The sequence below is a fragment of the Macaca fascicularis genome, chromosome 13 (genome assembly GCF_037993035.2).
Source record: "Macaca fascicularis isolate 582-1 chromosome 13, T2T-MFA8v1.1".
Lineage (NCBI taxonomy): Eukaryota > Metazoa > Chordata > Mammalia > Primates > Cercopithecidae > Macaca > Macaca fascicularis.
In genome coordinates, this window is record NC_088387.1 from 14981721 (window position 1) to 15053809 (window position 72089).

General features: G+C 49.0%; 1 long non-coding RNA gene across 1 annotated transcript; it reads right to left on the reverse strand.

Annotated features, from left to right (window-relative positions):
• Positions 1-19584: 19584 nt before the first annotated feature.
• On the reverse strand, positions 19585-21600 carry LOC135966947 (uncharacterized). The gene is made up of 2 exons (XR_010580658.2): positions 21506-21600; positions 19585-21286 (listed from the first exon to the last, which is right to left on the reverse strand). It is a non-coding gene; the product is annotated as an uncharacterized lncRNA (long non-coding RNA).
• Between the last annotated feature and the right edge of the window lie 50489 nt (positions 21601-72089).

The following is a 72089-nucleotide window of genomic DNA, read 5'->3' on the forward strand; positions in this document are numbered from 1 at the left end:
AAGACAGAGAGCAGTGACTTTCTAGTATTTCTAAGTACCTTTGAGGATAAGCATCGAAAATGGTCAAGGATGTTTCTAGCTACGGAGAGGCCGAGAAGTAAAGGCCTGCAATTTCACGTAAAGAGAAAATGATTTTAGCCCTGGTGCGGTGCCTCAAGCCTGTAATCCCAGCACTTTGGGAGGCTGAGGGAGGCGGATCACAAGGTCAGGAGATCGAGACCAACCTGGCTAACATGGTGAAACCCGGTCTCTACTAAAAATGCCAAAAATTAGTCAGGCATGGTGGCGGGTGTCTGTAGTCCCAGCTACTCAGGAGGCTGAGGCAGGAGAATGGTGTCAACCCAGGAGGCGGAGCTTGTAGTGAGCCGAGATCAGGCCACTGCACTCCAGCCTGGGTGACACAGCCAGACTCCACCTCAAAAAAATAAAGATACTGATTTTAGCTTGGGATCCTAAAGCAGCAATAATGTCTTATCACAACAGAGACAAAAAGCAGGTGCATAAATACTGAGTGAGAAGGGGATGAGGGAACGAAATGGGTACTGCTGGACTCGGGGCTTTTGGGGCAGACACAGCAAGGGGGCTCCATGGAGACCAGTGGCCTGCAGCTGTCTCAGGCAGGGAGGGCTCTTGCTGGAGAAGCTCCTACAAAGCAGTCAGGGCTGGGGGTGAGCTGCTGCTGCTGCCATGCAACACAGGGGCCAGAAACTCCAGCAGAAGCAAGACCTGCTAGAGCGTGTGTGCACGGCCCTGGGACTAAGAAGTGAAACCACTGTCCCGACATGCCTCTGCCACACTTCACCAACACAACTGAACAGAATTTGCAGGACTCAGATCCATGGTTTCTGAAGAAGGTAATAAAGGGTGAATGTGGAGCTGAGAGGCAATAAGTTGATAGAGGCGCATTTGGTGACCCCAAAAGAGGCAGATCTTTCTCCTCTTTTCTCTCTGCTGTGGCTGTTTATGGCTCATTTCCTTTAGGCCTTTAAGAACCCAAAAGCATCCATCTATTAAGAGAAGGGATTATTCAGGATCAGCTTCATGCAGCATTGAATAGATCACTATTGTGAGTAAAGAATTTGTTGGTACTTCTTACATTTATAGCGTTAGGTAAATTGGTTAACTAAAATACATTTATTTAACGACATTTCTTAAAGTACTAAAAATGGCAATAAACTACGTAGTATGTCACATGATGTTGGAGAAATAAAAAATACCGTCTCTGGAAAGAGTTTATTAAAAGTTCAACATCACAGTACACACATTACGTAGCCATTCCATATGTTTCCATCTTCTGCAAGCACCCCTTCCTAAAATAATGAAAATGAAACATTCGTTTTTCTTTCCGTTTAATTCTGCAAGCTGCGATTCCGTCTCGCTGACAGGAGGCTTCGAGGGACTGGCAACACCCCACGTTCCTGCATTCCAGGGAAACAGAAGAATAACTGGATTAAGAGTCCAGGCTTTGGCATCAGAATCCCAGCTCTGCCACTTACTCACACTGAGTAAGTTCTCAAATCCCTCGAAGCCTCCCCCTTGCATCGTCCGTAAAATGGGAGCAATACTGGAGAGCTGCCCTGAGAGTCACATACGACGAAATATACAAAGCAAACTACTAGGTCCTGGGCACACAGCCATACTCAGTGATGGCTGCTTTTATAAATACCTTGAAGCAACGGATTTGTTGCCAATTTCCAAACCTAAAAAGCCCGAAAGGATTAGACTGTTGACACATCCCACCTCATCCTCCGGTGCAGACGACACAGATTCCTAGAGCGGCAGGACCACGGAGCACACATGTCCTGCAGCCGCCTGGGATTTAAACACACCCATTTCACACAAAACTGCTGTCATAACTTGCTAAAATCTCTTTGGGCAAGCATAATTTATCCAGTGTGTCCTGGGAGCTAGAAATTACTCCTTCACACAAAAAGGAAAGAAGTCCCACCCTGTAAAAAGACAGCTCTGAGAAGACTATGCCTTATTAAACACAGCTACTTTCCTTTCTCATGACATTCTCAATGTTGCAGATCTCAGGCCTCAGCAGTAAGTTGGTTTTACTGGATGCTGTATTTACATTTTTTGGTGTTGTGGGGAGGGAGAAGGGGCAAGGTAGGGACAATGAAACCCAGCTACCGTTATTCCCAGCTAGACATTGAGATTGACATGTAGAAGAGGACCTGGTATGGCCTGGCGCCTGCTGTGGGCCTCATGGCTTGAGAGCAAGCCTCTCACTCTCCACCCCCTGCTCCCTGACAGACAGAGGGAGAGGTCCCCTCGGAGATTTTTCTTCAGATTGGGAAGGAACACGAGCATGAGGACAGAGGGACAGGGGAAAGGATGGAGGACGATCATCCACCTACAAAGTCGGGGTCTTACTGCAAACTTTATAGACAACCATGTCATTTAAGCATTCCACAAGCACTGTCATCCTCGTTTCACCGATGACAGCCTCAGCAAGTCCCAGACGCCTGCCAAAGGGCTAGACTGCTGGCAACAAAGTCATAATGCATAACCACCTGGCCCAGCGGTGCCAGCCCACCCCTGACTACGGGAGACGCTTCAGACTCCCCAGCAGGGAGAATGTCACAGCCCTGCTGAAGGGGGAGGACGACAACTAGAAGAAACCAACATCCACGTCACTTCCAGGATCTGAACAGTCACACTGGACCACCCCTAGGTGAGAAGTGGACGGTCTATCTCGGATGCCAGGCCACAGGGAGTGGTTACAACCACGTACCACGTACCACGTGCCACGTGCCCTTCGGCATCAGAAAGGAAACAAAACTGCTAAGGCATTGAAGATGGAATCGCTTTGACAGCAGAAAGAAGTGGGCTAATCTCAGTCAACACAAAAGCTCATGCAGTCCAGAGTCCTAAACCCCAGGAGGAGCCCATCTCTGTAATCAGAGCTTCATGGTCACTGTGTGTTCATGCCAGAGCCAGAGGCGTGCAGTGAACGGGGGCCAACAGAGCCTCCACTTTCCACAACACATCAAGCATTGTCTTCCTGTTTTAGAAGCACACACTCCCTCACCCAGAGTCTGACTTTAAGTCTTTACAGAATCATTTAAGCAGCTGCGTAGTAGCTACAGCTTTCTGCTCAGTTGCCTTTTTACGTCAAAACTCCCAAGAGTCAAAGTAATCCAAGAGGCTCCTCAGCCAGTCTGTCTGCAGCGTGAGAAAGCAAAACTCAGAGGTGGCAGTGAGCGGTCAGGCCACCTGTGCCCACGCCAGGAAACCCAAGGGATATAGGAATGTAAATTCTGCAGTGTTGGCAGATGTGGAGCAAAGGAAACCCTTGCACGCCGTTGGTGGGAGTGCAAAGCAGCACAGCTGTGAAATAGTATGGAGCATCTTCCAAAACTAGAAACAGGACTCTGTGATCCATCAGTCCCACGTCTGGGTAAATATCCAAAGGAATATTGAACCATTAATGGAGAGATGCCTGCATGCTCACGTCCACCACAGCGCTATTGACAGTCACTTAGACGTGAAATTGACCTACACACCTGTCAGTGGATGAACAGATAGAGACATTGTGGTGTATGGACACAAGGCGTACAATTCACCTTAAAGAATGAAATTCTGTCATTTGCAAAAACATGGATCAACCTGGAAGATATTTTGCTAAGTGAAATAAACCAGGCACAGAAATACAAATACTGCATGATCCACTTATATGTGCCAAACTTTTCCTTTAAAAAGTAGCATTTGTAGAAAGAGTGGAATAGGGATTAGCAGGAACTGGGATTGGGGAAATGGGGAAATGCTAGTCAATTCTGGAGACCGAATGTACAGCGTGGTAACTACAATTAGTCACAACGTATCATCTGCCTGAAATTCAGTTAACAATGTATCATCTGCCTGAAACTGGGTAAGAGAGTGGATCTTCTGTATTCTCACCACACACACAAATTAACTACAAGGTGAGGGAATGTGTTATCAATAGCTTGAACTGGGAGATGAAAAGAAAACCCTGAAACCCTTTCCCTCCTCCTAAAAACTATTTGAAGATTTTGAACATTGGTCTGTGTGGAAAAAATTCTGTTTTTCTTCCAGTGAGTCTCTTAAAGAAAAATAAATAAAGCGTGTTAAAGTACAGTCACCCTCAGTGTCTGTGGGAGCGGGTTCCAAGGGTCAGAATCCCAAAGTCTGCGATGCTCAAGTCCGCGATAGAAAATGGCGCAGCATTTGCATAGAATCCACGTGTGCTCTCCCGTGTACTTACAATCTCTACATTACTCGTAATAACGCAAACAACGTGAGTGCTGTGTTGTACTATCTTGTTTAGAAAATAATGAAAATTGCAAACTCTACATATGTTCAGAACAGGTTAGGCCATTCTTTTCCTTCTGAATATTTTCACTTTGAGTTTGGCTGAATCCAGGGCTATAGAATCCATGAACATGGAAGGCCAACTCTGCATCTCGGAAATTTTTAACATTCAGCAGGTGGGGGAAGGAATACAGGCTCTCCCCTCCCACATCCCTCAGTACTTCCTGGTCCTTCTGCTGTCTCAGCTGCTTCTCTTTTGACCAACTTCACAATCTTCATCAGCAACGGGGCAGCTCTGGACACGGAGAAGCAGACATCCTTCACTTGCAAACTGTGTTTGCCGTGCCAATGAGCTCAAGACCGTGTCTTCTTCCAGACACTCACCCGAGGAATCCGAACCGTATGTAGTGAGGATCAGTCCTGCCACACACAGCAATCTCTTGGACGCAGTGAAGCTGAACAAGTGGCCAGGTCTCCTCTGACGCACACGAGGCCATGTGGAGAAGCGTCCGGTAACGTTACGGCACCTGGCTGGTTCCACCATGAAGATGGGACGCAGAGCAAGAATTTCTTGAAGCAACATTCATACGTTTGGAGTTGAAACGCAAGCGCCAAAAACACTAGCTATTTTGGAATAGGTTGGGACAGGGAAAACATCTGTCATGAGATTGAAAACAAATTTTTCTTGAGACAAGCCTGCCTCTGTCACCTGTGCTGGAGTGCAGTGGTGTGATCATAGCTCACCGCAGCCTTGACCTCCCTGGGGCCAAGTGATCCTCCCACCTCAGCCTTCTAGGTAGCTGGGAACACAGGCAGGCACTATGGCACCCGGCCGACTATGTAGTTTTTGCAGACATGGGGTCTCGCTGTGTTGCCCAGGCTGGCCTCAACCTCCTGGGCCCAAGTGATCCTCCCTCCCGGGCTTCCCAAAGTGCTGGGATTACAGGCATGAGCCACCAAATCCAGCCCCTGTCATGAGAGTTATAAACACAGTACTTGAATTTTTTCCAACCTCTTGCTATCCAGCCAGCTTCCCCGGCTGTGGCGAGGGTGATGTTACTGCTGTTGTGTCTTCACGAAGGGCGGGGCAGCAGATGACAGGCACACGCCATACCCAGGGAACGACTCGGCTCCAACAGGAGATGCCTCAGCTGAAGGAAGTCCTCAGAGCCCCTCGAATCTCCACACCTGAGAGAACCGATCTCACTCACAGTCAGCAGTTCGTGCCACAGAAGCAGGCGCCAGTAGAGACGCTTGCCTCTCCTCTGGGGTCCCGGCTGAGAGACCCCACACCAGGACGTGTAGAACAGCGGAGAGTCACGCTTTCTTCTTTCTCCCTGCTGCCCTAGGGTCTCTCTCAGAGGGCACGTCAGAGATGCACCTCTGTCAAGGGATGACTGACTTCCCTTTCATTTGTCTGAAATGAAGTTTCTGCCCGTTCCTTCTCAGCAAATACAATTTTTCAATGAAGAAGTCAGCTCACCCCAAGACTCTGGGCTCAAGCATGTCCCGACCTCCATCCCTGAGTACAAAATCTCCTCTCACCTCCAGGGTACCTTGGAAAGAGCCAGGACCCCACTCACTGCTCCCCAGTAACACCCCCGGCCTGAAAAAAGCATCTGCAGTGTGGGCAAATTAAGGAGGCAATGTGCATTTGTTGCCAGCTAATTATAGATAAAACACGCTTTTTGAGAGCTGTGAATGTTACTTATCTGCAATGCTGGCATTTCTCACCAATGTCCCTCTGTGCCGCAGAGCACTGCTGACTTCTGCGAACAACTTCTGCTTTCCTTGAGGAATTCTCAACCACCAGTTTTCATGCAAGGCACTGACTCTGAAAACTTTAGCCCTGTTAATATTTTTTACCCTTTTTCAGACTTTGAAAATGGGCTGCTTAATGAGAACAGCACGGCTAAACCCCTCGACGGCCACACGGCTGAGGTTCACAGCACACGATGCTGATTGACTCCCTGTCAGCATCGCAGGTGCGACCCCTCGATGGCCGCATGGCTGAGGTTCGCCACACGTGGCACGTGTTGGCATCGCAGGCCTGACAGCAGCATTCACACTGTCACCTCCTCTCTCTGTGGATTGCTGGGCTGCATCAGTGTTTTCACGCTGATATAAAGAACTGCCCAAGACTCTAATTTATAAAGGCAGAGGTTTCAGTCACAGTTCCACATGGCTGGGGAGACCTCAGGAAACTTATGATCATGGCAGAAGGTGAAGGGGAAGCAAAGGCACGTCTTACACGGTGGCAGGCGAGAGGGAAGTGTGCAAGGGGGAGGAGTCCTACACTTAACGAAAAACCAGATCTCGTGAGAACTCCTCACAATTGCGAGGACGGCAAAGGGGAATCCGCTCCCAGGATCCAATCACCTCCCAAGGTTTTGCCCTTGGCATGTGGGGTTATGGAAATTACAATTCGAGATGAGATTGTGGTGGGGACACAGAGCCAAACCATATCATGGGCTTTACTGACACCTTTTAAAAGAACTCTGAAATGTCCAGTTATCATCTGCCAAATTGCTGACTTTATCATAGAGCGAGCATGGATATACTAAGCCCCTCGAACCTGTGAGTAGTCGAGGTGCTGACTAGGACTTATCTCCAGTAACCTGGCCCTGCCACACTGGGACCGGGGAAGTGGCCCCAACCCTAAGCCACCCAGCTCTCACTCAGGTGGATTCCGAAGGCAGACAGGGCCATTGAGAGCAAGTTCAGACTCAGGGAATAAAACTAGGGACCCCTCAAGCAAGTGCGGACTCCTGCTAGCCTTCACAGGAGATGTGGGTTCAGCCAGGCACTCCCTCCATCTGTACATGCCGGGGACCCCTGCAGGCAACATGCACCTGCTTCCCTGACAACCGCCTCCCTGCTCATGAACATCTGGGGCAAAGGTGGGCTCACAGCCAACACCTGCCCATCTCAGGAGCAGGGCCCACGACTGCTTCTGTGTTCTCGTCCTGAGACCTGTGGCCACCAGCCCTTGGCTGCTCCGTCAGACATTATACGGTACTACTTCACAGCAGGTCCCGTGACCCCACAAATCCAGGATGGATGAAGAGAAAGTGACTGCTGCTTAGCAATCACATAAATACTGTAGCTTTCACTTGGGCCTTGTTTGGTAACACCGTATGTGCCTAGGCTGTACGTGAGAATCTCCAAATGCCGTAGAAATTATCCTGAACTTTGTTTCCCAGTTCATTCATTCATCCCCCAAATATTTAATACCTACTGTGTGCCATGCAACGCACAGAGTACATAAAACAGAAATCCTACACAAAACAGAGAAAGCGCACAGAGAACACAGACATAATATCGCCAAACGTTTGCTGCATAAAAGATTTACAAAGTTATATTTTAACTTAAAACCTTTTAAAAGCTGGAAATAAAGGGATGCTTAATTCAATGACTCCAGTGATTTTCTTTAATCACCATATCTGGGTAAGCAATGGAAAACAAAACGGGACAGGCTAGGTACCTTCAGGACAGGAATGATTGCGCTGTCTCCTGCCACAGATTTCAGGCTTCAGAAGATGCTAAGATCATTCTATCATCCTTAAAGCTGTATTTTTTCTCTGACAATCTTGCTTTCTGAAATAATGGCTCAGTCTCGAAAAGACTTACGGTTAATTTAAGACGTCTGAGGTTTTCTTTTGGAGAGTGGAGGGGGCAAACGACCTACCAGAAGATGTATGTAATAAGCTTCAGTTATTCCAGAGAAGTTCGTGCACACGTTACGACTTTCTCTGAGGCCAGTGTGCTGCGGGCATCCCTCCAGGAAACACTGAGGCTTCCTGTGCACTAACTCAGACCGCGTCAAAAATACCGAGTTGCAGGGAGGAAAGCAGAGATGATTCCTGGTGCAACATGTAAATGTGATAAGATTTTGAAGGTTTCACTAGCTATTTAAATAACAATGTTGATAGTACAAACTTTGATTTGTGGAAACATCCTTTCTAAAAGATCTTGCCCAACGTTTATTAAGTGGCAATGATTAAGAATATTCTTTATTTAGAAGTCAAATAAAGTAGAATGTATGCAATCCTATACTCACTGATATATTACGAGAAGTAGAACTTGTCAAGATCTCTGCTTTGCAACACCAACTCTTAATAAAAGAAACGTCTGTCTATGTAAGCACCTGCGTATTCAAGGATTTTTATTATAACATGTTTATGAAGAGACATGTGTTGGTACCATACATCCCAATGACTGAGGGAAGATGAGAATATCTTAGAGCGAATGGGGGGGAAGGGGGATTTCTTTCATTTAAAATGAAAAAAAAAAAAAAAAGGTCAATAATCAAAGTGCAAAACCACTTGAAGAACGTGATCCTATTACAAGGTAACTTGTAGAACAAAGCAGTCCAGAGAGGCAAAAGGACTGACAAAGAGAAACACGAGTGAGTGAAATTAAATTTAATTCAATACATAGGCACCGCAGTATCCTTTCACTCAGGAATATGCGTTACGCACCGACTGCCGGCCAGGCAATGTCAGGTATGTGGCAATATCAGAACACAAAACATAAAACCTCTGTACCCTCGTGGCACTTCAATTCCCAGCCAGGTACGCTGGCTCACGCCTGTAATCCCAGCACTTTGGGAGGCGGAGGTGGGAGGACCACTTGAGGCCGGGAGTTTAAGACCAGCCTGGGCAACAGAGTGAAACTCCATTTCTACAAAAAACAAAATTAATTAATTGGGTGTGACAGCATGCACCTGTAGTCTTAGCGACTCAGGAGGCTGAGGTGGGAGGATTGCTTGAGCCTGGGAGTTCGAGGTTGCACTGAGCTCTGATTGTACCACTATACTCCAGCCTGGGCGATGGAGACCCTGTCTCAGAAACTTTCAAATTCCCACATAATTTTTACAACACCAATATACCATGCAACCATCTCCCTGATAAGCTCAATTATTTACTGGTCAAGGCACAAAATGTGAAGATATTATGAGGCACACGCAGGAACTAAACCTGCATGAATTTTTATCTTTTGCTAAAATGAGATTTGAGTGAACTAAATAAAACCACCATGAGTGTTCAAAGGAAAGTAATTGTCAACTGAACTGACACAAAAATTAAAATTTATGAATTGCAGCCAAAATCATGATGGGAACTAAGCTTATAGCACGAAAGGCTCATATTTGAAAAAAGTAAGGTCTCAGGTCCGTAATCTAAGCTGCCATCTTCAACTCAAAACCAGTAAAAGTACATCACAATGAGCACAAATAAAAGAAACTGAAAACAGAAAGGAGAAAACTCTAGTCACACCAAAAGCCTACGTATAAAAATTCCCAAGGAATCTACAACAGTCAGTCCTAGATCTAATAACTGAGTTCAGCCAAGTCACAGCACACAATCAAATCTTACTCTACATACAGGCAAATTAGTATTTGGGACCTAAATTTTAAAAACCACACACTCACAGTAGCTATACAAAAATCGCGTAGGTATAAATCTAACAAAGCACACAGAGGATGTGTATGAAGAAAACCACAAAACGCTAAAGAAAGAAAAGAGCTACATCACCTGAGCCACAAGTCCAAGGAGAATCGGCAACATGGTCAAGACGCCAATTCTCTCCACATTGACCAATAAACTTAACGTAATTCCAGCATAAATCCCGGCAGGACACTGACCTGCAGACGTAAAATTCCAACATAAATCCCGCCAGGACTTTTTGTAGATAAGGCAAGCTAAAAGTTACATGAAAGGGAAAGAAACAGAGGACAATAAACATTCCAATTAAAAAAATTGGCAAAGGTCAGACAGACACTTCAACGAAGTGGATGGACGTAAGCACTAGGAAACTAACAGAACTGCCCACAAAAGAGTGGCAGTGCTACTATACATAAATTTAAAAAACAAAATAAAACTGCAAGGGAGAAACAAATGGAACCAGGGGCTACAAAGATTATCTTATAGTTGGCAGAAAACCATGGAAGCGTTCCTTGCATCTTTCTCTGAGAGCGCCACCTGACCACCCAGGAGACATCGCTGGCAGACCCAGAACCGGTGGACACTAACCACAGCTTCCACGCTGAGAGGAAGGAGTCATTTGAAGAACATCCAGAAACATTCCTTCGGCTCTTACCATTCTGCTGTGCGAACTACCGAGTTAAGTTTGATGGCCTCTATACGAACACCGAGGTCCGCATTTATAATCCACTTTTTAAATCTTTCAGGACAGGACAATCCTCCTTTATCCCCTACCATTTTCATCACGTTTCTATACATACCTGAAAAACTCTGCCACCTACATCAGATGTTTTGTCTAAACACGTTACTGTGACTTACCCTAAATTTACAACCGTTCATTTCAATTCCAAGTCCAAAGACTCATTTCCACAGTAATTATTTGACTCAGAAATTAAATTCCAGCTTCCTCGTCACACTTAAAATCAACTGCTTTCAACTTCTGGGTTAGAAATACAACTGATCTAATTCTGTAAACACAGGATTTCATGGAAATACTCTCTCTTCAACTCACGACACGTGCGGGTGTCACTTGCAGTCTTCAATCCAACTCCCTGTCCACCCAGAGCATGAAAGAGCAGCAAAGAATATTTATCCCCATCTCCTTGGGCCGGAGACCCACAGCATATCAATCACTGTCAAATCACTATTGTGCAAAAATCAGTTCCAACGCCCCATGGAGAATAAAGGCCATGCTGGAAGCTGAGGCCGGCCACCCGCTGATACCCTGGCTACCACGGAACTATTCCAGGCACGAACCACCTGCAAGTCCTGGGGGACAAAGCCAGCATGCAATGTTGCCATCAGACCTGTGAGTAGGATCCCTGGCATGGCCACATTAGCCTGGGAGAGTGAGGACGGGACTCGGAAGCTGCAGGGTGACCGTGTTGAGAAGTACCCACGGGCTCCGTGACCAAGTCACAAGTAAAAAGATGAGACGCTTCCTGTCTTCCCATGTTGTGTCACTTTATCACTAAAAATTTAGTGCCCCTTCCTTTTTCCTAAGAAAGCACAAGGCCTGTGTAACAAGTGACCACTAATCTGGTTCTTTTCAGCCTCAACAGAAGGCAACAGCTGCATAAACCAAATCACTAGAACATCACACTTTATGGCTACATCACAGCTTTTATTGCATGTCAAACCCCTCAGCTCCAAGCGGCACTGACCCCAAATTGGACTCAAAGAGAACAGGTGAGCTCTTCAATCTCCATTTCTCAACACTCAAAGCCTTTTCTGTATGAGCTCATGTGACTCTCAGTGCTAGGTTCGTTCGTTCATTCATTCATTTAGCAAAACTGCCGTGAACCCGCGGGATCCCCACCCTGCCCTCCGAGGGATACTGTCCTGCTGGGACCTGTGTCCACACCCACATAATTGCAGCCCAGCACCCTTCCCGGAACCGTGCACACATCCCCAGAAGAAAACTGTACAGAGAACGGCAACACGTCCAGTCATGCTCGGAGGAGTAATTTCAATCGCTGATGTTTTAAGGCAACAGACTGATAACTGGCACCTCATCAATACAGAGTTACTAACTTTCCAGCATTGTCTCTAGTCCCTCTACAAGGATATACAGATATATATGCAGGAGCTATCTTAGGAGTTAAAAAGACGCTGTTCAGGGAAACAGGAGAAAGCAAAACGTTTGAGGAACGGTGGGGGGAACGTCCACCTTCTACTGCCACAATTTGTGTTTCAGTGATCAAGCCAAGGTTCTCAACCTTTCCAAGCTATTAACCCCCTGCCTGAGGCTCTGGGCTGAACCCCAGCTGCACTTCCTGGCAATAAACAACCTGCCCAACTGTGATTCCTGTGTGCACCTGGCACCAGTGGAGATGGAGCCACCTGCCCAGCTGTGCTTCCTGTGGGTGCCCCTGATGACACAGGAGATGGGGACCACCTGCCCAGCTATATTCCCTCTGGGTGCACCTGAGACTAGTAGGATCCTGCAGCATGTGCCTATACTGACAGCTGCTGCATCACCTCCTGCTGTAAAAGCCCCCTTTCAGAGGTAACAGGACAATGGGGCAGGTTTTTTTCCTGGAGAAGTAAAGAACCTGAGAAATCCAGAGATTTGAGAAATCCAGGGGATTAGCAACACAAGTGACAAAGAAAAGGAGGCTGTGACATCTACACGACATGACATTTGGCAACACGAGAGTGTACTGGTATTCCCAGAACCACCTCACACTGCATGGCATTGACATGTTTCCCATGCTTGTTACCTTCGGACGACACATTCAGGTAACCTTGACTTGCTAGGTTGCAGGTGGAGAGAGACTCCTGGAGACCACCAGGTGGAGCCAAGCCTCCATTATCTCCTGCTTGCAGCACTTCTGCATGAAGCTAACGCCTCCAAATATGCATAAGATTTACGAACAGCAGACAAGCTCCATGACATCTTCTGAGAGGGAAGCTGTGCCATGTCAGGGGTTGAGACAGCAGCAGCAAAGGAGATCAGCATGAGTACTGGGGAGACGCAGCCAGGAAATCTCGGTGTGTGTAGCCCTGGGGTCTGAGGCCTCCAACTGTCCATGTGGCTCCCACAGCTCAAGTCCAGCGTGTGGTCATGACCCAGGGCAGGGCCACTCACAGAGCACAGTTCATCTCAAATATGATGGGGGTGCTGAATGATCCACCAACATACCGGAAGAGAATCGCCAGAACTCACGTGCAGAAGGCATGGATCAGACCACTCCCAGCAATACACACGCCCTCACCACCCTGCAGCTGCCTCCTCCCGCCCCCACACACAGCAGCCTCCTGGGACAACATCCTACTTGCCGGCCACAGCCTGGAGCCCCCAAAGCATGGAGGGGTTTAGCGAGCCACACAACATTCCCCCTTCACACCTGGGAAGTCAGCCCCTCACTGAAGTGGGTCCTGTACCCGCCAGCTGTGCATGATCAGAAGTGTGAGGTCATGGACCTGGTCACCCGCTGTGCACGATCAGAGGTGTGTAAGGTTCCAGACCTGGTCACCCGCTATGCACAATCAGAGGTGTGAGGTGATGGACCTGGCCACCCACTGTGTACGAATAGAGGTGTGTGTGATTAGCGACCTGGTCACCAGCTCTACACAATCAGAGCCATGCGAGGTTACAGACCTGGTCACCAGCTACACCCAATCAGAAGCTTTTGAGGTTAGGGACCTGTTCACCTGCTGTGTCCAATCAGAGCCAGGCAAGGTTACAGACCTAGTCACCAGCGGCGCCCAATCAGAAGTTTTCGAGGTTCCGAACCTGGTCACCCACTGTGCGGGAACAGAGGTGTGCGAGGTTAGGGTCCATGTGCGTGGTGATGGACCTGGTCACCAGCCAAGACACTTGACATTTCCAGGGTCATCCCGGCTTCCTTCAAAACTTGAAAAGTCTTTAGATATTTCCCAAAAGCTCATCCATCTTTGAAAATGATATGCGTGTGCACAGGTGATACCGATGACTGAAGATTGAAGGTTAGAGCATTCCAACCCTCTGCCCATGTCCCATTCCATCTGCGAAAACTTGAGCATAAACATCCCCCTCTCTGAAGCTCCCTGAACCCCGTGACAGGCCTGGGACTCAGGTCCAGTGTCCTGTCAGTTACACTGAACAAAATGTAATTCAACACTGGCCATGTGCCCTATGCTTTAAACGTCTAAAAACCACATAGAAACCTCCCAAAGAACTACAATCTATGAAAGCTTTCATGGCTAGTATTTTAGGAAGACGGACCAGTCTTGATCTAAATCAAAGCCGACACTGCCCAAATTAACTCTGACCCCAGCTTCGTGCAAAGACAGCCATCCCCTGGCCGTCGGTGTGACCAGCAGCCTGGGCACAGACAGGACCAGCTCCGGTCCATCCCTGCACCTTAAGTGGGCTTCTGAGCTGCTGTCCATGACCAGTGATGGTGACACCCAGAGCAGCTTTCCAGGAAAGCAGTAAACCTTTCAGGTCCTCACCTCACGAGGATGGCCATGTATAAATCAACCGCCTTTGTTACTGCCCTGCCATTCCCAAAGAGGGAGTGGGTTAAACTTCTTCCTCCTCCACATGCCCAACAAAAGGCACACCTGCCCCAGCACGAGGCTCATCTACTTATTCCCGAGAAACTCACACAACCCACAGAAGCCGTGCACAATCAGAGGCCGCGCACAATCAGAGGCCACAATCAGAGACTGAGTACAATCGGAGATCACACACAATCAGAGGCTGCACAGAGACCACACACAATCAGAGACCACACACAGAGGCCACGCAGAGGCCAGAGGCCACAATCAGAGACCACACAAAATCAGAGGCTGCACAGACAACACAATCAGAGGCTGTGCATAATCAGAGGCCACGCACAATCTCTGCAACCTCATCAGAAACTGTTTCTGACCATTCACCTGAGGCCACCAAGTTTAAATGAGAGGCCCAGGTTTTAAAAGACACAAGGAGTTCTCTGAAGGCAGACTCCGTGCATTCCACTATCAGCACTATTTGTGCCTGTCACTGTCAGGAAGAACCACAACCACGTCTCGGTGCCCTTGCAGTGCAGGGCGCTGCGTTTCTCCCCCTTTCCAAGCCCGCGGCAGCTCCTGGCAACCCAGGGCCTCTGCTCAGCCAGGCGCCCCCAAGGCCTTCCTCCCTCACCTCACAGGGGAGCTGTTGCAGCCGGGCTTTCTGGCTCATCACTCCAATTCAATCACTTACACCCTTATTCCAGGCTGAAGGTCTCTTCTGAAAATATCCAAATCTTACCCACGTCAGGCTCCATCTTTTCCCTAGAGCTGCTCCCCCTCTGCAGAGCAGCAACTCTGGTGCCCGTGCAGCCGGGGCCTGGGGGCAGATCCGTGGGTTCAGAGTGCCCAGCCCCTCAGCCCCTCTGTGAGTCCCCTTACTCCCTGCTCCCTGGCATTAATGCCCTCCATCCTCAATTTCCTGATAGGCAAAAGGGGGTTAATTTTAAGAGTGCTAACCGAATTGGATCACTTAACACCACGTCCGGCCCAGAACACCCTTTGATCAATGACAGGTATTGCTGCGCTGTTACCACTGCGCTGCTTCCGGTTTTCCTGTGAGCCCTTTAGGCTCTTTGCCGTAAAGACCACTCAATGGTCCTGTCCAAGCCTGTCTGTGGCAGATGGACAGGCGAGTGGCCGATGCACACGTGTGATGCTGAATGGGATCGTTCACAGCTGGCCCCGCGTATTTTGGTCAACGTAAGGAAAATGCCGCCCGTGCTTGCTTGCTGTCGCCCTGCGGTATCCAGTAGGAGACGCTTAAAGGCAACTGCACCACACCTACCTTCTTGGAAGGAGACGGCAAGACCAGATTGGCTGGAGCTGGGAAGTTGTGCGCTACAGATCAGGCCTGCGTGACCCAGGGAAGGGATCACTCGAAATACCTGCTGGAGGGCGGCCAATCCGACCCGACCGTCCACCTCCAGGGTCAGCCACGGGGCTCCTCTTGATGTGTCATCCTGATCACCCCTCACAGAGCAAATGAGCCTTTGACTTCAGCCTGTCCTAGGTACAATACCGACTCCCACCTCCCACGTCCTGAACCAGCCTGTCCCGGGGATTGCTGTGGACATAGAGGAGCAGGCCCAAGACATCTAGTGGCATTTCCTGGCAAGGACACTCACGATGCTTGACCGTAAAACTCAGGGTCAACTGGTTTTTCGGACAGACTGGAATTTACTTGTGGCACGCATGGATTCTGATTGACCCAGGGATGGGCAAGGAGGCTGATGGAAAACCCATTGTGACTGCACCAGGCATTCCTGCACACAACGACATCTTCAGACTCGGGCGGCGTCCTAGTCTTACAATCAAATCGAAGCCCACAGAAACTAGGGAGCTTGTCCAAGACCTGCAAAAACTATGTGGACAGCTGGCATTCAACTAAGTCCTTCCCTGGATCCATCCATGCTGCTCCCAGCCCCTACTCCCACCACCCCGCCATGGCCCCCGATAGACACAGCAGGTCTGAACATCCGGCACCCCAAAAGCAGAGTAGGGAGCAGAGTTGGCTTCCACAGGGGGAACTCACATGCAGCCCACTCCCCTTATTGCCGAATGCCTGGGGACTCTATGCGCTAAGGTCTGCAGATGTGGCCTCACTCTGCGCCAGGAGATCCAGGTGGCAGGCAGCGTTTTGGAGAGTGCGTCTCTAGACAGGAAAGAGGCATCTGACAGGGCTCGTCGGCTGATCCATGAGACACAAGACACCTGAGAGAAGGGCCGACAAACCCCACAAAGTCGCTGTCCACGCTTCGGACAGGTCTTGCTGCAGACTGTGGTTCTCGTTAGGCGCGAGGAAGTTTCCCAGGGCAGGAGCTCTCGTTGCACAGCAAAAGCGGCACAGGCGATGCAGCAGGGCGTACTTCAGCCCAGGGCTCAGGAACCACGGGGTGCAGCGCGGCCTGCAGCAAACCAGACACATCAGAAGCGAAACTCCCACCTTTTACATTCAGTGACATTGAACGGAGCGAGTTATCTGTAGCAATGATCCTCCTGGGGGACCCGTACAGCATGCATAACCACCAACACTGACCACGAGTACTTCCTAGATCCTGGGGGCTACCCCACTTTACATGCACGGTTCCATTCACAAATCTATGTGGGGCAGTTGTTAGCCCCAGCTTAGAGATGAGAAAAACGCTGCTGGAAAAGTTAAGTGAGAAAATCAGACTTCAGCACACCTGCCATCTCCAAGCCCCCTACTACTGTATGTCCTAGGGTCTCAAGGTTGGGTGTGCGGCATTTTAAGTGACTAATCGTAGGTGGTTTTCTTCTCTCCTACACTTGTTTAGCCTGAACGTGCACGTACATGCTCTGCTGCAGGTGCACTGCCGTATGTGGACCAGCAACGCTCTTTTCTGCTTCGGGTTCTCGTCACTGCCTTCCGGAAAGCTCTCGCCTGCTTTACAGCCATGCCAGGTAGCCCTGGTCAGCTGCACAGTCAAATTCCTGCAGTGTCAGAGCTAAGTGCTGGCTGAGACTTTAACAGCGAAGACAGCGGAGTAATGGGGATAAACTGAACAAAACTGTATTGTAACGCAGATGTAGGTCTAGAAGCAAAAGAAGCTGACACCCCTAAGAGATCAGGCGACTGCGTCTCACTATGATGTTAATAGCAGCTTGCCGTTTCCAGTGCCTCCCTGTGCCAGGGTTTCCAGTCAGCGTTTGTGTTTAACTGCTCCTGGGCTACCTGATCAAACCTCTGCAGAGATCAGGGATATCTAGATTGACCCGGTATTTGACCATAGCAAAGTCATTAGCCTTCGAGATGCATTTGAAACATCAACTTGCGTTCTTCAAGAGGTTTAAGACACACATAAGTCTTTCTTGCCATGCTCAACACACACAGCCGGCTGTTTCTGAAGTCAGTGTTTCTGGAACAAAAGCCTTGGCCTGCCCCAGTGAACATTCACAATGAGCACACTGTCGCAAGGCTGCTTGGCCAACCAGCAGGGGGCAGGAGAGAGCCACAGGGGCCACGTGGGGTCTCTGCAAACCCCTCTCACTCCCTCAATCAAGGGCGGTGCCTCCTGCCAATCCAGCGGCTTCCTCCAAGGGGAAGAGGCCTCTTCAGCTGCTACTGCACTGATTTCAGGCGGCTCAGCCAATGGGGCAACAGATTCAACAGAGTCCCATGTTGTTAAAGGAAAACTTGTGTTACCAGGCAACCTTAGGGTCAGATTCAACGAAATATAACCAACAACATTGCTTCCAAAACAACATGCTACTAGTGTCTTATCCTTCAATGCTGCTTAAACACGGAAAAGTATGAGGAAAAAAGAACATGGCACTTACTTCTTAAAAAATAACCCCTCTTCCAGGTTCATTTTACCCATATCAGAAAGACTTAGAATTGTGGATTGCCTACAGGAACGTGGAGTGAGGGTGGATCCCCACGCTGACCCAGCCTCACCCCAGGTCAGTCATCCCCCCACCATGGGGTTCACACCTCTCCAGGCCCTGTCACCTCATGAAGGAAAGGTAGCGTCTCTGAGCTCTCTTCGCAGGAAACACCCAAACACGAGCTAGAGACACAGACACACCCACAACTGCTTTGAAATCCTGAACATATTTAAGGACTTCATTATACGTTTTTTAAAACGGTAAGAACAAAGTGAGCCTGGTTTTAACGTCTCAGCCACAATAACACCGTGTACATCTGTCTTTTACTGCTTGTTCCTTCTCCGGCAGCTGCTGCCTGGCTGGCCGACTGCAGAAGAACAGCCTCTGGCACTCCCAGGAAGCCCTCCGTAAAAGCGTGACCACCACGATCACGTCTCAGGACGCCGCACACGTTAGGGTCGCCCACAGACCACCATTCCCACTGCCTAGAAGGCACTGAATGGGCCTCCTGCTCTTTGTCAATGTCAACCTTCCTAAGCTATGTTGTGTTGAAAATTTTTAACCGCAGTCCACACATACTTCTTTGTGTCTTGCTTTTATCGTAGAGGAATATTTTTATGGAAAATTAAGTTTGCAAAGTTGAAGGGTTTTCTGAAAGTCGACTCCTGGAAGGAAAAAAAAATGGGCCAGATGTGGTGCTCACGCCTGTAATCCCAGCAGTTTTGTAGGTTGAGGCCAGGAGATTGCTTGAGACCAGGAGCTCGAGACCAGCCTGGAAAACATGGCAAAACCTTGTCTCTACTAAAAATATCCAAAAAAAAAAAAAAAAAATAGCTGGGCGTGGTGACATGTGTCTAGTCCCAGCTACTCAGGAAGCTGAGGTGGGAGGATCACCTGAGCCCAGGAGGTGAAGGCTGCAGTCAGCCAAGATTTCCATCACTGCACTGCAGCTTGGGCGACAGAGTAAGACACCGTCTCGAAAAAACAAAAAGCAAGAACAACTGTATAAATCATTATAGAAGGGAGCTGGCCGGGCGAGGTGGCTCACGCCTGTAATCCCAACACTTTGGGAGGTCGAGGTGGGCAGATCACCTCAGGTCAGGAGTTTGAGACCAGCCTGGCCAATATGGGAAAACCCCATCTCTAATAAAAATACAAAAATTAGCAGGGCATGGTGGTGGGTGCCTGTAATCCCAGCTACTGGGGAGGCTGAGGCAGGAGAATCACTTCAACCCAGGAGGCGGAAGTTGCAGTGGGCCGAGATTGCGCCACTGCACTCCAGCATGGGCAACAAGAGCGAGAGTCCACTTCAAGAAATAAAAATAAAAATGAAGGGAGCTAATGTTTTTCATTTAAGGGAAGGAAAAGAACATTCAGTATTTATACCTCTCACGCACACATCTGCAGTGGTGTCCTAAAGTATTCAATATACACACTCCTACAAATATAGCTCAAAACTACTCACCAAGTTACATGCTAAAAGCACATGCATTGTAAGAATGCTACATTATATTTTTTAAGCATCTGTATCCAATATTTTAGCATACTGGCAGTTTTCCCTTCAGGTGCTGTATGCCTAAATTATTACATGTTTAGTCATTCATTTTAGAATTTATGACTTGCTTTAGGCGAAAAATATGTTTAAACATAAGCTACTAAATTAATGACTTAGGGGAAAAGTTACTAAGTTAACTTGGAAGTTAAACTTTGCAAACTGAATTTGTTGGACTTCATGCAAGCTAGACGATCAGTTTCTTAAATTGTTTGTTGTGTGTTTCCCTCGAGGATGGAAATCTCTTTACTCTCATCCACTGTGCACACTGCAGCCCCGCCTCTCGTCCACCGCGCCACACTGCAGCCTGCAATTCACCCTGTACCACGCTTTCCACACCTTACCTGAAAGTCACTAAGTATAACCAAGAAGGAAATGAAAAGCAGATAAATGACCTCCACCCCCACATTTAGCATGCAAATGTTAAAAGTTCATCAAAGTAAAACCAAAAACCCACGTTAGCTCACGATTGTAACTGGGAGAGTTATGTACATGGCAATTTGAAAAGTCTAGTTAAATAAAAACCTAATTGAGACTCTCAATAAATACAGTTTATACAAAAAGACATCTGCAAACATTGACAGTGAGGAGAGGACTTCACTCTGCATCCAGCCTGTCCTGGAAGCCACGGCCAAATGCCAGGTTGTATGGATCCGAAAAGCAGAGAAAAACAAGTGTTGAAATGTGTACAGTCTCAGCAATGTACAGATTCGATGTAGGATGCTCAGAAACCTTGAATTTTCAATCAGAAAACAACAATATGAACAAGTTTCCCAGCAGTGTCCACCTTCTGCCTACGGCACGTGTAACAGGAACGCTAGCCACCTCCGGGGGGACAGAGGCTTCCTGGTCACATTCGCTCTGGCAGCCGCACAGCTGGCCCCACCACAAACACCTGGCTAATACTGAAGAACCACTCGCTCCCTGGGCTTTGCTCACTCTAGCCGGGAGAGCATATTTACAGAGTACTTTATCAACTGAGTCCTCGTTCAATGCGTCAAGCTTGTAGAAGGCAGGGCAACCCCATTCCTGGCCCAATTAAGTGAACTGAGCAGAGCAACTGCCCCCAGTTGGACGGCACTCAGTCACGACAGCAGGAGCCACTGTTCACAGAGCGCTGGCTTCGTGCTGGGAACAGTTTCAAGCGTCTTTTCTCTGTCCGAGGAATATGCACTGCAACCCTGTGGGGCCGTTTGCAACGTCCACCAGAGTTCTGAGGCAGCCAAGTCCAGGCTGTCTGTGGGCCTCGCCACGTGGCCGTCCACATCCCCTGCAGACCAGACCTCACTACAGGGACTGCGGGTTCCAGGGCTGCCTTGAGGCACATGCTCCCTTCGCCACCTCCTCCTGGCCCCTGACATCAACCCTCACCACTGCTGCCAACACTTGATTTTCTCATGGCTCCTGAGGGGCCTGTTCTGCTCTTCCCTGCTCCCTGCGTCCGGCTTGGAGGGTGCCCACATCAACGCCAACGTCAACGCTCACGTAATCACCAACCCTTCCACGGGGCTTGATGCCTAGGAGTCTCAATATCAGAAAGTCAGATTCCTGTGCTTGTTGGAGAATTGCTTCCCATTGTAGAAGTGAAGGAGATAAAATTCTAGGTGCCTGCAATAACATCATTTCCACAACGAAGCCACTTCTGTAGCACAAAACAAACAAAAAAAAAGCTTTTTTAAAAACTTCTTTTATATAAGCTAAATACAATTTAATTTTTACATCCACGTTCTCATCAGCTCCCACCTGGTGAGCAGGCAAATAGTAATTTTCAAAGAAACAAATTGTTCCATAAATTTAACACTTAGCATTTTCACTATTAAGCAAGAATTATCCCAAAAATACACGAAGATCTTGTTCTCACCTTCAAAAATTGATTGTCACACAGTGAAATAGCACTTAATGCAAAGGAATTTTCTTTTCAGGTTTCTGTTCTGGAAAAGAAAAAAAAAAGATTTCTGGCAAAGAGATAAACACTAATTATGTCATAATCCAAAATGTCTCCGGGAAAAATAATGTCATCCAATTAGTTCTTTGAAGTGTTACAAATACAGCTGAGTTTTAATAGTAATTTGTCCATAATTATCAAAAGAATCTTTTAAAATCTTAATACTGAAAGAATAACCATAAACGGATATAAAACACAAAGCAGAAGGGTTAAAATTTTGGGGTAGATTTTGGCCCATATTTTTAACATATGTATAGTTATTTACCTAGTTGAAGCTTATCCCTCTCCTCCTAGGCTCTCCAAGACTGATTTTCAAACATAGACTGGCTTTTGGTACATGAAGGCAGCTTTAAAAGACGTCAGGATCAGGCCGGGCACAGTGGCTCAAGCCTGTAATCCCAGCATTTTAGGAGGCCAAGGTGGGCCGATCACTTGAGGCAAGGAGTTTGAGACCACCCTGGACAATATGGCAAAACCCAGCCTGTATTAAACATTTTTGTAATTAGCCAAGTGTGGTGGCACACACCTATAATCCCAGCTACTTGGGAGGCTGAGGCAGGGAGAACAGCTTGAACTCAGGAGGCGGAGGTTGCAAGTGAGCCAAGATCGCACCGCTGCACTCCAGCTTGGGCGACAAAGTGAGACGGTCTCAAACAAGAACTTAGCCCTCAGGAAAAGCGTTGAGCACCACCCACCCCAACCAACCCAAGGAAACACATGGCAATCGTTATCATCTGATTTTGACACAATAAAGTTCTATTCTCCTCTTTAAACACAATGGTAAACACCTGCCATCAGTCCACAGAAACTGCCAGGACCCAGTAACACCGGACTAGCAAGATTAATGGGCCACGTATGCAGGGTTCAGCTGCAGAAAGTGAAGACACCAAGAATGGTGTGTGCTCAAACCAGATTCCTTGCTTTCGGGGTGGAGGGGCTTCCCAGGAAGATCTAGTCCAGCGGGATGGTTTCCACTTCCACCGAGAGGAGGAAACAGAGGGTTTCCTGAGGGCACTGACAGGACTTGGGTCTCTGCCCCTTTGTCCTCTCTCCTATTATGGGATGAGGGTGGGCTGAAGGCAGGTTCTCCCTACATCTTCCGGGCAGGAGAGATGGAGCTGACAAGTGGACGATGGCTTTTCCAAAACATTCTCATGTTTATAACCTGTTATCAACCTGTTTTCCCTGGAGATCAGTGAAGCAGCATCATTGATTCTCTTCCATTAGGGACAACCCGGTGTTACGGGAGGCAGGAGACAGCATGCAAGCTGGGTCAGCCTCTGTGCTGTTCTGAGTCAGTCACTTGTGTCTGATCCTCAGCGTGCTCGTCTATCAAATGCGCGGCCCCACAGACCCAGTGACTTTCAACCACAGTTCCATGGAGGTTGCCCAAGGACAGGGAGGGGGAAGAGGAGGGAGGCGGGGGGAAGAGGGGGAAGAGGGGGAAGAGGGGGAAGAGGAGGAAGTGGAGGGAGGGGGAAGAGGGGGAAGAGGGGGAAGAGGGGGAAGTGGAGGGAGGGGGAAGAGGAGGAAGTGGAGGGAGGGGGAAGTGGAGGGAGGGGGAAGTGGAGGGAGGGGGAAGTGGAGGGAGGGGGAAGAGGAGGAAGAGGAGGGAGGTGGAAGAGGAGGAAGAGGTGGGAGGGGGAAGAGGGGGAAGAGGAGGAAGAGGAGGGAGTGGGAAGAGGAGGAAGAGGAGGGAGTGGGAAGAGGAGGAAGATGAGGGAGGGGGAAGAGGAGGGAGGCGGGGGAAAGAGGGGGAAGAGGGGGTAGAGGGGGAAGAGGGGGAAGAGGAGGAAGTGGAGGGAGGGGGAAGAGGGGGAAGAGGGGGAAGTGGAGGGAGGGGGAAGAGGAGGAAGTGGAGGGAGGGGGAAGTGGAGGAAGAGGAGGGAGTGGGAAGAGGAGGAAGACGAGGGAGGGGGAAGAGGAGGAAGACGAGGGAGGGGGAAGAGGAGGAAGAGGAGGGAGTGGGAAGAGGAGGAAGAGGAGGGAGTGGGAAGAGGAGGAAGACGAGGGAGGGGGAAGAGGAGGAAGAGGAGGGAGGGGGAAGAGGAAGAAGAGGAGGGAGGGGGAAGAGGAAGAAGAGGAGGGAGGGGGAAGACGAAGAGAAGGGAAGAAGACGAAGAGAAGGGAAGAGGAAGAGAAGGGAAGAGGAAGAAGAGGGAGGAGGAAGGGGAGGAAGGAGGGGAGGAAGGAAGAGAGGAAGGGAAGGAAGAAGGGAAGGGGAAGGAAGAAGGGAAGGGGAAGGAAGAAGTGGAAGGGCCGGAAGTGGAAGGGGCGGAAGGGGAAGGGGCGGAAGGGTAAGGGGCGGAAGGGGAGGGGGCGGAAGGGGAGGGTGCGGAAGAGGAGTGTGGAGGGAGCAGTGTGCAGGGAGGAGTAGAAGGGGGGTTCTCTGAGGAGGAGGACCAAGTTTCTGAGGTGTCTTGGAGTCAGAGTTGGCAGTGGCTTGGGCTCTAGGCCCTCTCTTGCATAGTTTTAGGCTTTAACTATTTGTATTTGTGGACTCTTTAAAAGATTTAATTTGAAGAAAACCGGAGTTGGGGATACCTTGCTTCTAAAACACAATTTCTCAAGCCTGAGACTAAGTGCTAGGAATTGCTCATTCTGTTACCATCATTTCCTCCTATTTAAAATCAGCTGCACACCCCCAATCTCCCTTCAGTGTAAACACCACCTTTTCCGAGGATCTCAAACGGCAGAGCGAGCAGCCCGTGACCCCGGCCGTGGGCACGAGGAGCGAAGAGCAGACGTGTGGTGAGGGCTACGGACGACATGAGAGGCAGAGGCCCGGCACCTCCCTGCACGGGCTGTGCTCCTCCAGGCCTAAAGGACACCCTCGCCTCGGGTGAACAAGCAGCACAAACTATCAACACTTATTCCAAAAGAATAGGAAGAAAATTCAAACGAAGTTAACACAGTTATGCCAACACAACGCTGCAGCAGCCCAGAAACAAGAGGACCAGTGAGCCTGAGGTGGGTGGTTCCAATAGCGGGACAGTGAAGTTGGCATTAGGGCTTTTTGACAAAAAAAAAAAAAAAAAAGACACAAAAGGTAACATGGGACACCCATTATTTCCTGCCAGTGGAAAGACACCCACAGGCCCCCAGATGCCAACGGCCCCCTGGGAACGAGCTCACGCAGCGCCTCGGGTCTTCACACAAGTCGGCACGTGGTGTCCTCAGCAACCCCGCCCATGACACACACACCACACTTGACTCCCTTACCTGAGGGTCCAGGAGAATGGCAGGAAGTTCTCGGAGGACCGGGCATCCTGTGAGGGCACTGCACGACTATGCACCTCAGAGGGGCCCCCGGGCAGGTGCTCTCTCTCCAAAGGATGAGCCGGATCCTGACCACACGCAGATCGCGCTGGCCTCCAAGCGGAGCGCCAACATCTCACGTCCAAAGGGATGCGCAGGTGCCTGCTGCGCGTGGAGCCCAAGCCCCTCCAAGAGCTCAGGACGAATCCAGCGTCCAGGCCTGGGGCCGTCACCAGCCAGGAGAGGCGTCCGGGTCACTTCCCAGCGATGGCAATGGGAAGTAACAACTCAGGCCCATCAGGGGCTTCCTCACTATGCGGGTGTTAGAAGTAGAGACAGAGGTTCAGGTCTAATGCCACAAACATCGACGGATCCCATGGAAATGCGGGCGCAGCCCCTCCATCCCAACAGCACGCCTGGCTGCTCCATTCTGCTCCCACACACACGTCCCCACCCAGCCAAGCCCCTTCTCCTTTTCCCCACTGGATTCATCAAATCACACCTCACTGTCCTTGGCAAATGTACCATTAATTTACTTACTGCCCAGTAGAAAAGCACACTTCTAGTTAACATGACACCCCCGCTATAATAGAACAAGCCACTCAGGCAATGGTGTTTCGTTACAGCAGCCTGAGCTACCTGAGATGACGATGCTCACCGTCCTACAGAAACGGCTACTCCCCTCTCCCAGAAAGAGGGGCTTAATTAAAATCCCTGTCTCTCCTCGCGGCCACCACAGATCTCACTCCCCCACCCCGTAAGCCAGCAGTTGCTAGGATTAAAGGAAACAGAGGATCGTTTTAGACCAGACCATTCATGTCGGTCCGAAGCCTGTAACTTTGCCCACTTCCATGGCGGCTATGTCACCGCATGCCCCATGCCAGCTCTGTGTGTGCACTGTGTAACAGGCTCTACACAGACTCCTCTAGCTGCCATCTAGCACAGCCATTTCCCCTTCTCCTTTGCAGGTTGTCCTTCGATATGCAACCCCCAACCTTTCTGCAACCCAAGGCCTTCCGATCCTGGCATTCGGGGTGAGCTCAGCCATGTACTGGAGTCCTTGACTCAGGTAACCCAGGACAAAGGCGTTGGCACCAACGATCTACTGGCTGTGGGGTCTGCACAGTCACTAGCTGCCCCAGCCACATCAGGGCCCGGGAGAGGAAGCAGAGGAAGCTGTGAAACTTCCAACAGTCATACGGGAACAGGGGCCCCTGGGATGAGGAGGATGCCATGGAAGGAAATTCAGAGAAAGAAAGAGCCCCAAGGCTGGATGGGTCATGCCCAAAGCCTGCAATGCTGAATATTCTAGGTTTCTGAACTCAATCACTGACCCACACAGCACGTGTTTCCTGAGTGCTGACCCCGCATGGCATTGGATATGGCAATAAAGTAGGACCCCCACTTCCCCCTTCCCTGACACATACACAGGGCCTCCGTCCTTATGGGAAATCAGGCCTGGGCGCCCAGCTGGCACCGTGAGCCTGGGAAGGGGACCGATTCAGACGGACAGTGGGTGCAGCCTTGCCAAAGCCCAGCAGTCACCTGCACTGCCACAGCCAGGCTGAGTCCGGATCAGCCGCACAGAAACCTGACCCTCTCAAGGGCACGCCTGAGCTCATTAGGGACAGACACCGTCTCTTGCTTATCTCCAACACTTTCTCTGCATGTCTACTTACACACGGATGACACAGTCTCGGAAGCACAGTTATGATTCTGGAGACAGATCCCAGGCCTCCCCCTGCTCCTCTCCGTGGTGCCATTGATGGGGAGGGGCCGGTATGGCCGCGAGGCCACACACCCACAGTCACCCTGCCACGGAGACGCGGGCCTTCGACGGTTACTTCTGCCAAAGAACCCTGCTGCGTCTTGGAGCACACCATGGTGGACGGGAAGCTCCACCCGGAGAAACAGCGATACTTCTCCCCAGAGCCAACGGAGGGCACCCCCCACCCTGCATTCAGCAGATTACTTACATTCTGGAAAACATCTGAATGAATGGGGAACACTAAAATGAAAAGGTCACGCTAGAAAGGTTAGAAGTCTGTGTGAAGTCTCAGGAGGTCCAAAGATTTCTGAACCAACACTGCTGTGGTCAACGAGCTTACAGGGAAAGTTTCCACATGGGCCTTCAACAACCAACGCTCAGCAGGGAGGAGCCACGTTCTGCGCAGAACCTCAGAACCAGAACGTCGGACACCACAAAGTCACAACAGAGCCAACAGCAACTGAAATACAGCGCTCTCCTAAGATGTGTGCGTTACCTGCAGAAAGTCACTACACATTAAGACGGGGGAAGAAAAGGATAAGGTTAGAAACAAATTTGAAGTAATTTCTGCATACAAAAAATTTCTACATCGACTGGCTTTCTTTCTGGGAGTAACAACTTTTACATGAGATGCACATCCCAGTTGGAAGGAGTTTGGGTTTTCCGTGGGCAGAGACAAGGGCTCTCCAAGAAATGTGAACCTTTTCTCACTCACTGAGCCGCGTACCCTGAGGCCACCCTGGCCTCCCTGATCACCTCCCTGCTCTGCCTCCAGCCAGCTCCTTCCAGCACTCACCCTGCTGCTCCCAGAGCCTGCACTGGCCCAGGATCTCCTCTTCTACTGCTGTCAATCTTCCATTTTAGGACAAATAAGTTGGAGACTAGAAAGTTATAAGACCCCTTGACTGTTTAAAAATTTGTCTTCTCAGAAAACAAAGAATACTAATTCTACTTTTATGGTTTAATGTGTTGCCGCCATCTGCATGTCGATGGATATGTGTTTTTATATATATTTTACTCAATATTTATAAAAGCATGCACTGTTGGCTACATTCAGTTTAATTATATTTGACGTAAGAAGATTTAATTTCAGTGAATTCAGGCACTCAAAATTTAAGCCCTCTGACATCTATTAATCAAATGGAAAAATGACAGGTAGATACTACAAAAATCAAGAAGTGTTTAATATAAATCCTGGACTTTTAGATATTTCCACAAATGTAATGTATACATTAGTACACGACTTTGAGCATTTTCACAACTCTCTGAACTCAAATTCTATTCTTAACTTTTATAGGTAAATCGACATCCATATGTGATTTTAAGCAGCTCAAACATCAGCTCTTAAAAACAACCAGAAATGCTGCGGGCAAATCCCACCGAGCAGCAAATAACGGAACTGCACCCAACAACCCAGGTACCTCCCCTGAGGCATCTGGAACTTGAGGATTATGAGCAGCCTTTGGTTTCTGAGGAGCCCAAGAGTGGGGACTCCCAACTCCCCAAGTCTAAGAAGGCCTCAGCGATAAGGACAACTGATCAAAAAGTCATCCCTGCCGGCTCCCTGCCATGGGCTCCCCCTTGCCTGCCCTCAGCCACGAGCTTACAAGATCTCACTTCCTCTCTGTCCCGCAAAGCCTGACTCCTGAGATTCCAAGCCCTACTGCTTTCTGGGATGTGGCCATGGATGTCAACTGCACCTGTAAGGGGAGGAGCTTGTCAGGATACAGGATCCTGGCCATCCTGGCAGCGCTCAAGCTGATACTGTCACTTTGTAGTGAGTTGCTTAATGCAAAGGTTTAACTTTGAATAATTTAGATATGTGTATTCTAACAGGGAAATTCTGAACGTAGAACACAGGCCACACCCTCACACAGATACTGTCTGGCCAGTACTCTTTTGTTTGCCTTTTCAATAGACGTTTTTAAAAGCAATTTTCGGTTCATAGCAAAATCAAGAGGAAAGTACAGAGAGTCCTCACGTATCTCGTTTCCCAGCACAGGCACAGCCTCCATCATTCTCCTGCCCTCACCGGACCAGCATGTCTGTATGACCGACAGACCCGCATCAACATGGTACCACCACCCACAGTCCACAGCTCACACGAGGACTCGGCCTGCTGCTGCTTACTCTGTGGGTTTCACAGGTGTGGAACGGCATGGATCCCCCATGAAAGCCCCACCTGGAGTTGTTTCCCACCCTACACATCCCCTATGCTCCTCCCATTCATCTCTCCCTTCCCCAACCCCTGGCAGCCGCTGACTGTTTGTCTCCATAGCTTTACCTTTTACAGACTGTCCTGTGGTTGGACTCAGACAGCAGGCAGCCTGTCCAGATTGGAGACTCACTTAGCAACATGTGTGTAAGATCCTTCCGTGTCTTTTCATGGCTTAGGGGTCCAGTTCTTTTTAGTGCTGAGTAATATCCCAGTATCTGACATACCACAGTTTATCCATTCACCTACTGAAGGGCATGTTGGTTGCTTTCTAGTTTTGGCAATGACAAAGCTGCTGTCAACATCTGTGTGCACATTTCCGCATGGAAGTAAACTTTCAGCTCCTCCGAGTAAACGTCCAGGACTGTGATTGCTCCTGTGGTCGGAGAGCTTAGTTCCAAGGAAAACCACCACGCTGCCTCCCACAGCCGCTGCCCCACTTCCCCCAGTGATGAGTGAGGGTCCTGATGCTCACACACCCACCAGCACGTGGTGGTGTCGGAGTTTGCATTTTGGTCAGGCTGATGGGTGTACTCTGACGCCTCACCCTATGACATAAGACGTGGGCCATCTGTTCACGTGTAGATTTGCCATCTGTGTATCTTCTTTGTTGGGGTATCTGTCCAGGTCTTTGGTCCATTTTTAATCAGGTTATTCATTTTCTTGTTGAGTTTTGAGAGTTCCTTGCACGGTTTGGATAACAGCCTTTATCAGATGAGTGTTTTACAGATATGTTCTCCGCGTCTGTGGCCTGCCCTCTCATGCTCCTGAGACACTATGTTTTTTATTATTAAAACACTTTAGACAGAAGATGGACCTCCCAGCCCACCACGGTTCTTATTTTGGCCGTGGTCACCACCCTCCCAGCCCTGGTTCCCACCTTTCCACGATCTGCTGGTCCTATGGGTGTCAATCCATACTAAGTCCCTAACATATCTCCAATGATGGCAACGTCCAAGCAGGCAGTTTGCAGGTAGGAAGGAGCTGATGGAGGCCGGAGACGAGTGTGAAGGCCAGTGGATTCATCCCTCGGGGACTGGCAGGCCTCTCAGATGTCCCCCTGGGTCACCTCCCAAATGAAGTACCTGCTTTGGCCGTGGGCAGGAAGCAGGACCTGGCCCAGATCTCAGCATATTTGACCTGGCACGGCATTTACAGGTGAGCCTCTGTAACCAGAAACTCTATTCTCTGGGGAGAATGCATTTTCATTATCAAGGCTTTTAGGCTTTTAATTAAGAAACCAAAGAGCAGTGCCTGGAGTGAGGATGCAGGGACTCTGGGTGACCCACACGCTCATTTCCACCTGGCACAAAGGACCCTGGAGTGAGGGTGCAGTGCCTGCTCTGAGTCACCAGCACATTCATCATTTCTACATAAAGAACCCTGTGAGTCTGTCCCAGGGCTTTTTAGCCTACACCTAAAAATTCGCAGCTCAGGAAACCCTAATCATTTTAGGAACCTGAGGGGTGGGCCAAGGGGATCTCACAGTTTGGTGCTGGCTGTGGGATCAGCAAAGGGCGACTGGGGCTTCCCGCAAGCACTTCCGGGAGGTCATGCACTGGCCCGAGGCTGGTTCCGCCTCCTATCCTCTGTTCTCATGCCCAGCCGTGAGGGGAGCCCCCTGCTTCAGGAGCAGTCCCTGGCTCCAGGCCCTAACGTCCATGTCCAGGCCCCTGCTAGGGCAGCTTCTACCCCAGGGAGGCTGGGACTGGAGATAACCTGGAGCTCTAGGCAATCCTGGCAACCACGTGCTTCCCGAAGTGGCTGCAGACAAACTCCTGCTTCCAAAAGGTGGCACGGGCTGTGTGAGGCCTGGAACGCAGGAGGCTCATTTCGCAGGGTCCCCGCTCACATACAAAAGCAAGGCTAAGGGCAGGTAACTTATTTAATTACCCTCTCATGGTTATCAAGTCAAGTCATAGTCGCTTAGACCTATGTGTGACTAGAAGTATACACATTATGCAAGTGTATGTAAATGTGAATACAGACACGCTTATTTTTTATATATACCTTACGTATATGTATACACGTGCATATGTATAAAACATGGATGAAAAAACCATAGTTAATGTTTCAAATCTCAGTCACAAAGATCTCAGAAGCAAATTATTATCCTTAAATTCTAAACAAAGACGTAACATTTTACATACTTACAAACAAAACATTCTCTATTAGCGTTTTATTTTAAAAGCTAAGAATGCATTGCACTCTCTCAATCTCTATTTTGAACTCAGCTCACAAAGGCCCCTGTACCAAGGCCTCTGTACCGCCGCAAGGACGGCGGTGGTCACACATGTGGCCATTTATCCTCCCTGCATCTAGCTTCTCTTCCTGAGGCAACAGCACCTCTGAAGTCACAGTCTGGCCTCCCAACTCTCCCCACTCCCGGGCTTCTTGGCGTGTAGCTCTGCTGCACACACCTCAGCAAACACTGCTGATTAGCCAGAATCACCCAAAAATCCCTTAACCTTGATTCTGGCTGCTTTTGTAATTTGTAATATTTGTACTTCTGGTGTGATTTGAGGAACAACACATTTTAAAACTAGAGAAGATGTGGTTTTTATTCTCTCCTTTCTACTTGCAACCTTGAAAATTCAAGTAGCAGCAAGGGTTTGTTGAAAGTAACTTCCACCAAATAGAACCTATTCCAAATGTACTACAGAGCGTCAAATAACCACATAGATGTAAAATAGACATGCAGACACAGATATCAAATCAATAGTTAAACCAAATTGAGAAATCCTTGCCAGTTTGATAGGACTTCTAAAATTTGACATAAGTGTTGGCTAAGAGATACAAGATGTTATGAGATGAGTGAGATGCTTGGCCTAGAACCACAGGCTCTCTCCTCTTTACAACAGAAAATCCATAAGTCAAATCTGAAAGAACCAGGTACCGTTGAACGGCACACTCAGCCATGCTTCCCCATCCCTGGGCCAGCTGCGGTGAGTGCAGCCAGTGCTTCACCAACATCCTTTACCCTTTACTCCCAGGCTCCCTGCCATTATGTAGATTAGGTAAACCATGGCCACTCTCACCTTAAGCCTCCCCCGCCAGCATGGCAATCACCCATTCCCAACCACAACAAGGACAGCCGTGTCCCTGGGAATGCAGAGCAGGGGTCGGTAAGGAACCTGGATCCCTAAATACCTCATGGAGCAGTCACTAGCCTGGAACATCCTCCCTGATGGGTTTGCAAGAGAGAAAAACTCCTTGGTTCCTCAAGCAACAATATTACAGAGTCTCAGGTCACAGCATCCTTACCTACCCTTGTCAGGAACCGTTTATGCTCATCAAGACATGAGAACAAAACTGCAGTGGCACAGTCACACTCACCCAGAATGCAGACCACCTGCTGTTCACATTCATGAGTTGTGAGCCAGCCACGTGGCCTGGACAGCTTACTTAGCCACTGAAATTACATCATCTAAGATTTTGTGGCAGTTACTTTGATAAATTATCCCTCCTGCTATGAAGAGTAAGGTTTGGCATTTTTTTTTTTTTTTTTTTTTTTTTTTTTGAGTCGGAGTCTCCTGTGTCACCCAGGCCAGAGTGCAGTATTACAATCATGGCTTATCGCGGCCTTGACCTTCTGGCTCAAGCAATCCTCCCGCCTCAGCCTTCCAAGTAGCTGGGACCCACAGGCGAGTTTGATTTCTTTGCTAACGAATTCCTAATTCACCTTGCAGCGGGCCTGTCAGGGCCATATGCCCGGACATCCACCTTGCCGACTGGCCCTGTGGTCTCTAAGGTGGATGCACTCCGGTTGCCCGGGCTCTGCACGCGATGCTGAGGCTCCAAGTCTGCCGCTGTATAAGGGACTGACAGCCCTGAGCGTCTCGACGTGCCACCGTGAGCTGGGCTTTATTCCACAGGGCGACTCTGCTTCCCGTGACGAGATGCAGCATATGAGCACAGATCAAAAGGTATCAGCAACTAACCCATTCCCCAGGTGCTAAGCAGAAGACCAAGAGTTTAGTTCCTTACTTACTTGCTCCGAGCTTGATTCAAAACAGCTTTCTGGGATCCTGGGGACAAACATCTCTAACTGGTGAGAATTCTGGCTTTAGCAACGGAAGAATCACCTAATGCCCATTTTGTAACTGCTGTTCTCATCAGAACTTGAGGTCGAAGGGTAAAATAAAAGGGGGGCCAAGATCTTGACACCCCAGTTTGCACAAGGCTAACCAGCGTGCTTCAGTGGTAAAAGGAGTAGGATTTATAAAGTGCTGAGTTTTAAAAACATGGCTGTAGGCTGGGTGCACTGCCTCACGTATCTAAGCCCAGCACTTTGGGAGGCCGAGGTGGGAGGATTGCTTGAGGCCACGAGTTCAAGACTAGCTTGAGTAACACAGCAACACTCTTTATCTCTTTAAAAAGAAGTTATTAAAATAGTAATAAAAAGGTTAATAAAATAAATTACTATATCCACATGGCACCCCCTGCTGTCAGACGAGGTGCACTCTCTGTGGCTACGATGAGGTCCGGAGAGAAATGTAACCGGCATCATAGGGAACGTGGACCCCAAAGCTCCATGGCACTACTCCTATACAGTCTGTTAACCAGCATGAAGTCTCCTCCACAATCAGAAGCCCCACACTGGGACCCTGCCGGCAGCCCCAACTGGACAGAATGGCCTCGTGAATGTCCCTTCCCGCCACAAGCTGCAGATCCTGAGCCAGTCCTGGCTGTGACTGAGGCTGCGCATAAACGTCTGTGCCCAACAGCCCACCTTTGTACATGACACGCCCAGTCCACCTCATTTCAAATGTTACGCTTGCCCCAAGGCGAACATGGATGTTACAGGTTAACTCACTGCATGTGTGCTAGACTTTCCCTATAAGTGTTCAGACATTGCACGAACCAGATGAACAAACCCCACTTTCCCTGTAAACGTTCCGACATTCCATGAGCCCGATGAACACACACAGCCAACAAACCACGGAACGTGTAACGCCGCGGCCTCCTCCCCTCCTGAGGGGCACGTGCTTACAGCTCCCCCGAGATCACATTTCCCAAAGCACAGAGTGTTACTCGGAAAAGAAAACCTCCTTTTTCCTTCCTCTGTACATCTCGTGGTCATGTTCACAACTATTGCTACAAATGCAGAGAAACGAGGTATCATCTGTGCCGGTCACCGAATTCCTAGCACCAAAACTTCAGGGTTCAGGTGAAGTTTCTATCACCCTAAAGCCATCTCTGGAGATGAAGGCCGAACTGGGGAAAGGCTGTGTCACCGCAAATCCACACCACGGGGCCCTCTGCAGTTGTGTGTAAGGAACTCTTGGCCTGTCCTGGGGTTTGGGGAGATCAGGATGCAAGCAGATACTGTACGCTCTGCCACGGGACCGTGAAGTCTGCGAAACCTCAGAGGAACACAGAGACAAATGGCTGCACGAGTCCCACAGGCCGAGCCTCGATGGGCACCAGTGTCAAGAACATAGACACGCCAGGAGGGGCAGCTGATGCAGGCAACGCCTGCAACCCCAGCACGCGGCAGCGTACGAGAGGGGGGTCTCTGGCCAGGCTCCACCACAACTGCCATATTCTGTAGCAAAATTTTAATCATAGGTTGTAAGTAGTTATAACTCTAACTTGTTTTACAGATAAACAGAACACAGGGTACCAACAGACTCCAAAGTACTTCGCCTAGAACCAAGTCTAGAATGCAGATGGCTGCTGCTCCGAGTGTGATGAGTCCCCTGTAGTGCCATAAATCCTAGATCTAGGTGACTAAGTGCTCTGCCTAAACCAGATGGCACCCTGAGGCTCTGAGGGCACCCTCTCTCCCCAGGCCAGTCCATCAGCCCCGTCAGAAGCTTCTAGAGTAAGAAACTGTGGATTTGTATTGGACAGATGTAAACCAGGCCAAGTCACAGGGACTCATCCTGGAAGCCCGTCCATTTACCCACTCATGCCCTGGAGAGCCCTGCCCCCAGCTCCACATCCGCAGTCACGCTGAACCACAAGAACTGGCTTCTAGGCCCTCAAGCCACTCCCTCTCGCACCCGGACAGACCCATCTAAAACCGTGAGGCCCAGAGGAGCCTTAACAGGTGGTCCCAGCAGAACTGGCCTCTGCATGTATTGATACTTTGTGTGTGTGTGTGTGTGTGTGTTGGGGGGGGGGGGTGGTGGTTCTTGTTCTGTCACTCAGGCACAGTGCACCATAAGTACAGTGGTGCTATCAGGGTTCACTGCAGCCTCAACCTGCCAGGCTTGGGTGATCCTCCAGCCTCAGCTTCCCGAGTAGCTGGGACCACAGGTGCACATCACCACTCCTATTTAATTTTTTGTAGAGTCAGGGTCTTGCTATGTTGCCCAGGCTGATCTCGAATTCCTGGGCTCAAAAGTGAACTGCCCACCTCAGCCTCCCAAGGTGCTGGGATGACAGGTGTGAGCCACTATGCCCAGCCTAGAATTGGTTTTTCTTAAACCTGAGTTTGACACATGAACCCCACTTACATAGATATCAGCACACTCTCACAGCTCAAGGGTTTTTCTGAATCCCGATTCTGTCCGTTCAAAGTCAATATTTAAGATAGGGTCAGAACTGACCCTCCCTCAGTGAAGCCTAAGGGCAAATGCAGCAGCATCTCAGTGTATGAGGAGACAAAGTAAGAAGGGTGGAAAATACACACTGAAATTCTAGTGTTAGAATCATAATCACCAACACTTTAAGAGGTAATCTGCTTTCCAAAACATGTAGCTGCTGGATTAACTCCAAAGTCACCAGATTCCACAGGCAGGAGCTCAGAGGGGCACAGCTTTCTAAGGCCGCACAGCCCAGGGCAGAGTAACAGCCTCGGGGCAAAGCAAACTAAACAAAGGCTTGGTTCTCTCAAGGATGAAGGTGCTCAAGTCCTTCCAAATAGATTCTTCATCTAAGTAAGTTAGATGCCTCCTACAACACTGTTTAGAGTGCCAGTGTGTTCAGAAACATGCCGTTGAAAATATATCTCAAGACCCCAAAATCATTAAGCTAAAGGGACGTCAACGTGAGGAACAGCTTAGGGCAAACCTACCTCCCATGCTCTTCCGAACAGAGACAGCTACTGGGGGAGAAGAAAAAAAGCCATGTACCTCCCTCACAACCGATCCACAAGGAAATTCCTCATGACAGAGGAGAGAACCCAAAGTCACCATCTGCACACGGAGATAAATGCGGATCTGACTGCTTCCTCTGGAAAGGTTCACCAGAAACGCTTTTGTCTGATCTACCTGTGACCTGGAAACCCCTCCCCGCTTCGAGCCGTCCCTCCCTTCCTGGACCGAACCAACGTACATCTCACATATATTGTTGTCTCACATCTCCCTAAAATGTGTAAGACCAAGTTGTGCCCCAAACACCTTGGGCACGTGTCCAGGACCTCCTGAGGCTGTCGCAGTGTGTCCTCAACCCCTCGTGAGGCTGTGTCTTTAACCTTGGGAAAAGGAACTCTCTATGGGCCGAGAACCGTCTCAGAGATCCTTCTGGTTTGCAGGAAGCATTCTCTCCTGCGAGTATAACGATGAAATCATGTGGAATTACAAAGTGCCACTTTAGTAAAGGCCAAAGGAATTAGGGTTCGATGTGCTTAAAAAACAAACAAAAACAAGTAACGTTCTGTCAATGGACCATGACGGCCACACCCCCTTTTGTAGTGAAGATGTCAACTGGGACGAGAGGCCCCTCCTGCGGATGCAGCAAAGGCTACCCTCTGACCCCACTTCTCAGAGTCTAGGTTCCCACTGCTCAGGGAAAAGCAACCCCAGCTTCACGGGGCTCAGGCCTCCAAACCCAACTCCCACCCATGCTGGAGAATCACCCCAGGGACTAGCGAAATGGCAGGTGCAACTCTCACCTCATCTCCTTAAAGGGGAAAAGGCACCTTCCCGCTCCTCTTCCTGCTGGTGGGAACAGGGGCAAGAGCTGGAGGGGCAGGAGCTGGAGGGGCAGGAGTCGGGCGGCAGGAGGGAAGCAGCCTGGGTCCCTGCTAGTCACAGATGGCCAATGCCAACCATCCCCGACCTTCACTTTGAAAAGAAATCCTTCTCTTTTGTCAGGTCCCTGGTTAGAAGTTTGCACCCATTCCTTTAAAACAAAACAAAAACAAAAACAAAAACAAACATGAAAAAAACCTCAGATACAAAATGGGTGTCTTCCTGACAATATTTCAATTATCTGGAGGCCTTGGGTCAAATGACGGCTAAACAGGAATCTGAACACTGTTATTCAGGAAACTATCCTCCACAGCCCCATCTACCCTCCCAGGCTCTCACCTTATGGTGTTTGTCTGCTAGATGATTAACAATAATTGGTTTTAAAAACTAGGTGTACAGAACAGACAAAAGTCAGCTCGGGTTGAGGGGAAACAGGATAAGACCCCCTTCCCCGCAGGACGGTGGAGGAGGAACCTTCAGCACCTGGGTTTTCAGGATGCTGGATGTCTGAGAGCATCTCTCACAGCTCAAGTACGGCCAGACCCTCCTCTGACACAGCCTATTCAGGCGAAGGTGGCACCTGCCCTAGAGATCCACAGCCCTGCGCGGGGCTCAACTGGAGCTGAACTTTCCTCCCTTGGTAAGAGTCAGGGCCAGGGGTGGGGAGAGGAGAGAAGTAGCAGGCCTGAGGGGCACTGTGGAAACTCCATGCCACGCTAACTCTCGTCTGACGTGCTCCGGCCTAAGCCACGCTTCTCGGAGGGCATTTCCCTTCACACATCCGGAAATCATCAACGTCTAGTCTCCCCACAGAACAGATCCTTCCCCAGGAGGCAGACACTTGGCGGTAACACGGGGTAATGAGGGGCGCGCCTTCGTGCCCCTTCTGTAATGTTTCCCGTTACCTATTTTACCTTAAGCGACAAATGATTCCCGTTTACACGGGACACAGTGACACAGACAGCAAAACACATGAGATTCAGTGTGATCCCACACCCGTCACTGCTGACCTCAAGTTCTTTGTTCGTTTGGCTTCTAGAGTTTGTACTCTCTCCCGGGGTTCCAGGCCTGTGGATTCAACCAATCATAGATCAAGAATATTTTTTAATGTGTTTGTACTAAGCATTCAGAATTTATTATTCATTAAACAACTACTCCCATGGCATGTCCATGGTATAGCTGTTATGAGCAACCCTGACATGACTGTCTGCAGGAGGATGTGCGTATGTCATATGCAAACACGATGCCATTTTAGAGCAGGGACCTCAACACCCACAGACCTCGGATTCCATAGGCAGTCCTGCAGCCCACCCCCATGGGCACTGTGGAATGCCTATAATAGAAAATGTGGAGGTTTTAAATAGTTATGCACTAAATCTAATCTTTTGTTAAGAAATTACTATGTATCATGTGTATTATTTGGAAGTCCTTCATGGCCCAGAGACTTGACATGTTCTTATCTTTTTGTCCACTGATCATTTCAGTAAGCTTATTGAACACAAATCGATTTTACAATTAAATTCTGACAGGAATCACACTCAATCTGTAAGTTGCTTTGGTTTTTAAAGGGAAATAACCAATAGTTTTGCAAACCAGCTATATCATAGAATAACAGGACAAAGCAGCCCCATGACATGCCAAAACATGAGGTTTCAAATCTAACCAGTATAAAACACGTTACAAACCCCTCAATATGAAAACGTTTCACACCACAACAGATATTCCAGAAAAAAACAAGATATTCAAAAAAGGCCCTTGCAGAAAAGCACTTTCCCCTTCATTTTTCACACGGTTTCCAGAAGCTTGTGTTTGGCAATGACCACGAACCAGAAGTAGCGTCCGCTGCAACTACTGCTACCGCAACACAGAATATTAAGGCAAAAAAAGAGAACACATTGATGAGAATAGGTAGAGTGTTATACAAATAGGTGTGTTCTAAAATCAACAATGTTCAAATTCTAGGTCTCCCGCAGACACTAGACGGTAACCGCCAAAGCTTATGTACTTGACAACGTTCAAGGAGACCAAGTTCAGAGCTGTCACAAGGCAGCACCATCCTCATGCAATTATCTCAGGCGGGTTTGAGAACAAGTGCCCCCGTCACAGCAGGAAAGCTGCCCAGCCCAGCACTTCCTGAGGTCACAGACCTTCGCCCTCCCATGTCTTCAATACGTCCTTCACACTGGGAACCAGACAGCAAAAATAAAACACTTCCTCAAATCTCAAGACAGTCTTTAGAGCTCTTTTCCTTGCCCTTTCTCTTACTGAAAAAGCCTATTATGTAAGCAATCTGTAGTTCTTACCAGAGCTGGGGAGGAAGGAGAGCTAGTGTTTGGTAGATCGAGTTTCAAGCGTGAGGAGACCAGGAAGTTCTGGAGATGGATGGCGGTGATCGCGGCACGACAGTGTGAACACACTTAATGCCACCAAACCATACACTTAAAAATAGAGTGCTATGTAATTTTACCACAATCAAAAGACTAACTGAGAAAAGCCATCTATAATTACTGTCACTTCTAATATCTAACATCCTGTAAGTTTCATTTGCTTTTGGAAATCCTCAGAGCAATCATGAAAAACTAATACCCTGTCGTCTCTGAAATGCAGGCAAAGTCGTTCAAGGGTTTTGATTATAGGAAAGTAGCTGGAAAGCAAAGCGCCCGTTAGACACGGCAGCTGTGGTAGGACAAACACATGGTAGGAAGGTGGTGGTCATGCTACACACAGATGGGAAGGGTTTGGGGAGCCAGAGCACCCGATGCTCGGGAGGCACCTGGGCAGGAGCTGAGAATGAACCAAACACGTTCGATCACGCAACATTCACGGACCCTGAGTCCAGCCACCGCCGCTGACATCCACTGTGGCTGGGGTGTCCTCTGCCACAGAGATACACACCCTGCCAAGGATACTGTACAGATTAAATGTCAAAGCACAGACACGCTCAGGTCCAGCTGTTCAGATAGAAGCAAACACAACACATTTCCCAGACACCAGCAGCAAGACTCTCCACCTGACTGCGTTCGGAATAACGATCTTCTTTGCCAGGGCTGAGCCATGCTTCCCTCTCGCCTGTCCTCTGCCTTCACCAGCTTCGTGCGCGTTTCCGGGCAAGTGTTTGTGCAGGTGCTATCACTTATTTCTACAGCGAGAATATACACAGACACCACACAGAAATGGGCGACCCCGTTAGGAGCTGTGCAGGGACATCTAACTCATCAGATGTGCCAAATTCCTGTTGCCATGGAAATTAGACTAACTAAACTAACGTTGCTATGACCTCATCTCTTACTGCACCACTAAAGATCATCCGGGTAAGAGGAATGTGTCTCTGCATAGCATTCAGCTCACGTTTACATGTCGTTTTTCCCTGAACATGGTTATGTGAGATAGAAATCAGTAAGATGGGATGTAACATCTAGTATAGGATCGTTGTGTCTCCTAGGCTCAAACACTTCCTTTAAGATCCTCAGAAAATGAAGTTTAACTCTGGGGACGTGAGTTACATAGTAAATTGTTTTGGATACTGTCTCTTTCACAATCCAAATATCAACACCAAAGAAGTTCTTGAGTTTCTTTTGAAATTGAAAGGAATTTACAAACCATAAAAGCCCCAATATGAAAGGATACAATTCAGTCTTTTTAGCATATACTCAAAGCTGTACATCAACCACTAGTATGTAATTTCGGGACTTTTTCACCACGGGCCGAAGAAACCTTGAACCCATTAAGAGTCAGCACCTGCTCCTTCCTTCCACCAGCCCCTGGCAATCGCCAGCCCACTTCCGTTTCTCTGGATTTGCCCATTCTGGACACCTGTTGTGAGGAGAATCGTACAGTGCGTGACCTTCGGTGCTGACATCTTTCACGTCCAAGGAGAGTGGAATCTCACAGTGAGTGACCTGTTGACAGATACCTGGACTGTTTCTACTACTACGAATAATGCTGCTATGAAGACTCTTGCATAAGATTTTTTGGCAAAAATATTTTCAATTTTCTTGGGCGTATGCCTAGGAGTGAAATTGCTGGGTTGTACGGTGATTTCATGCTTCACTTTTCTGAGAAACTGCCAGACTTTTCCAAATCAACTGTACCATTTTACTTCCCCTCCCACTAGCAATATATCAAGATTTCAGTTTTCCCAAATTCACCACCATGTCACTGTCCAATACTGGGGTTTTACCCATCCCGGTGGTTGTGAAGTGGTGTCTCACGGTAGTTTTGATTTCCATTTCTAAGATGATGAATTCTGCTAAACATCTCATGTGCTTTTTAAGGCATTTATATGTCTTTCTTTGGAGAATGTCTATTCAAATCCCTTGTCCATTTTTAAATTGGATTTTTACTAAGAGCTTTTAAATATATTCATGATATCAGGTCCTTATCATGATAATGTATCCTGTTCTGTGGGTTGTCTTTTTACTTTAAGAGTATCCTCTGAAATGAACATTTTTAATTTTGTCTTTTTCCCTTCAGTTGCTTCTTACAGCTTTAGACGTCTCAGCCAAGGAAACATTGCCTAATCCAACGTTAGCAGTTTCACCAGGATTCTTCCCTAAAGGTGTCATGCGCTGAACTGTCCCCCCTTCTCAAGATTCCCATGTTAAAGTCACAACCCCGGAAACTCAAAATGTCACTGTACCTAAGTGTACAGGGCCTTTAACTTGGAAATTTAGGTCACATAAGATCTTGAGAGTAGGCCCTGATCCAGTATGACTGGTATTCTTTTGCGAGAATTTAGACACAGTCCTCAGTGCTGCATGCACATAAGAGAAACCTGTGAGGACACAGAGAGGATGCCGTCTACACAGCACGGGGTGAGGCCCCAGAGAATCCAACACTGGCCGCACCTTGATCCCAGGCTTCCAGTCTCCAGATAAAAGGAAATAAGATGCTGTTGTTTAAGCCGCACGGTCTGTGGTGTCCATTATGGTACCCAGCAGACTGACAGAATGGGTCTCACAGTCGACTCCTTACGCTGAATCCATTTTGAGCTTTGCGTGTAGGTTGAGGAAGGGTCCAGTCCATCCTTTTCCATGTGGATACCCTAGTTGTCCCAGCACCATTGAGTTCTGAAAGGAAAAAAGTAAAGCAACCCTTACCGTCCTTTCTCCATCAACAGATTAGAAGATACACTGAAACATCGTGGACAATTTTCTCAGTTTAAGCCAGTAGTTTTCAAATTTTTGGGTCTCAGGAACCCTTTGCACTTTATTCAAGATCACAAAAAAGCTTTCTCATCAGGCCGGGAGTGGTGGCTGCTCATGCCTATAATCCCAGCACTTTGGGAGGCAGAGGCAAGTGGATCACTTGAGGTCAGGAGTTCAAGACTGGGCTGGCCAACATGGCGAAACCCCATCTCTACTAAAATACAAAAATTAGCCTGGCATGGTGGCGAACACCTGTAGTACCAGCTACTAGGGAGGCTGAGGCACAAGAATCACTTGAACTCAGGAGGCAGAGGTTGAAGTGAGCTAAGGTCACGCCACTACACTCCAGCCTGGGTGGCAGAGTAAGAATCTGTCTCAAAAAAAAAAAAAAAAAAAAAAAAAGATAACAATTTAGTTTATTTTACAACGATAAAGTCATTACATCTTAACACAGTCTTCAAGAAGAAACCATTTTCCAAAATAAGTAGCAGCGTGACAACAGTTTGTACTGCTGTGAAAACACCTAACATCTCTGCACCTCAGACAGCAGGGTTCTCACGCCTGCATCTGCGTTCAGTGGGCTAGAGAGCCGTGGCTGAAGTTTATGAAAGAAGTCCGACCCCACGCTGATATACAAGTAGGAAGCAGTATTTTCATTGTGTTTTCAGATCATTTTAGGTATTCTCTGTTGCCAAATGTAACAAGTGGCACTTCCGTACAGGCTGTCTGCAACACAGAGACTGCGCTCTGGTCGACGGGCCTTTCTGCCCCAATTCCTTCTGAGTCGACTGGTCCGTCCTGCACTTGAATGGCTTTTACCAGCACACGATTTTGTAATCACACATTGGTTAGAAAACACTGGTTCAGAATTATGAGCAACTTCCACATTTCGTTCTATATCAAAAAACAAAAAAAAAACACATCAATATCACCATTGATCACATGAGAAAGTGGTGGACACAAGATTTTTATATTTTAATGCTCATTGGAAAGCTCAAATGTTTATCACTGGGAATAATGTAAGGTACTTTCCTTGAGATGAAAGTCATTTTGTTCATTTTTTAGGCCACACCTGCAAATACCTCCATCTGAAGTGGCATCGTTTGCAAGTCATTCTTTCTATAAAGGCGACCGTTAGTGGAAGAAGTGGTTCTGCAGGTTCATAGCTCAGAGGCACCAGTGCTCTCTCAAGATAACCATAAAATCCGCAGAAGACGCACCTGTGCACACTTCCTGTTTCTCACTCAGAACATTCCAGAAGGAACCCTGAATCCCGATGCCGCAGTGGGACTGAAGTTTGCTCTCACCCACACAATAAACCCAGCGAACTCCCCCAGCCCCCACCCCGAGGCCACAGCCTTGGTCCTCTGTCTGGTCTAGGAGGGCTCCTGCAGCTCCAGCCTAACAGGGAAAAGCAGGCACCCACATGTCAGAAAGCCCTCCCAAAGCCCGGCGAGCACTTCTGCTTATGTGCCAGCTAAGTGCGTTTGAGACGGATACAACCAGCTGTACGGCAGGCAGCGAGGTACCCAGCAAATACTCAGGGTTCATGTTACTGAGGAAGGAAGGTGAACAGCGAGATACCCAGCAAGTACTCAGGGCTCACGTTATGGATGAGGAAGCCAGGCAGATAATGAGGTACCCAGCAGGGTTCACGTTTCCGAGGAGGAAAGGAGGGTGAAGACAAGGGGGATGGAACAGCCTGTCATAAGCTTTAGCATTTACAAGGCTCACTGAAGATTATCCGATTTGATCTTAACAGCTCACAAGATAGGCAGAGGCACGGCTCTTTCACTTCATAAAGAGATCCCGAGAACTGATGATGACCACGTGCTCTTCCCACAGGCTCCCAGAAATCATTCTCAAATCATCTCTCAGTTGTATACATGTGATAGTATCTCAGTCACGTCCCCTCTCTGCAGGGGAATTTTAATGCCGCCCTGCTGTTGCTTCGCACCCCTGCCCTCTCCTGCATTTCAGCCATGCCCACCATCCATGGGGAGTCCGCACCACCCCAACCCCGCTGCTGCTGAGGGCTTGGATGACCCTTATCTTTCATTTCCACCTACAGGGACCTGTTCTTCCTTCAAATGCAGCTCAAACTCTCTCATTGTGTGAAGCCTTTTCCAGCCATCACAGCCGTCATGTGTAAAATCAGTCTGTGGAATGCTTCATTCAGGAGGTACTTATGTTGACTCATCGGCTGTGATCAGGACCAAATTCTGAGCAAACCAGGTGGTCCCCGCTCCCCAGCTCTGCTCCAGTGCACTTAAAACAAGGATTCCTGGAAGCACCTTTTTAGCCCAATTCACGCATGAGTCTGCCCCACACTCTACAGAAAAGCCCTGGTGGTCGGCGGTCAGGGCTCGGGGCCCCCAGGTGGGTAAGGAGAGCTTAGTGCCCTCTCTGGACTTGTCGCTCAGAGACCCATGGCTGGAAGGGAAGAAACTTGCATCCTGTGAAACATCCAGGCCCCAAGACCCACTCAGGAGCAGAAAATGGGGAAAGAGCCTCGAAAACACCCACGGGAGGGTAGACAGCAGGAGCCACGGAGGCCACCAGGAGGGAGGGAGGCAGGCAGTGAGGCCAGAGGTGATGTGGCCAGGAGGGAGTTGCCAGAGGTGACGTGCTGTGGGGATAACACGGTGTGATGTAGGGAGGAGATGTGGCCAGAGCCAACGTGGCCCGGGATAGAGACACGGCTGGAAGTGACAAGAGGGGTCTCCAGGCCTCAGATTGTGCCTCATTTTTAGATGACATTTTAATTAAGATGTTATATCTAACTTTAATGAAAAATAGCAATTTAGAACCATTGTGTACATTTAAAGCACGATACAAATAGACCACATTTCCCAAACCAAAGAACAGTGCATTAAAGGAAAAAATAGCAGCTCACCAAAAAAAAAAAAAAAAAAAAGGTGAGTAAAGAAAAAATTCATTTAAGATCAGAAATAAAGAGATCCTACAGCTCTTCTAGTCCAATCCCCACCCTAACGTAAATGGGGGGAAAAAGAAAGTAGATCCTAGTCAGTCAGAATTAAACACAAAACCGATACAATTTACCTTCCACTTGACAGAAAACAAGAAGCTCATCAAGGAATCCCTACAAACAGTAGCTTTAGTAGTTCCCAAAATGCAAAATTCACCTACAAATTAAATCAACTGCTAAGTGTGTATAGAGTAATTCTTTTCATTATTGCCTTCCTCATCCCCAGGGGCTTTTTTAGACCTTTTTTCCCCAATTGCCTCCAACACCCAGGAAATTTAAACCCCACAAGTAAACCGTGTCTCGATTCATCCACAGCGTCCTTTAGAGCAGACAGTCCGTTGCTCTAAGACGTTCTTGTCACCTAAGCACCGATTACAGCCTGAGAACGCACAACACGTACTCACACGAACTCTGACAGACAATAGGTGAGATATGGCACATGAGGAGGAAGACAAGATAAATGAGCTTCACCGACACCCCAGATCCGAGAAGTGAAACAGGCAGCCTGCTCGGGTGCAGGTGACTCCTGGAAAACAGCCAAGGGCAGCATTTGGAGAAGCAGCACCGCAGGCCAGGAGGGTCTGGGGGCTTTAGAAGGGAGGGGCGCCCCGACCAGGTAATGGGGGATTCAGAAGGGAGGGGCGCCCCGACCAGGTTCTGGGGCCTCAGAGGGGAGTGATGCCCCGATCACTTGCTGGGGGCTTCAGAGGGGAGGGCCACCGTGACCTCGTGCTGGGACTTCAGATGAGAAGGCGCCCCGATCGGGTCCTGGGGGCGGCAAGACAAGCCCAGGGTTCCGTCATCACTTTTCACTCCCTACTTCCAAATCTCGTCCTGAAGTTGCAGCCAGTCCAGGTATTCATTTACCCATAAAATTATGTATCTGCGAGTAACACAAGTCACTAATCCACACAGATCTGAGTCCACAGATACCTCCCAGAGATGCCACCATCCCTTCTGGTAGAAGAGCAGCCCAGGGGCCCACGCTGCTAGGAAGGGAGACTGTCTCCAGCCTGACGCTGCAGAGTCCTCAACACAAAGTCTACCTTCGGGAACATGCCGTCTCCTACAGAAGCAACTAGGGGCATGTAGGGTTTTTAAAAATCTTTTTTATCGGCCGGGCGCGGTGGCTCAAGCCTGTAATCCCAGCACTTTGGGAGGCCGAGACGGGTGGATCACGAGGTCAGGAGATCGAGACCATCCTGGTGAACATGGTGAAACCCCGTCTCTACTAAAAAATACAAAAACCTAGCCGGGCGAGGTGGCGGCGCCTGTAGTCCCAGCTACTCAGGAGGCTGAGGCAGGAGAATGGCGTGAACCCGGGAGGCGGAGCTTGCAGTGAGCTGAGATCCGGCCACTGCAACTCCAGCCCGGGAGACAGAGCGAGACTCCGTCTCAAAAAAAATAAAATAAAATAAAATAAAATCTTTTTTTTCTTATGACAGTCTCCCTTTGTCACCCAGGCTGAAGTGCAGTGGCTCGATCTCGGCTTGCTGCAACCTCTGCCTCTCGAGTTCAAGTGATTCTTCTGCCTCGGCCTCCCGAGTAGCTGGGATTACAGGCGCCTGTCACCACGCCCGACTAATTTTTTGTGTTTTTAGGTACAGATGGGATTTCACCTTGTTGGTCAGGCTAGTCTTGAACACCTCACCTGACCAGCAGTGAGGGTGGAAGGGGCGCCATGTGAGTGCCCCTGAAAACACACACAAGCCTGGCTGCTTAAAAGGAATGAATATAGCTCAACACTCCTATGTGAACATTGATGTGTCTACTGCCTTACAGAATCCTCCTAGCTGAGCTGCAGGAATCTTCCTTGGAGCCTTTTCTCACCTACACTGCCTACAGGTGTCCACTGGGCTCCCTGGGCAGTATCGTGTCTTTGTTTAGAATATCACAGTATTTGGAGGCCTGTTTAATCCCAAGTCAGAGCCTTATCATAACTCAGACACCATCCCTCAGGGCTTGTGGGCCAACTTCGGCTAACGCAGGCTGCTCCACAGTGCCCTGCAGATGGGCTTGGTGCATCCACACGATTTTAAGAGTTAGGGCTGCCGTTTTCTGCAGTCACAGATGCGGACTTACATATTCATCATGACTGAAGGCAGCACGTGTTTTTATGTTCCTTCTGTAATGGTAATAATCATGGCAACATTTCCTTGATCCTTAAAAAAGCCTCCTAACAGCAGTTGCATTCCACCCCCTTCCTTAATAGAATTTACCAAACTAGGTGAAATCAGTCTTCATGAGAAAGTGACAAATCAGTGTTCACTCAATGGCATAGTAGCTGGGCATAGAGTGTACGTCAACATCCCAAACTAAGCACCCATCACAGTTATTCCCAACTCGCAGGAAAGCTAGAAAAATTAGAGGGCTTAAAACATACTTATAAATGAAAATAACAAGAAACCAACGTTTCTGAGGAGCATTTGTTAGCCCAGCAAGGAAAGCCATTCACCAGTGCTGATTATATTGCATTTGATTACAGCAGCCAAAGACGTGTCCAGAGGAAGAGAGTTTTAAAGATTAGTCTTTCGGTAAGAATGGTTGCTTAACAAGTTCACACTACTGGGCTACACCAATCGTCAATTATAAAGCAAGGCAAACGAGTGTGAGTCTTTTTCCTTAATCCTTAATGCGTCAAAAATTACCACATTGGCCAAGCTGGTCTCCAACTCCTGATCTCAGGTGATCCGCCAGCCCCGGCCTCCCAAAGCGCTGGGATTACAAGCATGAGCCACCACGCCTGGCTGAGAAGTGTTTGACAGAGGCTGAGTGGAGGCTCCTGTCCCTTCCTGGGACATCCACATCCCACCCAGTTTCCCATATCGACTATGAAACTCGAAGCATCACAGCAAGGGCAGCTGCATCCCCGCAGTTCTCTACACTAATGCCACAGTTGCGTGAGCAGCCACAGCCCTGGAGCTGCCACTCAGCCTTATCGTGCTGGCACAAGCACAGCAGAAACTACCAAGCCCCCAAAAGAGGGAGGAGTGGGGACCCAGGGGAGTGAACCAGGAAGGAGGAATGCGGCTCAGGAGAGTAGGGAGGTGTGGGGGCCCAAGGCAGTGAACCAGGAGGGAGGCGTGGGGGCCCAGGGCAGTGAACCAGGAGGGAGGCGTGGGGGCCCAGGGCAGTGAACCAGGAGGGAGGCGTGGGGGCCCAGGGCAGTGAACCAGGAGGGAGGCGCGGGGGCCCAGGGCAGTGAACCAGGAGGGAGGCGTGGGGGCCCAGGGCAGTGAACCAGGAGGGAGGTGTGTGGTCCAGGGAAGTGAGCCAGGAAGGAGGAGGGAGGAATGAGGTCCGGGGAATGAACCACGAGGGAGGAGTACAGTCTATGGGAGTAGGGAGGAGTATGATCCAGGGGAGTGAACAAGGAGCCTCTAGGGGTAGCAAGTTCACACACCACAAATACCTCCCAATCCATCCGCGTGCAGGGAGGGGACGGAAACCACGCAGGACCTGCAGCGCTTTCTCCTCGCAGAAGAGAAGTGAGGATACCGGCTTATGCATGAAATCAGAGCTAAAGTTCTACCACGGTGGGGAGACGCTTCACAGCCCAAATGGGTGCAAAAAGAAACCAATCATACAAGATCAGTGGATGGAACGGGATCAGAAATTTAAGCCTGTAACAAGCTTTCAGAAAAATCTTCACTTGATCTGCAAGATGACTGCAGCTCTGCTTGATCATTTCTGCAAGTTTCTAACTTGTGATGAGCCATCTCAGAGCCGTTCAAGAGGAGTAACAAAATCAAAACGCCAAGGCATGCTCCGTATTTTAGATAGCCTGCAACAGTATGGAAATGAGCAGCGGTGCCAGAGCTTTCAAGTTTGTTTGAAGTAAATTCCAGCATGAGGGCAGCATCTTCCTGGCTGAAGCAATGAGGTGGACTCCTGCTCACCGCATGGGAGATCAGCTTTCAGCTCAGCTGCTGTCAAGGGTCTGCAAACCATGATCCCCGACTGAGCCTTGGCCAGGGAACCAGAAGTGGTTTTTACACTTTGAAGTTTTAACAAAAGAAATATATGCAGAGACTTCTGTGACACACAAAACATAACACGTTGCCTACCCTGCCCTTTACAGGAGCTTCTAGTTTTGGAGTCAGTTACAACGTGTTTCTATAAAATAATGTCACTGATTCTCAAGCACGCCAGGAAAAGTCACACTTCTCAACAACCCTCAATGGACATGCACCATCCTGTGTGTTTCACACAGATTTTAGTTTTTTAAAAGCCAAAATAAGGGAGGTAATTCAGCTAAGTATTATAGTAACACAATTTGAGATACTTAATGATGTGTGACAACAGAATAATTGGCATTCCTGTGACACAATAAACTAGCTGAAACAAAAAATAACAAATCAAAGCATGTTTTGGCAGCTCAAAGTGATCAGTGAAATTGGCAATAACATTCAGTTAAATGATACTTTAAAAAACAAAAAGCAAAAACAAAACAAATACCACTAAACCATCACTCCTTAAATTTATTTACCTACTGCTGCAAAATAAAGTGGAGAGACTTCTTAGTGCAGGGTAATAATCAGCCATCGTGACCATGAAATAGACCACTGTGCAGGCTCAGGCCCTCCAGCCCAAAAAGGCAGGGGGAGGGAGCAGAAACGATGGCCAGAAAGAAAGACACAGGGCAACCATGACCTACTCAGCAATTGTACCCTCCCACCTGTCTTTTGGACTTACAATTTTGGAGCCATCTGGGTTTACCTTCCTATGTCCATAAGTCAGCAAGTTCTCGAAGCCAGAAATCTACAATGCTTCTGGCCGCCAAGTCCTCTCGGCCTTCCCCCATGTTTTAGGGCCCCATCAGCTCACCCCTGAATAGTATCAATGGCCACGGAGATCCAGTCAACCTTGCACTCCACAGACTGAAGTATGCCAAGAGCCACTCGAGGCTGCCACTGCCATGATTAAAGGTTTTCAGAGAGAGTCGCCAGCACTGCACAAGTCCATGTGGCTTCACCAGGCGCAAAGCGGCTGCAGCATTCCATCCAGTCTGTCGCTGCTACCATAGCTGTGAGTCTAGGATGTGTCAGGAAGGGAAGGAAGACACCATGTAGATCATCTCATTTAAGCTTCAGTGTCACAAGGTGGATTTTGTTGTGCCCGTTTTATGGATCGGGAAAGCTTTAAAGAGGGCAAGCACAGAGCCCTGCTGACACAGCAGCAAGCTCCACAGAGGCCTGGGCATGACCCCCGCCCCACGCTCCCTGGGTCCTGATGTCCACTCCTCCGCCGTGGGAGCCTGATCCTGAATCTGCCTGAATTGCTACCATTCCTAAGACACGACTCATGTCTGCCCACCTCCTCCTTTATCTGTTTCCCCCAGCCCAGAGGTGTGTGCTCTTCCATCCAGCCAGACATCACGCTTCAGCACCTGCACCTGACACCACTTCAGCCAAAAGCTTCTCTCAAACCTCCCCCAACACCTGCCGGTCACACAGGTCTGCACCCATCGCCTTTCTCACACGAATTCTCACATATTCCTGTGTAGCACCATCCAGCTGATTATAGTCTGAGAGGAGGAAGCTTCGTAGAGAAGTCCACATTCTACTTTGCTCCCAGCATTCCGTCTTGCATGAGGCAACCCATTAACAGCAAATTCATTTCAGCACAACATTTCCATTTGACGAAAAGCAGGGCATAGAGCTCTGGTCATAATTAAAAGCTTGTTTCATTCGTCGTTTGAAATTCTATGTACTGCTGCAACAGCAGCACCCCCTCCTCGCCAGGCTCTGCCTAAAGGACATCATTCTTCCAGCGCACGACTCCCATCAGAACCCCGGCAGCAAGAGCCACGCAGGTTTCCCAGTGCCTCCGGCTGTGGCTTCCATGCTAGGCCAGCACTGACACGATGGGAGTGGTGTCCCTAACAACTACAGGATCGGAAGCTGGCCGACTGCTCTATAGAATGCAGACATGTTAGTAATCACTGACAGTTCCACTGACAGGCTGCTCAGCTAAACTGGGAAAACTCCACAAAATAGAAAGAACCCATGGGGAGCACTTCTCTCTCCAACCTGGCAGCAAACGGTGGCTATGCAAACGACCTCTTCGGGATAACCATCGACTGCATCTCAGGTCAGCAAACAGCCCCGCTGAGGGCCAAAAAATCAGCTCCCCCCAGCCCTAACTTCCTAAGGGTCAGCCCTCCCAGGCCACCTCTCCTGGAAGACGAGATCTGACGCACCCACGACTGTTAGGAACCGACTCTGGGACTCATTTCCCAGGCTCCTGCCCACCGCCCTCTCTCTTCTTCCTCCTCTATCTCCCTCTTTATTCCCATCCTCCCTCCCCCTTTCACTTCCTTTCTCTCCTTTCCTCTCCCTCCTTCATTTCCTTTCAGTCCTCACCTTCCTCACTGCACTTCCCCATCCAACTCAGCCGACGCATTCTCAGGTCAGTAGAGGGTTTTCTTTCACTCTATGTTTTTATTGCAACGATCATTCTTAATGAACAGAAATGAACAGAAACCTATTTCCGACCATGTGGATACCACCTCATGACCAACTACTGCCCCGCGGCTCCGTGTCCACTCAGTGTCCTCACGGCACAGGTGCCCAGTAGTATGGCTGTGACCAGGGGTAGCAACATGGGACACGGGAGACGTATCCCAGCCAAGAGGCCCTGCCAAGCCTCCCCAGCAAACCGGAGCAAGGCCCAGGGCGGTAGGGAGAGCGCTGTGCTCTTGCTGTAGGCAGTTCAGCTTCTGCAAACTGTCCATGGACTGCAAATTACTTTGTTTCCATGGTTACAAAAGAACCATAAGCATTCTAAAATATGTTCTTGGTTTCGTGTTTGCGAAATCTAAGCAACATCATAAGAAAAATCACTGAATTCTGTCCGAGGCTCTAGGGGTGTTTTCCTCTCTGAAAGGAGCCCCTTCCGGGACTTGGGATTGAGTGACAGCCTTCAATCACGGTTCTCCTGGTGGTAACAGGGAACTCCTCAGCCTGCCGGGAGCTGGGGCCCTCGACAGCCTCATGGCTCCACACGCCAGGGTTCTAAGGATCACACGTGTGCAGATAGCAAAGCTTGCTGCACACACGCCAGGTGCTAACAAGCCCCAAACTTCTCACTCATACTTGCTAACTACATCTCTTCTCCCAGCCTCCATGGCGTTTCACACTCTGCCTTTATATAGAGATGAACCATGCATCCTGAGTGCTACAAAGATTCACCTCCTTCCGGGCAGAGGGGTGCATCTTTCCATCACGGGGTCTTCACGCGAGCCGGCCCAGGATTTGCAGAGTGGGTGAGTCTAACGTTGATACTTTCTCAATATTCCCTTCACACCCTTCCAAAAACAAGAGTACTGCCAGCTTCTTACCGAGGTTGTAATGAGCAAAATATTTTTCTCTTCTTTGTCACTTTTTAACGTAATACTAGTGGAGAATGTGACTCTACATGTACACTGTAAGCACCCACACCGTGAACATTCTGCTCTCCCGTGAGTGTATTCACAGGTCACAAGGACAAAACTTCTCCATAGTAGCCAAAATATATACATTTATTTATTTATTTATTTATTTATTTATTTATTTATTTAACATGACTTCCACTCATCTGAAAGTCACAGATGTGGCTTTTCCTTCATAAAAAGATCCAAAGGATCCACAAGCCAGGTTTAATAAACACGTTGGTCCAGGTAGGAAAATGACCCCTCAGTCTCCCTCCCCTCAAAGACCAGGGCAGCCAGGAAACTGCGCTCTCCAGTCAATGACAGCCGGCAGGATTCCCTAAGTAAGCAACCGGAAGATTCCCATCTCGCAGAGCGCGCCTTTCAAGACAAAGAACACACTACCCAACTGAGGACTGAGGCAGTAAAGAAACATGTTTTTGGCCGGGTGCGGCGGCTCACGCTTGTAATCCCAGCACTTTGGGAGGAGGAGGCAGGCGGATCACAAGGTCAGGCGATCGAGACCATCCCGGCTAACACGGTGAAACCCCCGTCTCTACCAAAAATACAAAAAATTAGCCAGGCGTGGTAGCGGGCACCTGTAGTCCCAGCTACTCGGGAGGCTGAGGCAGAAGAGAGGAGTGAAGCTGGGAGGCAGAGTTTGCAGTGAGCCATGATCACGCCACTGCACTCCAGCCTGGGCGACAGAGCAAGACTCTGTCTCAAAAAAATAAATAAATAAATAAAAATAAAAATAAAAATAAATAAAAGTAAAAATAAAAATAAATAAAATTAAAAATGTGTCCTCATGTTTTGGCCTTTGAGACAAAGCCTCTTATTTAAGCGAGTTCTGACTGAATTTGACTCACAGTACTCTGGCAGATTCTTCATTCTCTGGTGAGATAGACGAATGTCGCAGGGTGAGGGCAATGCCAGCCCTTTCAGGGTCAACCTTTTGAGGAGTGATGTCTGGCAGAACACAATCCAACACCATAGTAGGATCCCTCACCCAAGAACTTAGACGCTTTCTGGTACTTACTCTGTCTGCTTGTTTCCCTTTCTTGAATTCAGCTGGGGGGAAAAAAAAAAACTAAAAATCAAAACCAGAAACGAACAGCCCATGTGTTTTTGTGTCTGAAAAGTTAATACATCCACATCCAACTTTCTAAATGAGACACGGCAGGTATGATGGTCACCGAACAGTGGCCACTGTTGACAAAATGCAAAGTCTTCTGCAAACATGAACGAGTTTCTAGGAATACAAAAGTCAAGGGAATTTACTCCACATATTAAAGCTGTCAAGGGTGCTCATCAAAAATGTACTTAGAGGTTTTCCTTTAAAGTTATTTTTGAAGATTTTTAAGTTGCAATAGTTAAAAGCCTCTGGGAAAAGAAAGGATACAGCTATCTGGAAGATTTATACTAAATGATTTTCATGTCTTTTTGATAAAGTTAAATAAGATCAGCCTTGAAGTAATGGGTTCCACTACTCTGAGGCTGTGGATGGAATCCACACCACGAGACAATTGAATAAACAGCAAGGCTGCACACACAGGACGCAGGCAGTGAGCCAGCCTGACTAGTCATGTTCTGGGTCAGTTCTACCCAGTTCTGCCCAGGCCCCACTGGAGATGAAAACCTGCCCTGTAGAAGCCTTCAATCCCCACCTTTCAAAATCTAATCCTCTTCAACTGAGGCCCAAGTCCAAAAATCTACTGACATCTTAGCCCGCGTTAGACCAGCTGTCCCCCAGCCTTTTTGGCACCAGGGATGTGTTTCATGGAAGACAATTTTTCTGGGGGCTGGTTTTGAATTGTAACTGTCCCACCTCAGGTCAGGTATTGGATCCTCATAAGGAGCACCTCCGAGATCCCTCACATACAGTTTACAATAGGGTCCCAGCGCCTAGGAGAACATGCGGCTTACAAGAGGGTCCCAGCGCCTAGGAGAACACGCGGCTTATGATAGGGCCCCAGCACCTAGGAAAACATGCGGCTTACGAACAGGTATTATATCTAGGAGAACAGGTATGAAATGAATTGGTAAAGCCAAAATCCACCGGATCTACCACTCCAAAACAAACACCACTGTCCAATATTGATGTGAGCCAAAAACATGGAAGTCCTGAGGGCCCACACTGACCACAGCCAGACACCACTTCTACAAGAAGCAAGCAAGCGCCTAGAGATCACCCGTGATGACCCAGGAGAACAGTTTGAGCAGAGACAAATGTGAAGGAGAGGCATATAGGCCAGGGTGCTGGGTGTGCCCGTCTTTGTGACCTCACTGAGATTGCTGACCTCTAGCCCTTGGTGTCTGTCCTATTGAGGAGGTAGCCCCCAAATCCCTGCCTCCCTTCAGCACTGACTGAGGTGGCCCTGAAGTCTCCCCAGGGCTGAGACTGCTTCTAAATCCTGTTAACAGCACCATCCACATAAAAAACAAAAAACAAAATATCAAGTATGTAGACAGGAAAACAAAAATACGTGAATCCTCCCTTATTCAACAGGCATTTAAAAAGTAACAGGAAAATTGTGATAGGCTTTAAACAACCACCAGCTATCACGTCCTGTTGACATGTTTTAGCTAATCAGGAACATCTTTACCAAGCACCTGTGTGTTCAGGAAATCAGTTGACATGTCCCAAATAACCTCAGAGCCTGCGACCTGGCCCCCACTCACGCACATCACCTCTCCAGAAGAACCAGCCCTGGACACCTTTCAAATGGTGAGGAACAGGAACAAGGGTAGCTTTCCCTCAACACCACAAAACAAGCTCGATCCCGAGGAGCCCGGAGAACAGCGACGTTTGTTTAGATGCTTTCCCACTGACCTTGTCAGAGGGAACGTTCCCACCCCACACCGCCCACTGTTTTACTCTCCCTGGGATACCAGCAGCCATTAACTCTCAACAAGCTGGAAACAGAGGCCAAGCTGACAGGAGGCCTCTCTCCATTCCCTACTGAATTCGCTCAGGACACGGATGTTCCCAAACACACACGGCCCCGAGTATTCCACACCTGGAGAACATTCAAACAACAGACGCTGCAAAGACGTTCCCCTAAAGAGAAACTCAGTTTCTAACTTCCCTTAGGGAAAAATATGAGATCCAGAACTTTCCAAAAAATCAAGTGTGGGATGAAGCCACTCACCTCTGGCACTTCCTAACCTTGCCTTCCCACAGGTGCTCAGGCATGGCCCCGTGACAGCCCTGTCCACCCAGGACGGCAGCAGGGCTCAGGCAGCCAGCACCTGGGCAGCTGGTGAAGCAACCCCAGGGTGAAAACGGCATCCCAGGCACCACTTCCCGGAGCCCCTCAGCAAGAAAAACAGAGGCGGGACAGAACTGAGGGCTGACTTGAGGCTGGGGAGCCACAGACCCACACAGCTCAATCATCAGACATGCTCTTCTGTGGACAGAGCCCAGGGTGAGGCCAGCACAGAGACCCTCGTGCTGGCTCCATGAACCAGCGTCCTCCAGGGCTGCAAGTTTGTGATCACAGCTTCAGAATTTGGTTGCAGAATCTTCTGGAATCAAAGACACACCAAACTGTAAAGCTGCCAGGACAGCAGGGCCCAGGAGCAGGCTCAGGGGAGGACCACGTAGAAACCCCACACACAGCACACACGTGTGCATGCTTACTCCACACATGCCACCCCTTCACCCAATACTATACGTGCAAACGCATGTATGCACTCCATACACACCCTCAAATACACTCACCAAATATGATGCGTGTACACACTCCACACATACCCTCAAATACATACGACACACATGAACATGCTCACTCCACCCACACCTGCTAAATACACTCACCACACACGCACAAACGTGACACACCTGCACACTCATTCCAGACATCACACCCCTCACCAAGTACACAGGTGCACACAACCCCAAGTCCAGAACCTGCAGACTCCACAAGCTTTGGTTTCCCCCACTGTTTCTCTCATCACATGAGATCCACACACAGGTGTCATTTACTGACATCTAACACCCGGGGAGGCCCTTAGAACTGCAGTCACAAGTCGACTTCATTCAGGCATTCATCACCAGCCTCCTGAAGCCATCTCCTGTCCCTACGGGGAGCGGGGGCCGACATCGGAGACATCACTGGGCTTACAGATCCCCAGGCTGGAAACCCAGCAAAATCAGGAGGGCTCGCCACGGCCCTGGAGGGAGATGGGTACTGGCTCAGGTATGCGAAATATGAGTCCTCATTTCCATACAGTGTCACCTACGGCAGCATCAGGTGAAAGCCAGTGGTTTGGCATTCCTGGGATAGACAGTCCTGGAATTACAAGGGAAGCTTTTTACTCCTCCCCTCTGAACACATGAAGTCCTTGGTCCCCTCATATCTAACACTGGGAATCCGAATCGGTGACTCCTTGTCCACCTGAGGACCACCCAAGAGGATCCACACACTTGCTACAACAGCAGCACTGCACCTGGTCTGCAGGGGAGCAAAGCAAATCCCACCTTTATGACTAAAACTGGATTACCCCGACACTGGCAGCCTGCAGTGTGTATATCGTCAAGCTCCCACATCTGCGCCACCTGCAAGAGGAACACAAGCCCTTAGTCCCAGGTTCTCAGGACGGCCTGTGAGGTGGATGCTGGCACCCTTCTCATCTCCCAGTGGAGAGGAGAGAAGGCCAGGATCAGGCCTGGTGTATCAGGAGGGTCGGGGTTCAAACCCCATCTGCCTCACAAAGCAGCCCTTCCCGTTCAAGTGACTTCTATCATCAGCCTTAAAATGTACCACAGTTACCAGCAATTCTGAGTGCTGTTCCTTGGGACGTCAGAAGCAAACATTTTGTTAGAAAGATTTTGCCAAGTCTGCTTTCAAAATCCTGTGTTATGAAATGACTAATGAAAATTTGAGCTATGAAATAAAGCACATAGTTAAATGAATCCCAAAATGACTATCGCGAAGGAAGTTTTAATTTGAAGTGAAAAATATCCTCTAAATGACATCAGCCAGAATTATCATCAATCATTACTGATCCCATATGCTTCATGAATTATACAGCATCATCTCAGATATGAACTTAAAACCGTTAGCTGAATGCACATTTCACCGCAACCAAAGTTCTGCTATAATAAGTAGCACAGGCGTCTCTGGAGAGGATTTTAATTGAGACTACAAACAATGCGCATGATCGTGGTAAGAGGTTTCATGCTGGCTGTTCTCCAAGGTGCAACACAGAGAAACACCACTAACCTCAAAGAAACCTGCTGCTCTGTAATGAGATGAGAGATGAGAGATGATGTGGACGGACTACTGTAAATATTTGAAAAGGAGAAACAATGCAAGGAAAGAATCATATCAGTTACCCTTCACATTCTTAGAAAAAAAGATTTTTCTTTTGGGATGATTTAAAAAGAAAATGACATTTCTGGATTTTTTTTTTTTTAACTTTTCTTTCTGAGACAGGGTCTTGGCTCTGTCGCCAAGATTGGAGTACAGCGGAGCAATCGCAGCTCACTGTAGCCTTAAGTGATCTTCCTACCTCAGCCTCCAGAGTAGCAGGGACCACAGGCACGCACCACCACACTCAGCTAATTTTTCTGTTATACAGATGGGGTCTTGCTATGTTGTCCAGGCTGATCTTCAACCCCTTCACCTCAAGTGATCCTCCTGTCTTGACCTCCCAAAGATTTAGCCTAAGCGACCATTTCTTATCGGAAAACAGACATTAGAGCAAATGCATTTCTATAAGATTTTCTACCTCTTTTCACTGGGGAAAAAGGTAACTTGCCTCCAAGGGTTGGAGACAAAGACGTTACTGCAGACAAGAGTGCTGTGCATCCCAGGAACCGCTACACCACGAGGCACGGCCATGCACCCTGGATGCCGGAGTAGCACATGAGGCTAGCACAGGCCGACGCCGGCCCTCTCCAGAAGCAGGCCTATCCTTCCCTCCTCTCCTCAGCCCCCTCTCCCTTCAGGCCTCAGTGGCTGCTGACAGGGGAGAGGCCACAACTAGAGGAGGCTCTCAACTCCACCAGGGACAGGAGCCCCGGACGCTGGGGACTCAACTGCTGCCCTCCGTGCCCACCTCCTTCTGGTTCAGCCTTCTCAGGAGTCAGGCGTGGCCACTTTGACCCTCTTTCCCTTCTGTGGCTCCTACAAAAACCAGTCCAGCGAGCCCAGGCTGCCTCACACTCCAGGGACACCCGGCACAGGCCCCCTCTATGTCCCTATCCAAGCTCCTGGGGCCAGAAGGGTCTTGCAATATTTCACTTTCCAGTTGAGCATCCCCAGACTGAAATCCAAAGTGCTCTGAAGGGTATTTCCTTCGAGTGTCATGGGGAAGCTCGGAATGTTTCAGGTTTCAGAGCATTTTGGAGTAGGGACTCTCAGCCTTAATTTGAACCTCTTCAAGGAAGCCACACACTGAAGCCCCCGATGTCCACCCTACACAATCCCAGCACACCCTCTGAAGTCCTCAGCAACAGATTTTCTTTCTTCAAAAATAACCACAAGTCACAAACTCACACGCAATCACAGAAGGGGGTTGTGGACACCCGCACAGATGATGAAATTTAACTGTCACATTTTTACCTGCGTAATTTAAAGTCATTCCTCAAAACACACCTGTTTTACTAAGTTGCATTTTAAGGTGAACACACACAAATCATTTCAGGGAAACAAACGTCTCTTTGGGCTGCGTGTGGTTTCTTGACTCCCATGAATAACTCAGCGTTCACCCTCACTTCTGGATAAGGGAGACGATGCAAAGAAATCTGTTAAAACAAAGACATGAAAACAAGTTTAAGAAGGGTTTGAAAGGTTCCTCCTGTCCCCCCGGAGGGGAGATGAGGACGCCTGGAAAGCTCATGGGGGACAGGAGCACAGCCTCTTCGGTGTGCCATGGACGCCACCTCGCCAAGCCTCGGAGAGGATGATGCCTGGAAGACTCACAGGGGTGGGAGCACAGCCTCCTCAGTGCTTTCTACACTCAGCAGCTTCAGAAATTCCCGTAGAAGCAGAACACATGAGAATTGAGACTGGAACACCCCAAAGAAAGGGGACGAGGGGTCAAAAAAAGCATTCGATCATTACCAAGGAGCGCGGGCATGAAGCCGCTTCAAAGACCGTGTGAGAAGTCACTCATAGGCGTTTCAGAAAATAAGGGTAGTGCGAGATTGCTCGATTAGCTCAAACAGGCTGCCGTCCCTCAGGCCATGAAGTCCCTGAGATGAGCCTCTCAGTGAGCAGAAGTCACTCGCATCTCTGCCAGAGAAAGTACTACAAGCCGACACATAACGTCATGAAACCTGGGCTTCAGCCCGTCGACAACAGTGAGTCTGACACGGTACATCCCTCCAGATGGTCAAAGTCCCCAGGGATTCATCAGACAACCTCAAAGGGCTGTGTCTGTCCAGCCCCTTTTCCGAGTTCTGGATGATTTTTCCTAATGTACTATAAGCAGCATGTTCCAGTAGAGACGCCATTCACTGACTCTGGGTCCTCTTAATTTTGAAATTAGAAACACACTTGGCCAGGCACAGTGGCTCATGCCTGTGATCTCAGTACTTTGGGACCACCTCTCTTTCTTGAGGAATCAGCTGGCGATCATCTCCTTGTGGAGGGCTGCCCTGACTTCCAACTCTCTCCAGCAAGGGCAGAAGCCGTCCTCGGTATTTCCCCAAAACTCAGGCCAAGTATGAAGATGGCGCAGATGCTAGCTGTGCCTGGGATGCCATGGGCAGTGTCCCCAGATGCTCTGCACATGGCCCAGGGCACCGCCTGAACACAACAAGTGCTGAAGAAATCAAACTGACGTGCGCTGACCTCTGATAGGGCCCCCTTCACCATCCACATCTGTCTCCCCTCTGGACAGTAAAATCCACAAGACAGGGAGGGCTTGTCTCACTCATCTTCAAACTCCCAGGGTCACCCTGGTAGGTAAAGGGGACTCAAATGTCTTCTGAAGGAAGCCACTGGTTAGCTGCCGAGTTAAAGGGCCTCTGAAATTCAGAGCTCTGCATAGGAGTCCAGCACATTTTATTATGAATGACCCCAACCACGGCAGAAGTGGCCGTGGAACCAGTAGTAACCAATTCAGGGTTTGTTCACTGTTTCTCAGTTCATTATCACAACTCATTCTCACAGAGCAGCCGCGCACAGATCCTCAGACGTCTACACAGAGTGGGACGATGGCGCCGAGTCACGCCAACGTCCTGTTGCAGACTGGGAGACACCGGTCAGACACGGACCCAGGCAGAGCACAGATCTCGCGTTAAATTAGCTCCGTGTAAACAGCACTCCCTGAGGCCCTTTCCTATCCCCACAGCTTTTACAAATTCAACTCTTGCACCTGACACCTAAGAATACTGGACACCCCCATGTGAATCCCCCATTTACCTCCCAAAATGACCGGGCATGGTCGAGTACAAAACATTTCAACATAAGGGAACTGGAGGGCATGTGGGGCTTTCTCGAGTCCCTGCTGCCTCCTAATGGGAGGGCCCAATGCTTCACACCCCTAGTGAAGGGCGGGTGTCTTCGGCCCCCTGGCTTTGACCTGGAGCTAATCAGCATTAACTAATTTCACTTTCCAGGACCAACTTCAAAGGCCTGCAAAGCCAGAGAAGCGAGAGGAGATGGAACACGCCCTCACCTCAGACCTGCTGCAAGCACGTACTTCTCAGATGCGTCCCAAGGTGCACAGCGTGTCCGATGCCTGTTTCACATCCATCGACCTGCAGGTCTTCTATGTGGCATCAGCCTCCTGGGCACTGGAAACAAGAGGAATAATGGCAAGTCCCCTCTGCAGCAAAGGTGAGGAAAAGGGACCCAACGCAATGGAACTGTCCTTTTTCTGACAGTCTCAAAACAGAAGGAAAATACTGTACAGCCAACTTCCCCTCACGCAGGTTCATTTACCTGTGACTCAGAGGCCATGACAGACAACTTCAGGTTCTCACCGATTCCTATTTTCCCCATCCAGGAAGCCTTTGTTTTTAGTATCGTACGAACTTGCCATTTTGTAGACCAAAAACAGCAAATATTGGCAGTTTCCTACAGTTCAACCGAATAAAATATGATCATGGCCTTTAGTGAAACCATGAAGAAAAGGTGGGTATCTCAATATGTGTTTCCAGACTGGCTTTGTTCCTGAAGCACTAACTCTGTTCACTCAGGATTTTAGACACTGAAGAATAAACATCAATATCCCACCAAGAAAACCAAAAGGATGAAATAATTTCGCATCCACCTTGGAGCCTTTTTAGGACAAGGCAGGACACAAACTTTTAAAAAGCTGCAGTTGTCCCTCTGTATACACAGGGACATGGATTCCAGAACACCCCCCGAGTTTACCCAAATCTACGTATCCACAGGACCCGCGGCCACCCTATGGAACCGCATGTAGGAAACGTCAGCCCTCCACAAAGCCAGGATTTTCAGTAAGGGTTGGTTGGAAAATAATTAACGTAAGTGATCCTTCGAAGCTCAAAACCCATGTTGTTCAGGGTCAGCTGCATTTACTACTTGTGTCGTATCTGAGGCCTGAAAGCCATCATTCTCGATACCTTAACGTGATGGTTAACAAACTAACTGTTCTGATTAGAAAGAGGAAAAAGCTTATCTTTAAGCTGACAATGAGAGTGGATGTGCTACGGTGAACGGAGAACAGACCTAAGCAAGCACCAAGGCTGGGGTGACTGCCTGTGCTCAGACGCACCAGGGCGTGTTCCTCCATCTCCCTCTGCTGAAAGGGGTAACGGCTTCTCCCCCATGAGTAAAGGGCCTTTTTTTAAATATTCACACGAGAAGTGCTACGAAAAGCTGAAGTGTCACAGATAACATTTTTAAAAATAAACGTTAACGTAAGCATTTAACAAGCCCATTATGACTTAAAAAAAAAAAAAAAGGTATTAACTTCCTGGGTGCGGTGGCTCATGGCCGTTTTGGTGGTCGAGGTGGGTGCATCACCTGAGGTCAAGAGTTTAAGACCAGCCTGGCCAACATGGTGAAACCCCGTCTCTAAAGAAAATATGAAAATTAGCCAGGCATGGTGGCAGACGCCTGTAGCTCCAGTTACTTGGGAGGCTGAGGGAAGAGAATCACTTGAACCTGGGAGGGAGAGTTTGCAATGAGCCGAGATCGTGCCATTGCACTTCAGCCTGGGCATTGAGTGTGAAACTCCATCCCGAAAAGAAAAAAAAATTATAAAGTTTTCCTTCTAATGAACCTATCATTCAGACACCGAGGTATACTATAGCTACTTATTCAGCCCTGAGATACATCACAGGAGATATAGGCGAACAGGACACAGTTCTTCTCTGAAAGAAGGCTGCACCCTCAACAGAAGGGAGGCACACCTCCGAATGGAATCGGCATAGGGAACAGATGCTGCTGCAGGTGGAACTGGCTGCACAGAGCACCCGCTCAAGTGTCTGAGAAACAAGGAGCCGTTGATGCCAACACCTTCCATACCTGAGCTGGGGTAGTGGGGAGCCTGTCATCACCACCACCACCACCCGGGACAAAGAGCCCCAGAACCACACAACGAGCTTACAAACTCACCGAGGCGATGACCGAGCAATGTGCGTGGAGTGATGCGAACACGCAGACGTCAGGGCCACGCACGGCGTTGGTTTTGTGCATCAACCTGAGCGTGCCCGGGGTGCCCAGATGGCTGGTTCTGCATTATTTCTGTGTGAGATGCATGTTTGCCTCTGGACTGAGTGGACACCCATCCTCGCCGGTGTGGGGGGCACCACCCTATCCACCCAGGGCCCGAGTAAAACAGCAAGGCGGGGAAAACTGGGTTCACTCCACCTGTCTGGCTGATGGGCCAGTGACATTTGTCTTCTGCAACCCGTGCTCCTGGGTCTCAGCTCCTCAGACCCGGGTGGGATCTGCACCCTCCTCTTCTCAAGTCTTCAAGTCACACCCTCCCAGGACTCTAGCTTGCAGGCTGTGGGTCCTGGGGCTTCTTGGACTCTGTAGCCCCTGCAGCAGCCCTCCCTCTGGAGACACACGCACACCCGGCTGGCTGTCTCTCTGGAGAGCCCTGACTAAAAGCCGCCCCTAAAAGTGGTCTTCAGAGTTTCTTTCTAGCCCTAAGATCCCAGCGCCCCTCCTACAATTCTAGGCGGAAAGGTGAACGGAGACCAATGGCCAGAGTTGTGTGTGAGGACCCGCCAGGCAGCAGCACTGGGCAGGAGGGCACTAACGCTCACTAAGCAAAGAATCAATGTTGCTTGCCACAACAATGAGAACCGTAAAGATTTCTTCAAACAGAAATGAGTTTGTTTCATGATTTGCTCTTAATACATAAGAAAGCATAAAAGTAGGCCTATTAACAATTACGTAAGTCTTTAGAGGCCCTTGAACTACTTCTGTCCCTTTGTGTTTTTATAGAAAATAAGCCTGAGGTTAAAGAGAACAACATCACTGGCCACAGCTGGGGCCACGCGAGGACACAGCTTATACCCCTGAGGTCCCTGGGTGCCCCGAGTCCTTCCCTTGCTATTTATGGCAATGTGGAAGAAACCAGGAGGTCTGAGCATGGACCTGACCATGCTCCCAGGGGCCGAGGAAAGCACCCATCTGTCCAGTCTTCTCTCCACCCCGCCGTTTCCTCCTACCCAGACTCTTGGGCTGACGCGGCTCATGCACTCAGCAGCGCCATCATTAAACGTTTAGCTTCGCATCACAAGGGCCTCCTCTGGCCTCCTCTGACCACTCCCGAACCTGCAGCCTAGAAGTTTGGGGTTGCAGTGATCTGTCATTGCACTACTGCACCCAGCCTGAGAAACAGAGTGAGACTGTCAAAAACAAACAAACAAAAACAAATTAAAGGAGTTCAAATGAACTCGCCCATACCCTTTAAATTTTCATTTGGGTTCATGGGGTGATCTAGTTCCTTTTTCCCTTGCAATACATGAATAATCTAATAATTAAATATAATCTAACAATTAAATGGGAAAATTTAATTATTTTCCCATTTCATTATTCCCTATCTCAGGGAAAAAGTTAAAATTATTCCCTATTTCACGGAAAAAGCTAAAAATCATTTTAAACCTTCCTTCCACAAAACAGTATACTCAGTCATCTCTATCTGCTGTATCATGTGGAATTCAGCTTCACATGTCTACAATACGGTTTTTGTTAAACAGCGTTTATGTAGACAGGCAAGAGAAAGAAACACTTGGTCTACGTAGAAGCAGCAGAAGACACGTTTTAACAGAAAAGGGAGAAGATACCACCATGTGAATCTGGAAATTGTCCTCATCTTGTCCACACGCACAGAAAACACCCAAGCACGTGCCTAGTGTCCAACAGGAGCACAGAAAGGACAGGGGTCCCTCCAGTTGTTTAATGACCAGCCCCACTTGTCACCGCCACATAACAAAATCCGCACGGCAACTTCAGCACGTTTCATTCACGATTCCACGGAAATCAGGCTGAAGAACATACAGATGGTTTTGCCCACATTTAAAAATCCAAGTGTGGGACTCATAGAAGTAAAACACACTATGGGTTCACTTAACTTTTCCAAATTTTTACTTGGAGAAACCTATAAAGTTCTTGTCAGTTACATCCTTAAGTTTTTCAATAATTTTTAAATGCAAACGTCGGGCAAGACTTGTAAAGAGGTACACACATACGGCCCGGCGCGGTGGCTCACACCTATAATCCCAGCACTTTGGGAGGCCGAGGTGGGCAGATCACGAGGTCAGGAAACCGAGACCATCCTGGCTAACACTGTGAAACCCCGTCTCTACTAAAAATACAAACAATTGGCCAGGCGTGGTGGCGGGTGCCTGTAGTCCCAGCTACTCGGGAGGCTGAGGTTGGAGAATTGCATGAACCCGGGAGGCGGAGCTTGCAGTGAGATCTCACCACCGCACTCCAGCCTGGGTGACAGGGAAACTGTCTCAAAGAAAACAATGGAGGTACACACATACATGCCACGTTCTTCTCTCAAAGAGACGGGCCCTTTTTTAAGATTCCAGATGTAAATGTGGTTGTCACCCTGCTTTTGAGAGGATGGGCTGTGTTTTAAGCATGAACAGACTTTCCTCCATGCACCAAGGATGCACCATGGGGGCAGTGCTGCCGCCGCCTCCCCAGTCTCTGCTCAGGGTGGGGCAAGGGGAGCTCAGTTGTCTCCCATATACACCGTCAACAGGCCAGGTGCTCAGAAGGAGGCTTCCAGGACTCGCTGGAGGCATTCGTTAGCAGGGTAGGCAGTGCCTCGTGCTGGTGGGCATCCAGCAGTAAGGGGGTCTTGCACTTCTCTCCCTGGGCCCAGCCCCAGACAGAGGGGAAAGAGACACCTGTATCGTAACTTATGTATATTTATAGACACACAGAGACTCTGCAGTGCAAGGTGCAGAACTAGAAGGAATCATGGAAATAAGAGGGAAGACATTTGGTTATGACTGGCAGAGCCACCTCAAGCCTCAGCATTTCCTGCCGGAGCCTTCACTGACCAGACTCCTCCAGGGTCACTGCCACTGCCTTGCCCAGCTCGTGACAGGGCAGACAGTGACAGAGCCTCAGAACAACCTCCCACTCCTTCCTCCCCAGCCCAGGGGACAAGCTGTTCATGAGTGTCCCAAAGCCTGAATGCGGGGACACAGAGGTGACTGAGCAGAAAGGGGGACAGGAACAATGGCCGCGGGTGAGCAGATATTGCGGGGCACCCCAGCAGCCCTTTCCACCTTAAAGAGGACGGCCATGGGTGTGCGGATGCTCCCGCGTGACCCAGCCGTCCTTTCCACCTTATAGGGGAATGGCCACGGGTGTACGGATATTCCCGGGTGCCCCAGAGCCCTTTTCACCTTAAGGAGATTTTCACAGTCTCATATCAGTCTCCAAACTATTCAGTGAGGTTGGAGGCGTATCACTGTGGACCAACACTGATTGGCACCAAGTAAGGGCAATTTTATAACCATGTCTCAACCATGAAACAATCAGGTCTTTGGCCATCTGGTCTAAGCTTTCTCTATAACAAAGTTGGATAATTAAGTTGAACTTTGGTTTTCCAAAGCTTGTTACAGAAACCACATCTTCCTAGGTGTGGCTCCGTGGTGTCACGTGCACACATCAGTAGCCAGGCTTGCCAAGACTCACGGCACATTACACGTTCACCTGAGAAGGCTGCTCAATCACTGAGGGCTCTGGCGTGCTCTGAAATGAATTTGCCACTTCGGCCTACACTCTACTCCCTTGTTTGGTTAAAGAAACCCAAAAAGCAGAATTTGTTTTGGCCAATCGCCTGCTGACCCAACTGCAGAGGTTTTCATTAGAGTACTTTCATTGCATCATAGAAAGCAAAGTCATATAGATCAATTCATAATTACCACTCCAAAGGTTTAGTAAATCTCCAGATAATCAGGCAAACATTTTAAGAAGCTACATTAAGGTTTACAATACTCAAAATTTAAAACTACATCCATGCTTCAAAAAACCACCATTCCCATTTTAGATGGCCAAATGCATATGAGAAAGAAAGAAACGTGCTGAGCGCATTTTTTGGGTAATCTTATGGAGAAACTGCCACTTTAAAAATGGCTCCAGTTCCTGGCTCCAGATGGGTGTGGTGGGTTGCCTCACTCAATTTCAACTCCACCTGAAGCTGGGACACTAGAAATCCATTCCCAGACTCCAGGGCACAAGAATTCCCACTTCTGGAAACAGCCTGGAATGCAGACCTGTAGCAGAGAATTCTTTCCTGCCCATCCTAACCGTCCTCTGTGGAAGGCAACAGTCAAAGACAAGTCCACCCCCCTAGGCGCAACTGCACCACGAAGAACCATTTCAAGGTGGGAGGTGATTGATCAGTGGGAACAGGCAGTTTAGCTAATCACTTATAAGGCAGAGATGGGGGGTTTGAAGGCCTGTGTCTGGCCTTGTCCTCGGTAAATGGTCATCCGCCAGTCAGCCTAAGCCACATGGGAAGGGGCTTCTTGCAGTAAAAGTGGGGGCCTAGTTGTAGGGAGGGGGAATGTCTTAACCACCACTGTTTTACAGGATCACAGGGCTCAGGAAATATTCAGTATTATCACACACCAAGGTTTTTACAGTCTGAAGAAAAGTACAGTCCTAAGGTGTCAGTTCTCAAAGCCTCGAGTTCCTCCTGCTAAGATTCCCCAGAGGGTCTCCACTTCTTGCACCGAACCCCAACTTGCACAGGCACCTGCGTCTTCCTCCTGCAGCAAATGCAGATGAGAAGGCTGTGGCTCTGCTGCAGTAATGATGCCATGCAGCCCTAACACCACAGCAGAGCAATGGCTCTGGCCTGAATGTCCCCAAAACCTCATGCTGAAACCATCTCCGGTGGGATACATTAAGAGGTGGGGCCTTTGGGAGGTCCTGCTCTCAGGACTGGGGTTGGTGTCCTTGTTGGGAGATGGAGGAGCCCTCCTGCTCCTCCACCATGTGAGTCCCGATGAGACGCCTGCTGCCACGCAAGACCCTGTGAGGTGCTGCCGTCTGTATGCCACAGGCCCTGGAACACCAGATGTGCAGGTGCCTTGACCTTGGACTGCCTTGACCTTGGACTTTTCAGCCTCCAGAGCTGTGAGCAATAAATGTCTCTTTACAAATCACCCAATCGACAGTAGCCGGACAGAGAGACAGTAATGTCACAACATGAGTCGCTTTCTCAGTGGGCCAGAGGCCTTCCCATGAGCCACCACTGTAAAGCAAGAACTCCCTGGAGGATGCAAAGGGGTTCACAAGGAATTCTACCCAGCACCAGGGTGTCTGTCCTTTCTCGTAGGAAGATAGCTGAGCCATGGCAGGAAACTACGGGGTGGGTGGGGCTGGACAGTAATGTGTCACCTGCTCATCTGAGCCTCAGTCTCCTGCCTCTCATCATGACAGCGGGGGTAACCCACTCACCTGAGCTGTTGGGGGAGGTAAGAGTGCTGGGTGATTAACAATTGTTAGCTCCACAGAAATTAGGCAAAGAATCCGCCCCTACGTCTTATAAAACCAAACCAGCCCAGGAATTCCACATCACTACTAATTTACATGGGAAAATGCTGGATTCTCATAAGTTCTGGCATGTCATTTGTATTGATAAAGTTTGCAGAGTTGTCATATACTAAGTATATAAAACAGAAAAGTAAATCATGCAATTTGGAGGTTGAAGCAGGAGAATCACTTGAGTACAGGTGGCGGAGGTTGCAGTGAGCCGAGGCCGAGCCACTGTACTCCAGTCTGGGTGACAGAACAAGACTCGATCTCAAAAAAAAAAAAAAAAAAAAAAAAAAAATTTGCTGCTTCATGCTAGTAAAGTGGGCAGATTCTACATGCCAACTCTTATTCAAAGGTCGCCTAACACTGACTCAGGAACTCTGGCCCTGATGTGCTTGGATTTTTAATGCTAACAGTGTTAAAGACCACTCCCCCAGGAGCTCTGAACAAGTACTCCAGGTATACACTGAACAAGACCACATACTCTCTGACCGAAATCTAACTTCACAGACCCAAACTACAGAACCACAGAAGACACTGCTTCTGTCCAACTTTGTGTTCTGCCACCGTTTGTGTCCATTATTTCCTACAAACCATCTCATTAGAATTTAGGGCACACAAAAGGCCGATACAACAGGGTTACTTTTCAAAGGTTTGGAGGTGAAGAACAGATACACTGCATTAACTTCCTATTGCTGCTGCAACAAATTACCACAAACGCAAACCTCCTCTCAGCCCTGAAAGTCAGGAGTCCCAGGGCTGAAGTCAAGGGGTCAGTAGGTTGTGTTCCTGCCTGGAGTCTCCCAATTCATAGAGGCCACCATGCAGCTTGGTTCACAGCCCCACACCCCTCTGACCACTGCCCCAGCCTCAGCCCTGCACCCCTCAGGCCCCTGTCCCACCCTTGGCCCATGCCCCTCCGGCCCCTACCCCACCCCCGCCCTCAGCCCCACAGCCCTCTGGCCTCTATCTCATCCTCAGGTCTCCTCCTCTGAGGCAGACCCTCGTACTCCCTCTCATCAATGCACATGTGAGGACGCTAGACCCCACCTGGACAACCCAGGGTCCTCCCCCATCTCACTGTCCGTTACAGTCACATCTGCAAAGCCTCTTTTGCCATGTAAACTTCATTATACTAACAGTCATTTAACAAGTCCATTATAATGATGTAAACATTGGCATTGTTTTCCTCCTAATGAACAGATCAGTCACCCATGTAACCTATAAATATTTACCTATTAAATATACAATACTGTAGGGGACAAAGATGAGGAAGACGGTTCCTTCCTGAAAGATGACTGGACCCTAGATGGAGGGATGAACATTCTGAACAGAATCAACCTAACTCAACATTTGAGTCCGAGAGGCCAAGCAGTAAGACTTTCAAAAAAGCAACCAGAAAGTCTGTAGCGTGCCTGTAGTTCACAGCTGAGCCTGGCGTCATGAGCACGAGCGTGCGGACATGCATACCAGGCCCAAGTTTAAGATCAAATATAAAGAGCTTTCAACTGTAGTATTTAACTAGATCTTATTACACAATAGCTTCTTGATTACAGTTTTTGTCCAAAAAGTTCTCTGTAATTAAAGAAATTAATTTTCCCCTAAAAAACACTTCTCCATCTATCGTCCCATAAAAACTAAATGGGTATATTAAAGAAAAAAGACAAATGTTTGACTTCGGGGGTTTGCCTATGACTTGGATAAGCATGATTTTCTTCTGGCCAAGCAGGGAGCAGCTGGACCAGACTGGAGGGAAGGAAAAACAAATTTCCACTCTGACCTCGTTTGGGCACCAGTCTTCGCCGTCAGAATGTGGGTGTGGTGCTTCCCACACACCAGCCTCTGACAAAACTCAGTCCAAGGGTGTGGGAAAAGGCCGTCTACTTCTGAAAAATCTATAAAGTACAGACACATCAAAAGCTTCAGAAGACTGTAAAGTGCCAAGGAGACCACTGCACCCTCGGAGTTTATAGAAAATGGTCAGCATCACACGTGCCTGAGGTCCAGGTTCAGCTCCCAGCTGCCGCGACACCGTGAGCACAGTCCTGGCTTCCCCTCTGATGCAGAGAGCTGGAAACTCCGCTGGCAGCACTCAGAGCTCAGAACATTCTAGATGAAAGCAACGTGTTCCTTTTAAAATGGGGAACCGGGGCAGCACAACTGAAGCTCTACGACTGTCTCAACTACTGGGTTTCGGGGTAGCATTAGGAAATCGTGAGAATCTAAATCTCAATTTCATACAGATTCCAAACTCACTGCAGGTTCCAGAATTTCCTGAAGCATTCTTCTACTTTATCACTCAGGATTCCCTTGCCAAAGCTAATAAAGTCTAAATTCCTTACGGAAAAGCCACCATAAGCACCACCACAAATAAGATTAACTGACGCCCGCCCTTAGCACCAAACCTATAAACTCTTACTCACACAAGACTGTGCAGGAGGCAGCTCTCAGCTGAAGCCGAATCCGTGAGACTTCATTATCCCCATTTTGGATCGAGTGTGAAGACTGTCAGCAAACCAGGGCCCCAGTGTGAAGCAGAGAACAGATTCTCTGACACCTGCCTGAACATTTTCTTCCCACCTGTCTTGAATATTGAGCACCCTCAGAGCTACTGAGTCACCCACATTTGCAGGTCATTTATCCAGCCACCAGGATAACATAATTATGCGATAAAAATGCCTTCTCAGGGCTTTGTCATACTCAACAAGGCAGCTCAGAAGGCTTGGTAAGCCCAAGAAAGGGGGAAGCGTCCTCCAAATAGACAAAGACCAAGGAAAACCGTGCAGAGACTCTCTCAAGAGAGCAGAAACAGAGTCCGCTGTAGCCTTTCAGGCCCTGCTGGCCACAGCCCTGAGTTAGGTGGCACCATTTCCACAGATGCAACCTGCTTGGCCCATTTGAAAGGTCCCGCTTGCGAGACACTCACCCCCACTTCCAGTTTCTGCAAGACCCGCTGCAGCCCCACTCCACCCCGGGGGCCGAATGTTCAAGTTTTCCTGGCGAGACCCCTCAGAGCCTGCACAGCGTCTGAGACTGGGAAGCACCAAGGATCCAGAAACGCACAAACCCGTTCTCCTCATGTTGCTTTCTGGGTTCCAAGTTGTCTTAAGAACGAATCCTGCATAAACCCCGGGCTGGGGAGCCAGCCACAGCCCAGCAGCACCCAGTTCATGTGCTCCACCCACCCCACAGAGGACCACGGAGGCCCCAGCATGCTCTGTCCACGGGGAAAGACACCAGAAACAGCCACAGTTCAGGGTTCTGCCACCCGCCCCGCTGCCGTAATTACCTGCTGTGATCTGAATTCTCATTGGTTGGGTAGATGATCCCACAGCTCCGCTGCCCTAATTACCTGCTGGGATCTGAAATTGCATTGGTTGGGAAGGGGATCTCACTGCTCAAGCACTCCCTGCTGCCTCCTTACAAACAACATAAAAAATCCAAAACCCCTCTTAAAGAACGTTTACTATAACCTCAAAACAAGACACATCACGAGACCAGGGAAGATACATACGCACATCTGACAGCTGGTGGGTGTCAGTGACCGACGCCACGGCTTCCGTGTGGCGTGTGAAGCGGGAGGCCTGTCACGGTGACTCAGGCTGGGGTCTGAATAGGGGTCTTCCAAGCAACTAGGCAACCAGGACGCACATCCCAAAACCCAAGTCCCCGCAGTCATGTACCTGGCAGAAATGCTGCGTGGCCATTGACACCAGTTGTGAACCAAGACCGATCTGCGTCCTGTGGCCCTCACAACGTCCGTACACGTCTGGGCCCAGCACAGGCACGCACGGCACCCTGCTCGCCTCCAGTGGGGCTCTCTCCTGCCAAGGG